At 49.8% G+C, this 67672-nt stretch overlaps 1 protein-coding gene across 1 annotated transcript; it reads left to right on the forward strand.

Annotated features, from left to right (window-relative positions):
* Positions 1-27289: 27289 nt before the first annotated feature.
* Positions 27290-60621, forward strand: LOC139436608 (uncharacterized). Its single transcript, XM_071208347.1, has 5 exons — positions 27290-27561; positions 57272-57724; positions 57771-59989; positions 60107-60199; positions 60434-60621. Exons 1-5 carry the CDS (start codon positions 27290-27292, stop codon positions 60619-60621), a joined length of 3225 nt encoding a protein of 1074 aa, XP_071064448.1.
* The last annotated feature ends 7051 nt before the right edge of the window (positions 60622-67672 follow it).

The raw sequence follows: 67672 nt of genomic DNA on the forward strand, positions 1-67672 counted from the left end.
GCGCTTCACGATGCCCTGCCAGAGCGCTGGGCCCTCGCCTTGGGCTGCTCGCTCGGGGTCTTGCCGTCGAGAGTCGGGGCAGTCGTTTAACATGGCATGTCCACTGGCTCTCGCCCTCCTTCTCCCGCTCACACATGTGTGTGCGTGTACCCAAGGCAGTTCAAGGGCTCACCCTCAAGCTCCCCTGTGGCATCGGCTGTGCTTAGCCCTAAAACCCCAACCAGAGAAAACCTGCTGCCAGGGAACCAGGACACGGTGCAAGGACGGCGTAACCGTGCTGCGCCGTGAGCGGTCCCCGTGAACTCTGCATAAGTTCAAGCGCTTTCCTTTACTGGGACCTGGAAACGGTGTCAGAGCCGTGCCCGTGCTTGGCCACACAGCCCCAGCGTCCTACGACCGCCACTGGCTGCCCAGCACTCTCGGGGGTGCCACTTTCGTGCTGAGGAGAGCCAGGCCCAAGGACAGGTGGCACAAGACACACCGTCGGCCGCTCCCCTCCCCAGGGCAGCAGCCAGCAGCCCGTCCCCGGGTTCTGTCCTGCGTTCCCAGCAGCCAGAGCCCACAGGTGGGCACAGGAGCCCAGGGTCAGCAAGAGCACCCTACCCCTCCCACCACCCACGCGGGGTCCACAGCCGCTTCTCATAAGCCCCTTCCCAGGTAACTTCAGTCTCACAAATGCTCTTCAAGAAGACACTGCTCAACCCGTGGACGACTAAACTGCTTTCCTTTCCTGGTGGCCCTTGTGGAGGATGCCCCGAGAGCTCCATCTTCACCCTCAGTGCCCTGTGACCTCAGTGGCCATGCCAGTGGGGCTGTGGCTGTGGGCACTCGTTCCAGACATGGCACCTCTGCCCCCGCCCTCACCGCTCACCACCTGCATACTGCCCTCTTCCACATCTTTGGCTTTAGGTCACAAGCAGCAGGGACCTTGCTGGTGTCACCATGTTCTGAAGAGCATGGAACTGCGGAAACAGACACCTGGTTACTGTGGCTTCCATGGGCTCCCCTGGAGCAGCAAGCAAAGAAGACACAGGAAGAGAGGCTGGTTTCAAAGGGAAAGTAACTAAATGTTGGTGACGAAAGTGTCATCTGCCCTTTGAAAAGGGGGATAACATCTCCCACCAGGGCCCACTGGCAAGGCACCAAACTCTAGAGCCATCTGCCATGACTGTAGGACCTGGGTATCTCCATAGCCCTCAGGAGCACCACTACCTGGGGTTGTATCTACTTTGGCTGTCTCTGAGATCCTGCTGAGATGTGCATAAGTGTAACCCTTCTGATGATCTCCCAACTCATTTTGAAGTCTCTTAGCCATATAAACTCAGTTGTTTTTACCATTTCCCCCTTTTATTCAAGGTCTTTTTCAGTTTCATCACCAGCTGGTGCTTGGTAGTAATTCCTTGGGGCCAGGGAGGCTCATCCCTGGGAGTCATGTCCCATGCTAGGGGGAAGGTAATATATTTATATGCTGAGTTTGGCTTAGAGAATTGTAAGCTGTATTTTAGAAAAATTGGATTTTCCATCTTTGTGAATCCGGGCCTCACATGCAAAACAACTAACTAAGCAGTGGAGGCTGGAAGCCATGTCATCTAACACCGCATGATGCCTCATGACAGATACAAAGTGGGGAAGGTGGTTCAGGGGGACTGAAGAAGAAAAACGCCTTTAATTAATGTTTCAGAATAAATTTCTCCTCAAAACCTTTGATGACTCTTCTCTGTATTTTTTAATTACTGGCTCAATTCATTGGCCCCTACATGGATCCTGAGAGATGAGGAAGCTCCTGAAATGAAGTGTAGGCATTCTCATCTCCCAACACCTGCTATGCAGCACGTGAGTTCATATGTATTCCTTCCACAACACCGTGATATCCATATTATTATCCTCATTTTTTTACCAAATGATGAGACAGAGACTTGGAGAAATTATATACCCACCTGTGTCACAAAACTGAAATATGACCTGTGTGGGATTTGAACTCAGCCCTGTGCCTGAACCACATTGCCTCCAAGCCTCACCATTGAGTGAGAGAAACAAACCTGTAAAAGCATATTTATCTGCAGAAAGATGGGTTTTAAATGTAGAAGTGGAAGGACAATCTGAGTACAGGGTCTTCTGACCCTCCCCTGGCCCACTACAAAGTGTGAAATGTGGGAGAGCCCCCTGCCTGGAATAAACACTGTTTTCCTGTTGAGTGACTGAACACAATTCCCCAAACCTTCCCAGGTACAAGAGCTCTAGATGCTTTTAGTCCTGTACAACTTCAGCCTAAAATACTTCCTTGATTACATAGCTACTGTAGAAAATCTGAAAGGAATTCTTAAAGATTCCTGAAGACAGAAAATCTTCAGCAAACCCACCTGGCCTGATCTGGGCAGGGAATCCAATTGAAATCCACACCAAAAGATGGCATCTGAGTGAGTGTACCATATCTCTCCTGCAAAGGACCAGCTGAGTGTGGACAGAATCCTGCCTGAGTGGGCTGTTTTGGGAACCTACAAAGGAGAAGGTGTCTGGATGTCAATCTGGAGAGACTGCAACAAAATTAGTGCTTGCTCAAGGTAGAACTACAGGTTTCTAACACTGAACTTGGAGGCTATGGGAAGGTAAATCCCTTCCCCCTAGAGTAAGGGCTGCAGGGCTCCCTGAGAACTGCTGGTCACGTGGCAGCATTCTTGAGCCCCATGCTCCCCAAACGTGTGAACCACAAGCCTGTATTGTCTGAACCCCTGCAACTCACATTCCACAGACCCATGTACCCCAAGTCCACATTCTCCTGGGCCTCCATTTCCCAAACCCAGCACTCCCTGAAATCCAGTGTTGCCCCCACCCTCCTGTCTCGGACTAACTCCGGGAGTGGGAGGGTTTAGGTGAGAGGGGCAGAGGGGCCAAGGAGTGCAGTTTCAATTTTCTGGTTCCTCCCTTTTATTGAGTTTGGAGGAGCATACCAGCTGACTTGGGGAGAGCCTAGGAAAAAAGGAGAGGTGAATCTGCTGAGAGAGCCCAATATACCTAAACACTCTAGGATAGGAAACTTGGTCTAGGAGAAGGTGGAATCAGAAAATTAACTAGCCACCCTGTAGCACACCTAAGGGAGAGGGACAGTAGGACATGATTTGCAGGCTTCCAATAGCATATTTAGGGTTCCTGGCAAGATGTGGGTGCTCTCTCTCCAGAAATTAAGAGTCATTATTTTCTGTGGTAAGTTGGATCACCAGGGACCCATTTGAATCTCCTATGAGAGCCCTCACACAGCCTTCCTACTGATTTCAGAGAGAGGGAAGTGAGGAAGGAAGAAAGGGGGCAGGTCAGACTCCTAAGCAGTTTATACAATTGCAAAGAGGATTCCTTGCTCGAGGCCCTATCTGGTCTTTTTTGTTGGTTTGTTTTCTTGTTTTTCCTTCCTCTTTATCCCCCCATAGCCCTATTTTTCCTTTCTCTCCCCCCCCCCCTTTTTTTTTCTTCTTTTTTCTACTTTTAGATTAGGTACTGCAGGAAGTGTTTCATATTTGCTGCATTTCCTCATCCTCGATTTCCTCTTTTCTGTGTGTACTGATTTTGGCTACCAATGCTATCCTCTTTCCTTTATATCTTCCTGTCCTCCATCATTTATTGATTCTCTTATATTCCACCTGTCATTGTTTAGACCCCAATTTTTCTGACTTTTTATTTATAATACCTCTATCCTCTTTTCTATCTTATATTCACTCTTTATATTACTGTCCTTTCTTTTCTCTTTCCCTCTCTCTTGACCACACTGGCCTTTTAATTTATACTATATTTCTCCCCATATTCAGTTTACTATCTCATTATAGGAACTTCACTTTTTCACTGTTATAACTCTATACAGCTTACATGAGTTTAATATTCATTCTCCTAGATCTCACATGGTTCTTCTGTTAACATTTACTATCAATACTACTATTACACTTTTTCTTTTCTTACCCCTTTTGCTTTCTCTGGACCTAATATTTTCCTTCAAGGGAACTTAGTCAACAACAAGGAAATAGAATAAGAAGAACAAAGTGACAAAGAGAAGACTTAACATGCACACAAAACAACAAATAATTAAACCCAGAGACTAGACAAAGAAGCTAATCAACTGAATAAACTCATCAAGATAAAATGATGACTAGAGAGCAACAAAAATCTACAAACCATACCAGTAATCAGGAAAACGCGACCCAATCCAATGAGCAAACTAAAAACCAGGAAGAGGAGTGGAACATCAAAAAACTAATTAAAGCTCTCAAAACATATATCATGGACCAATTTAATGAAGTGCAGGAAGAGATTAAGAATATTAAGAAAACACTTGGAGAGCATGCAGAAGAAATTGTAATCATATGCAAAAAAGATAATGGATATGATGGGGATGAACAGCACAATCCAAGAAATCAAAAATACACTCTCGCAAATAACAACAGATTTGAAGAGGCAGAGGAAAGAATTGGTAATGTGGAATACAGTACATCTGAAATCAAACAGATAGTAGAATTGATCAATAAAAAGATAGAAAAAAATTGGGCATGGATTTAGGGACCTGAATGACAGTGCAAAACACACAAACATACACATTATAGGCATCCCAGAAAGGGAAGAGAAGGGAAAGGGGACAGAAGGGGTTTTGAAGAAATAATGGCTGAAAACTTCCCAAACCTATTGAAGGAGATACATGTACATGTCCAGGAAGCACAACGCACCCCAAACAGCATAAATTCCAACAGGCCTACCCAAAGATATACCCTAGTCAAATTATCCAATGTTCAAGACAAAGAGAAAATGCTAAATGCAGCAAAAGAATAGAGAACCATCACATAAAAGGGAGGCCCCATAAGATTAAGAGCTGATTTCTCATCTGAAACCATGGAGGCAAGAAGGCAGTGGTATGACATAGTCAAGGTACTAAAAGAAAAAATTTCCAACCAAGAATACTCTATCCAGAAAAACTAGCATTCAGAAATGATGGAGAGTTCAAAATACTCACAGAAAAATAGAAACAGAGACAGTATGCCAACAAGAAACCTGCCCTTCAAGAAATACTAAAAGGAGTTCTGCAGGAGGAAAGAGAAAAACAGGAGAGACAGAGTTGGAGGAGAGTATAAGAACCACTAAAAAGATAAAAAGAATGGGAAACAATCAAACAACATATGACAAACATAAATCCAAAGAAAATATGGCTAATATAAGTAATTCCCTGAAAGTAATAACACTGAATGTCAATGGATTAAACTCACCTGCTTAGAGACACAGATTGGAAGGTTGGATAAGGAAGCATGAGCCATTTATATGCTGTCTACAAGAAACACATCTTAGACCCAGGGATTCAAGGAGATTGAAAGTGAACAGCTGAAAAAAAATCTTACAGGCAAACAATAACCAAAAAAGGACAGGAGTAGCTATATTAATACAGGATAAATAAACTTTAAATACAAAACTATTGTGAGTAACAAAGAAGGATGCTACATATTACTAAAAGGGGTAATCTTTCAAGAAGAAAGAACAATCGCAAACATTTATGCTCCTAACAAGTAGGTACCTCCAAATACATGAGGCAAACACTGGAGAAACTAAGTGAAGAAATAGATGCCTTTACAATTGTAGTGGGGGACTTTAACACACCACTATCACCATTGGACAGAACACTTCAAAAGAGAATCAATAAAGAAACAAAGACTTTGAACAATATATTAGAGAATCTGAACCTCATAGACATATACAGAACATTACACCCAAATACAGCAGGATATGCATTCTTCTCAAGTGCACATTGATCATTCTCCAAGATAGCACATGCTAGGCCACAAAGAAGTCTCAATGAATTCAGAAAGATTGAAATCATACAAAATAATTTTTCTGACCACAGTGGAATGAAGCTGGAAATCTGCAAGGGCCAGAGACCAAGATTTGGCACCAAGATATGGAAGTTAAACAACATACACATAGAAAAACAGTGGGTCAAGGAGGAAATCTCAACAGAAATAAATAACTACCTTGAAACTAAAGAAAATGATTACACAACAATCCAAAATTTATGGGATGAAGCAAAAGCTGTACCGAGAGGGAAATTCATAGCCATAAAATCCATACATCACAAAAGAAGAAAGGGCTAAAATTGAAGAACTAACTGCACACTTGGAGGAATTAGTTTAAAAAAAAAACACAACAAACTAACCACAAAGAAAGAAGAAAGAAAGAAACAACAAAGATCAGAGCAGAACTAAATGAAACAGAAAATAAGAAAGTGCTCGAAAAAATAAACAAAACACAGAGCTGCTTCTTTGAAAAGATCAATAAAATTGACAAACCCTTAGCTAGACTAACAAAGAAGAAAAGAGAGAAGATGCAAATATACAAAATAAAAAACAAGAACGGTGATATCACCACTGACCTCACTGAACTAGACTATAATAAGAGGATACTTTGAAAAACTATATTCCAACAAGAAGGACAAGTTGGAGGAAATGGACAAATTCCTAGAAACACATAAGCAGCTTACATTGATGAAAGAAGAAATTGACTCTCAACAAACTAATCACAAGTAAGGAGATAGAATCAGTTATAAAAACCTTCCACCGAAAAAGAACCCTGGGCCAGATGGCTTCACAGGTGAATTCTACCAAACATTCCAGAAAGAACTAACACCAATCTTGCTTAAACTCTTCCAAAAAAATCAAAATAGAAGGAACATTGCCGAACTCATTCTATGATGCCAAAATTACCCTTTACCAAAGCCAAACAAAGACATCACAAGAAAGGAAAATTACAGACCAATCTCTCTAATGAACCTAGATGCAAAAATCCTCAACAAAATACTTGCTAATTGTATTCAACAATATATTAAATGAATTATACACCATGACCAAGTGTGTTTCATCCCTGGTATGCAAGGATATTTCAACATAAGAAAATCAATTAATGTAATACACCATATAAACAGATTGAAGGGGAAAAATCACATGATCATATCTACAGATACAGAAAAAGCATTTGACAAAATACAGCACACTTTCTTGATAAAAACACTGCAAAAGATTGTAATAAAAGGAAACTTTCTGAACATGATAAAGGGTATATATGAAAAATCCACAGCTAACATCATTTACAATGGTAAAATCCTAAAATCTTTTCTTCTAAGATCAGGAACAAGACATGGATGCCACTATCACCCCTTCAACTTAACACTGTGTTAGAAGTACTTGCTCGAGCACTGAGGCAAGAACCAGATATAAAAGGAATCCAAATAGGAAAGGAAGAAGTCAAAATTTCACTATCTGCTGATGACATGATCCTATATATAGGAAGCCCTGAGAAATCTACAACACAGCTTCTAGAACTTATAAATGAGTTCAGTAAAGCTGCAGAGTATAAAATCAATGCACAAAAATCAGTAGCATTTCTGTACACTGATGATGAGCTATCTGAGGAGGAAATCAAGAAACAAATACCATTTACAATAGTGAAAAATAATTCAAATACCTAGGAATAAATTTAACTAAAGATGTAAAAGACTTATACACAGGAAACTACACAACACTGTTTAAGGAAATCAAAGATGACCTAAATAAATGGGAGAATATTCCCTGTTCATGGATAGGAAGACTAAATATTATTAAGATGTCTGTCCTACCAAAACTGATCTACAGATTCAATGCAATTCCAATAAAAGTCAACACAGCATTTTTTAATGAACTAGAAATACTAACTCTGAAATTTATTTGGAAAGGAAATAGGCCCCAAATAGCCAAAAACATATTGAAAAGGAAAAATGAAATTGGAGGAATCATACTACCTGACTTCAAAACATACTACAAAGCTACAGTAGTGAAAATGGCATGGTATTGGCACAAGGATAGACACACTGACAAATGGAACCAAATTGAGAGTTCTGATATAGATCCTCATATATACAGTCATCTGATACTCAACAAGGCCACCAGGCCCACTCAACTGGGAGAGAATAGCCTGAAGAATTGGATATCCATATGCCAAAGAATGAAGAGGATTACCTTCTCACACCTTATATAAAAATCAACTCAAGATTTATCAAAGACTTAAATATAAGCACCAAGACCATAAAGACCTTGGAAAGCAATGTAGGGAATCATCTATAGGACCTTGTAATAGGCAATGGCTTCATGAACTTCACACCAAAAGCACATGCAGCAAAAGAACAAATAGATAAATGGACTTCCTCAAAATCAGAACCTTTTGCACCTCAAAGGAGTTTGTCAAGACAGTGAAAAAAAAGTGCCTACCCAATGGGAGAAAATATTTGGTAACCATATATCTGATAGGAGACTAATATCCTGCATATATAAAGAACTCCTATATCTCAAAAATTAAAAGACTAACAACCCATTTAAAAAATGAGCAAAAGATTTGAACAGATGCTTCTCCAAAGAAGAAATACAAATGGCTAAAAAGCACATGAAAAAATGCTCAAAATCACTAGCTATTAGGGAAATGCAAATCACAACTACAATGAGATACCATCTTACTCCCACAAGGCTGGCAGCCATCAAATAAACAGAAGACTGCAAGTGCTGGAGAGGATGTGGAGGAATGGGAACACTCATCCACTGCTGGTGGGAATGCAGAAGGATCCAGCCATTCTGGAAGACAGTTTGGCAGTTTCTCAAAAAGCTAGCTATAGATTTGCCATATGACCCAGCCATCCCACTGCTGGGTATATACCTGGAAGAACTGAAAATAAGGACACAAACAATATATGCACACCAATGTTCATAGCAGCATTATTCACTATTGCCAAGAGTTAGAATGAACCCAAATGCCCATCAAGAGATGAGTGGATAAATAAAATGTGGTATATACATACAATGGACTACTACTCAGCTATAAGAAGGAATACAGTACAAACACATGTGATAACATGGATGAATCTTGAGGACCTTATGTTGAGTGAAGCAAGCCAGGCATTGAAGGACAAATACTACATGACCTCTCTGATACGAAATAAGCAAGCCAAGCTATCTCAAACAACTAGAGACTGGAAGATAGGCTTAAAGGAAGTTGGGGGGAAGAGGAAGTTTGCGAGCTGACACCTACATGGGTGAAATCTATGATAAGCTGGAGCTAAGTATTTGTACAGGGAAGGGATAATATGGGGAAATAGGGACATCTTTGGGTGGGGCTTTGTGGGCTTGAGGGGAACTAGGGTTGGGAGGATGTGTTAGATGGCCGAAGGAATAAGGTGCTAGGGGCTATCACCTACTTTTTAGAAAACATAATAAGGAAAGATTAAGTATGTAAAGTGCTAGAGGCTAGGGTTGGGAGGATGGGTCACTTGGCCCAAGGAATTAGGGGGAGGGCTGAGGGAAACAGCTGAACATGGGAGACTGTCAGGTATATGGTTGAAACTATAAAGTTGAAAAACTCTTTAGAAAATATAATAAGGAAGGATTATGTGTGTAAGGTGCTTAAGGGGCAGGCTTCTTGGGAGTGTGAGAGTGCTCATTTTGTCATAATGTGTTATAGCATTGGGTTGAGACCCATACACTGAGTGTGAAGGTGTACCCACATCCTGGGGAGACCTGATGTTCTCAAACAGAGGGAATTGTGTCTCTCCAGAGAATTGGTGGCTCCCAATGGGTTATGGCAGTCTAGTATGTCAAGCCCTCAACATTGTTGCAAGTATCTGTAAATCTGGTCCTTCAAGTAGCAAAGATTAATTGTCACTGTGGGCCCTGAGGGGAGGGGGAAAGAGGTATAGAATAGATGGAATCAGGGTAACTAAGGGCCAAGGGAAGTGTTCCACAAGATCATGCAATGGTGGATATAGGACACGTTAAATTACACAAAAATGTATAAAAGTCTATAAGCTAAAATGTAAACCATAATGTAAAACATAAGGAAACTAAAAGTTTGGAAAATTATACAGTCTAACATATAAACCATAATGTAAACCAAAATGGAACCATGTTTGATAACTATGTTTCAAAATCTGTACATCAGCAACAGCAATATAACATGAACATGTTAAAAGGGAGAAAAGGGTTTGATGTTGGATATATGGGGTCCCCTATATTGTATATGCGGATTACTGTGATCTAAAATTTTTTTGAAGACAAAATTAAAAATTAGAAGGGAAAAAAAAAGCATGTAGACACTGAGGAAGAAATGAAACAAATTGCCTTGCCACTGTACATACAGGGCAACAAACATTACAGTGATGAAAGGCAAAATGTTAAAAACAAAGCTTTATAATATTTTTCATTTTTTAATACACCAATTTATTTTTACTTTAATTTAGTATTTCTAAACTAGTACGTATTCTATTTCTAATCTTTAAACCCATCACTATATTTCATTTCCCTATTAATTGAATATGGCAGTATATTAGGATTCATTGCTGAAGAAGTTTTGGACCTCAGAGAGGTTCAACTATGACAGGGGAGGAACACTGGTGTGGGGTGTTATTGATGGGGGCACATGGTTGGGAGGTAGTTCTCCAGGGCATGTATATAGGGGACATAAAAATGTTCTTATATATATTGGGTATTTTCATAGTAGTTACAGTTACAAATGACAACTGAGGGAGTGCTGAGTTCCTACCCAGGGCAGCTCTGTTATATTCCCCAACAGAACAGCAACAATCCCCCAAGTGCAATGGCAAAGATCAACAAGGAAGGATGGTCCGATAATGAGCCCTTGATACTGATGACTATGCTTAGGAGCCCATGTGCCTGAAATATGAACTAGGCCTAGAGTTGTAGGGTGCCTAAGAGTTACCTTCCGAGAGCCTCCATGTTGTTCAAATGTGGCCACTCTCTAAGCCAAACTCAGCATGTAAATGCATTATCTTCCCCCCAGCATGGGACATGACTCCCAGGGATGAGCCTCCCTGGTGCTGAGGGATTACTACCAATCACTAACTGGTGACGCAACTAGAAAGAGATCTTGAATAAAAGGGTCAACTCAGTTCAGCAGAATATCTCAGCCTATATGTAGGATCATGAGTTAAAAACTGCTTTTTCACCTTGAATAAAAGAGGGAAATGGCAAAGACAAATGAGTTTATATGGCTAAGAGTCTTCAAAAAAGAGTTGGGAGGTCATCAGAGGGGTCATGCTTACACATGCCTCAGCAGGACCCCAGAGACAGCCAAAGTAAATACGACCCCAGGTACTGGTTGTCCTGAGGGCTATGGAGACCCACAAGCTCTATGGTCATGGTAGATGGCTTTGGAATTCTGTGCTGTGTCAGTAGACCCTACTTTGGAGTTTATGCTCCTGAGTGTGATGGAGTTGGACTCAGCTGTGACCTTTCTACATGTACCTCTTTTGTCACTTTCACTGAACCTGTGGTTGGCACTAGGGTTGTTGTATACTCCGGGAACTTGAATCTCTGGACTGCCCATGTGCCAGCTGGGCCCTGAGCCTCAGCTGAGTTGCAACTCCTACTCTCTGGTTCGTTGGTCTTACCCAGGTCAGCTAACAGGGAGGTGAAGATGGTCAATCACCACACCAGGGAACCAAGAGTGCCTACAACTGCATCCATCATCCATGTGGAATCTAAGCCCCCTCTTGATATAGAGGTGGAGTGGACATCACCATCCCAGGGGCCACAGGATGGAGGAATAAAATATGGATTAGAGTGGGCTTACTGAAATTCTACTATGGAACTATTGTGACTAGTAATGGAAGAAATTGCAGCACTGATGTGGAGAAAGTGGCCATGGGAGTTGCTGAGGGCAGGGAGAGGGAAGAAGAGGTGTAATGTGGGGTATTTTGGGGACTTGGAGTTGTCCTAAATGATATTGCAGGGACAGATGCTGGTCATTATATATCCTGCCATAACTCACTGAATGGACTGGGGGAGAGTGTGAACTATAATGTAAACTATTATCCATGTGCTGCAGCAGTGCTCCAAAATGTTTATCAAATGCAATGAATGTGTTACAATGATGAAAGGGATGATGTGGGAGGAGTGGGAGGGGGGAGGGGAGTGTATGGGGACTGTTTATGTTTTTTAATGTAACATTTTGTGTGATCTATTAACTTTTCAAAATGATAATTTAAAAAAAAAAGAAAAAAAAGTAAAAGGAAATCCACACTGAATAATTATCCCACTATCATTTTGTGCAGAGGTCCTGGGAGAAGCCAAAAGTATTTCCTTTTGAAACTTATTGTATATGGGTGTTCAGCATTTGCTTATTTTGCCAGAAAAAAAACAAAAACAGATAAGTAAAACAAAAAAGGTCTTTAAATAAAGCTTTAGGATAAAGAACTGAAGTATAGTGATAACTTTTCCGGGCAGTTTTAGTTTTAAAAAATTGCATTTACAGAATAAGAAAAGAATCATATAATTGGTTGGAAATTGTTTAAATATTGTAACTGAAGGTCATCCTTACAAAGCTCCCGTCTCAGGAAGACCTTCTGCTCACTCTGCCTTCCTTGTAATATGTGGAGAGGACGGAAGCCGAAACTGTGTCACTGGAGGGGGCTCAGAACTGGCCCTCCCGCCGAAGTCCACAGCGGGAGACGGAGGGAGGCACTGGACAGTGAAAGCACCTGGCGCCAAAACGCTGCCCCCGCCAGGCGTGGCTCCTTGCTCGCCCCCTCCCACGTCCTCGGACCGCTGCTGGCGGCTCTGCTTGTCCAGCCCAGCCTCTGTGCGTCCTGTGGCTGAGCTGAACACGGGCTGCGAAGCGCAGCCATCGTCATCGGCCGGCCCCGGCCGACGTCCGGCAGAGCCGCGTGTAAGCAGCATGTGCTTTCCATGGCTATTGCACTCACCAAAGTTTTCAGTCCACCAATAGCTGCGGCCGCCTGGACAGGGCCACTCCCCAGCAGGGCCAGGCCTGCCCTGACCAGCAGCCAAGCTGGACATTGTGATGGCTCTTCCGTGGAGAAGAGCTTGCACGCAGGCCTCCTGAGGAGCTGAGCCGACGCAGGGCCGCTTTGTTTTCAAAGTGGAAAAGCCAGTAACCCGTGTCTGTGGTTTGGCTCCTTCAGGTAGAGCAGAAGATCTCACTACTCGTGGATTTCACAACTGTGGGGACACGTTTGTACAAAAGACGCGTTTGTGTGAAGACTGGCCATTTCTCAAGAAGCAGTTCCGCGAGGATGCTGACTGAAGAGGGCGGCACACGCCTGGTGGTGCACCTGCTTCTGCAAACCTTCCTGCGAACACCCAGGCCCGGGACGGTCCTGCCAACTGAGCTGTGACCAGACGGCCTCCCCTGGCCTCGGGGCTGGCCGAGCCCCTCGGCTGAGCTCACTCGCCCACCGTCCCGGCGCAGCTCCTCCTGGCAGCTCGGGGTCCTCTGCCCACGCCCCAGCCGCAGAGGCGGGGCTGCCTCCTCTGCCTCGCCTGTGACACGGGGTCTCAGCGTGCCTGTCCACGCGAAGCTGTCCTTTCCCTCCGGGAAACGAGAACGGCAAGGCTGCTGCCCACGGGACGCTGCCCTAGAACGTGAGCCCACAGCTAACCAGGGCCTGGATATTGGGTAGAAGAAGATCTGCACAAGAAATTGGCAGGTGCTTTCTTTCAATTATCATGGCCTTTCTACTGCAGGCAGAAATTACCATCTCCTGAAAAAGCGCCGTAGTCTGTTTCTTAAAATGGTAAACTGTGCATTTTTAAGTGTTTGATCGTTTTGATTAAAAAACAGTGGAAGAGATGTCACAGGATGACACCCGAGTCACCGCCAAACAAATGGTGCAACAATAAACTGCTTAGTCGCCAGAGAAAACCAGAAGAGAGCAGAAGTCGTCTACTGCGTGCCTAGCACAGGCCGAGAAGTGGCGAATGGAGCTGGAACTGGGGTCTTGTCCCCATGAAGGCTGGAGCTGGGGTCTCGTTCCTGTGGAGGCTGGAATTCCCAGGCTCAGGCGTGGACTCTCCTTGGCTCCTCACACCTGCACCCAGCCCAGCACACTCAGTTCTCTCCATCCACAGCCACATTCGGCTCCGTCCCTTCTCTGGACCGGTCAGCATCCTCCTACTGGCTCCCCGGCTTCAACTGCTCACGTCGTTCTCCACGAGCTGCTGGAGGGGGTCTTCAAAGCAGACATCACATCACGCCCCACGCTCTCCTGTCCGCAGCTTCCTTGGAAGCTCACGCCCAGTGGAAGTGACCGCTTGTTCTTCAGTCCTTGGCTTAAATGTCGCCACCCTGTCTAGTCGGTTCTTACTGCTCTCCTGTGGCTCTTTCCCCTCTTGTTTTTCCAAAGCACTCACCACACATGTAACGTCTTGCTTCCTGGTTTATTGTCTGCCGCTCTCCCTAGACTGTGAGCTCCCGAGGCAGGGAGCAGGCTTGGTCAGTCGCCTGGCACCTCACCTGGTGTGTCTAGGAGCCCGATCAGTGTTGCTGACGGCTGTGGAAGGGACTTGAACTGGCTGCTGGTGGTGGAAAGCCGGCAGTGCAGGGGCCAAGCCTTGGTAAGTTGCACTGGTAAGTGGCAAAGGCAAGATAACGGGCCAGTGCAGTAGGGGCCTGGTGGCCCAGGCGCGGTGGCTCTGCTGCTGGATCAAGTCCGAGCTGATGCCAGCTGGGTAGGACCGCAGCAAGAGGGCAGGAAGCAGCACTCCTGGGGGAGCACGCATCCTCAGGTGCACAGCACCAAAGAAATGATACAAAATTTGAAAAAAGAAATGTTAAAATGCGTACCACGTGAACCATAGTGAGGCATTTTACTTTTAAAGGGTGGCTTTCTCCACACTTAAAAGAGGTTTACCTCACACCGCATACGGGGCTGTCCCATGGCAAATGAGGCTCTTAAAAGATCTGGAAGGAAAGTTTGGAAAAGCTCTTGATCTCGCGAGTACGATCAGGAAACGACAAGGAAGGAGTGGCTCCCGGCAGCTGTGTGGGGGAGCCCAGCGTCTCCCTGGGAAGGTGCGGCCCGAGGACTGAGGCCCTGCGCTCGGAACTGGAACGGCCGCAGCGCCGCCCGCCTGCTGAGCTGGGGAGGGGTACCCGGTCCCCTCCAAGGACCCCCAGCCCACTTCAGCCCACGGACCCTGCAGTAGAAGGCCAGGGCTCGGAGCAGCTCTGCGCTCACAGTGTTTCGCAGTCAAGGTTTTAGCCGCGACTAACGGGTACTGCACCCCCAGGACTGGGTGTAGGTGCCGTCAGACGCAAGATGGGGTGAGGACCCGGGGCTGAGCGTCCTAGGCCAGGAAAGCCCCGGCCAGGAGAGACGCCCCGACGCTGAAACGGCAGCGGTGCCACCCGGCCTCTGCCCCGGAGGAGAAGAGCAGGCGCGGTGGAGCTAGGTGGACCGAAGTCCCCCGCGCACGCTGGGCCGGGAGAGCGGCCTGGCCTTCGAGGGCAGGGAGCTCTCGCTCCCTGGAGGGCACCGCACGCAGAGCCCAGCGCGTCCTCCCCGGGCTCACCCCCCACCGCGCACGGGGCGCAGGGCTCCATGAAGCGCCCCCAGGCGAGGGCCACGACCCTACCCAGCCCCAGCCGCCAGGGCCCGCCCTAGGGCTGCCTCAAGGGGAGCTGGGTCCTGCGGCTTCCGCGGGTTTCCAGGGCCAGAGCGGGGACTTGGAAGGCGGAGGGCAGACCGTGCTCGACGGCACAGAGGGAGGCAGCGGTCCTGCTGCAAGACCAGGCGCCGAACTCGAGGGCCGGTACACTTCACCCCAGACAGCAGTTCTCGGAAAGGCCGTTTCCAAGCCAACGATCCACCGGGGGAAGGTGAGTCCTCCCAACCTGTGCAGACCAAGAGGTAGAAGAGCTGGACGCTCCCGTCACCTGTCGCCATCGAGGTCTGTACCTGACACCTGCGTCATGGCTGGGACATTCCCATCACCTGTGCGTCATCGAGGTGTGTAGCTGCATACCCGCGTCGTGACTGGGATGCTCCCGTCACCTGTGCACCATCGAGATGTGCAGCCGACACCTGCATCGTGGCTGGGACGCTCCTGTCACCTGTGCGTCGTCGAGGTGTGCAGCCAACACCTGCGTCATGGCTGGGACACTCCTTTCACCTGTGCGTCATTGAGGTGTGTAGCTGCACACCTGTGTTGAGGCTGGGACGCTCCCGTCACCTGTGCACCACTGAGGTGTGCAGCCGACACCTATGTCGTGGCTGGGATGCTCCCATCACCTGTGCACCATCGAGGTGTGTAGCTGCACACCTGTGTTGAGGCTGGGACGCTCCCGTCAAATGCACACCATCACTGTCCTGGGCCAGCTCATGCTCGTGGCTACACACCTGCATCCGTGTGACTCCCATTCCATCAGAAACGCCCAGTTCTGGATTTCCTTTTAGGAGGCATGTTTACTGCCAGAGCCCACCTGAATAGCTTCATCCCTGCAGCAGCTCCCTTCTCAAGAACTCGGGCTACCAAGCGTAGAAGGGACGTTTGTTTAGTATAAGGAACATTAGAAACGGATGTAACTGTGACTGGCGCACTCCAGGGGCCGAGGTTCCCCGCAGCATTACCTAACGCCGCTCCACCTGTGGCCAGTGAACACCGCCCCATTTGTAAGGCCACGGCTCTAGGAAAGAGGCAGCCCGGGATCGCCCCATCACGCGCAGGAGTGGGGCAGGGCGGGGCATTGTAAGGGGGGCAGCACCTGCCGCCCTGGGAAGCACGGCTGCTCGCTGCCCAGCGGGGTGCGGCATGGAGAACCCCCCGCAGAGGCTCCTGGGGTCTGGCCTGCCCTGGAGCGCGCCGGCTCCAGCTGCAGGAGCTCGCTGTCTCTGGTTTCAGGGCTCAGCTTGCTTCTGAGCAGGGCCTCCGCCTTGCGGGGCCGGCTTGCCACAGCCCTCGGGACCGCCATGCAGCGCCCGAGGCCGTCCCCCACCCCGTCCAGGGACCTCCTCTCCTCCGGGGCTTTCCCCAGCACCGTGTCCGGCTTCTTCCCATCCAGGAGTCCGTATGAAGCCCACCCCACTTCCCAATGGAAATTCGCCCCTTCCAAGGTCCTGCAACGAGGGGTCACACCCCAGGGACGTGGGCGACCCGAGAGCAGGTCTCAGCCAGGGCGCATAGTGCGACAGTCCAGACTGGCTGCCTCGCCTTGGACCTCCAGCCTCCTCATGCTGAGAGGAACGGGGACATGGGCAGTGGCCACAAAAGCTCCAGCGCCTGGGAACTGGGCCCGCCAACGTGTCTTCCCAGGACCTCAAATTTTAATTGCCCGTAGGTCTTAATTTACCCCAGTTGGGTTTTTTAAATTAACTTTATAGGATGGGAAACAGGTCCTGCTTCGGGAAAAAAGTTTCAAAATTAACAATTTCTCAATTAATTGAAGTGAGCTAGTGTCGGCCCACAGATGGCAGGTTTCTTGGCTTTAGTGGCTCAACTCTTATGACACAAGAGTCACAAGATTACCTCTTAGGAAACACATTTCTACTCACTCCCACCCAAAAACCCCCAAAAATCCTTCTCATAAAGTTTGTTACTTTCTCCCTTTTAGTCATCATTTTATTTATTCTCTCCTCCAGCCTCTGCATAAAGATTAAAACCTCTGGCCATTTTGGCTTCCTCCCTTTTCAGCAACCCAAAACGAATGTTCTCGGCACGCCTGACTCCCAAAGCAGTGCTCACAGGGCCCCCGCAGTAGCCCACGAGACAGGACTCTGTCGAAGCAGCACCCTTGGTCCCTCCTTCCTGGGGGGCTGGGACAGGGCGGTTCACACCTGACCCTCATGACCTGCCTGCTCTCTCCAGGTGTCTCGGTCTTACCGCGCACTCCACCCAAAGAGAATACGTGGAGGGACCATCCCCTCTGCCCCATCATCAGCTGGCCAGAGGCGCCCGCGTGCTCTCGAAATTGCAGGCAAACAACGCACTACAGAGAAGCTGCACTTCATACCACCTCGTGGTCTCCAAACCTGGCTGACAGGTCATTCGAGCAGTTCTCAAGTGTGAAGACTCCTGGACGCTACACCTCAAAATTCTAATTAAGCAGGTATCAGACGAGGTCAGAGGATCTGTATTCTCACAAGTCCTCAAGTAATTCTGAATCACATTTCCACAGAGTGACCATGACTCTTTGCTTTGCTTTGTTTCCATAAACTTTCCATTTTGAGGTGATTGCACATTAACTTGCAGCTGTGAGAAGTGGCACGGGAGAGCGCCCACGCCCCCTCAGCAGCTTGCCTCGACCGCAGCGTCTCCCAAAACCCCACACAGCAGCACAGCCAGCGCGATCACGACACAACCGCCAGCACAGCCAGCGCGATCACGACACAACCGCCAGCACAGCCAGCGCGATCACGACACAACCACCAGCACAGCCAGTGCCATCACGACACAACCGCCAGCACAGCCAGCGCGGTCACGACACAACCGCCAGCACAGCCAGTGAGATCACGACACAACCGCCAGCACAGCCAGTGCGATCACGACACAACCACCAGCACAGCCAGTGCCATCACGACACACCCCCAGGGCCCCGCGCCCCAGCCGCGCCGGGCCCCTCCTGCCAGCCGGGCAGTTCCCTGCGCGCAGCTTTGCGGCGGCTCACCCAGTCGAGACGCAGGCCTGTGCCACCTCCAGGGCGGCATCAACAGCGGCACCCACCTCAGCGGGCCGACCCCAGGCTGGTCCCGAGTCCCGTGGCTGTCACTCAAGAACGTCTGGAAATGGGTCCCATCGCAGGTGTGCAGGCTCATGGCCCCAGGAACGCCTGATCCCCGGGACGGCGGAAGGGGCTGTGCAGACGGGGCCGCCGGCTGCCCGGGGTCAGAACAGGAGCAGCACGTCTGAGTCAGGGAAGAAGGTGCGCCAGGCCAGGGGACCCCAGGGCGGGCCAGCCAGGAACGTGGCCCCAGAGGGTGGAAGGGCAGAGCCGCCTCCCCAGGCCACGTCCTGATGGCCCCACGAGACGACGCGCGGCCTTGTTTTGCAGGATGATACCGTGTTTGTTACAAGAGCAGTAGGAGGCCGGCAGTGTGTGACTGCTGGGGTGAGGCTTGACTCAGGGTAATTCCCCTGGGCTCACCCAAACTGTGTGCTGCCATGCTGCGTGGCCGTCCACGGAGACAGCATCACATGTCAGGAGCACACTCCCTCACTGCCACGTGGCCGTCCACGGATGGCATCACATGTCAGGAGCGCACTCTCGTGGCCTTCCATGGAGATGGCGTCACGTGTCAGGAGCGCACTCCCTCACTGCTGCGTGGCCGTCCATGGTGATGGCATCACGCATCAGGAGTGCACTGCCTCAATTCCCTGTGGCATTGGTGGCAGCGTCACATGTCATGAGCACACTCCCTCACCATTGCATGGCCTTCCGTAGTGACAGTGTCACATGTCAGGAGCATACTCCCTCACCTCCGTGTGGCCTTGGTGATGGCATCACGTGTCAGAAGCACACTCCCTCACTGCTGCGTGGCCTTCCACGCACAGTGTCACGTGTCAGGAGCGCACTCCCTGGTGTCTGCGTGCCCTTCCACGGTGACGGTGTGCCACAGTATAGCTACTCACCCTGAGGACATCCGAGTGGTCTCCACTCTGGGCGATTACAGATAAAGCCGCTACAGACCTGACACGTGGCGTCTGAGGAGCGTGGATTTCCACTTCTCTGAGGTACATGCCCAGGGCTGCTCTTGCCGGGCTGAATGGTGTGTGTTCAGCTTTAACAGCCACAGCGAGTGCGAGTGGCCCCTCTTCCTGCCCTTGCGGGGGTCACTGTTTGACTTGGGCTGTGGGCTCGGTGTGTAGGACGCCGTTTGGGTGTAAACCCGCCTTCCCTGCGCTGCTGGCCTGTAAATCCTCTTCACTGAGCTGCCGTTCATGCCTTCTGCCCGTTTTCCAGAGCGGGGCTCCCCGGGCTGCACCCTAAGGCTTTTTATTTCGAGCTAGAAAAGGGTAAGTGTCTAAAATTAGGCAATTAACCCAAACCGCTCCCACCAGTTGCTGGCCCCACGTGGCCTCCGCTCCGGCAGGGGTGATTCTCTGTGTCCAGGTGTCCCTCCAGGTTTGGGGGCCTCACCTGTTGACGCATCTGAGGGTCAATTTTGTGGGGTCACCTTCTTCCCGGTTCTGAGAGCAGGAGAAGCGGTGTCCCTCTTTCTTGTGCTTGGAGTGGAACAGAAGAGGGGTGTTGCGCTTCTCATTTCAGCTTCGCATGCTCGTTGTTAGCTTTTAGGAATGTGATGGATTTTGTGTGTTGGTCTTGTATCCTGGACCTTGCTGATCTCCCTTGTTAGTTCTAGAATCTTCTTTGTATGTGAATTCCTCGGGATAGTCTACATAGATGACTGTGGTATCTGCCAAGAAGGACAACTGTGACTTTCCAAGCAGAAACCGAGAAGTTTGTTCTGAAGAGTGCGGCTGCATCGCGGTGTTGGAAGACAAGTGCTTGTTCCCTGGAGGCAGAAGAATTCAGGAGAGGCCTTGTCTCCACGTGAAGGCACAGAGGAAAACCCCTGGGTCCTGGCGCTGCCCTGCTCCTTGTGAGTGGCCGGGACTACGTCGCGAGCTAAAAGGCAGGTTGGCTTTGCTTCCCAGGAATGGCCCCGGGCCTGGAGGCACACTGTCCTCCTTTCACGCCGCGTTGCGCCGACTTTCCAAGGTGTCCTTCACGAGCGGAGGGGCCCTGGGCTTTTCCAAGGCTGTGTCACCTGAGCCAGAGACGACTGCGCGCTTGAGCTCCAGGCGTGACAGCAGAGCCCGCGTCCAAGGCGGAGGAAAGCTGCACTTCCTCCTATTTCACGCCTGCCACACAACACCAGGGCGGTGCTTGTGGGACGCCAGCGCACGGATTAAAATGAACCAAATGCTCGGCCTGCGCAGGCGATCGCCCCAGCAGCTGCTCGCTTGGGTGGAAGGTGGCGTGGCCCGTCCACACGGCCGGCCGCCGCGGGTGCCTCCTGGAGCCCGGGGCCGGCACCCCACAAGCCCAGCAAGCCCTGGGCAGGCCTTGGAGTTCCGCCCAGACTCCCTGGCCCGTGCTCGCCTCTCACAGGTGTCTCCGCATGTGGGGAGAGGTGGCCCAGAGGCTGCCCCGTGCAGGCCTGTCCTGGAGGAGCCGCCGCCCGCCCGTGGCCCGGGGAGGGGCTGTGCTTGGCCCAGCTCGCGCAGAGGACGAATCACAGACTTGAGCCCCTTCCAGGCCTGTGGGCCCTGAAATCACACATAACCTTCTGGTCCGTCTTTTCTTTACTTATGAAATGGAAAAACAGGACCCACCTGGTTGCCCTCAATACTTACGCAAATAGAAAATAAATTAGCGCGTGTAAAAAGTGCTTTCCATGGTACTGTGGAGAACCATAGAAATAAAGGATACTACTATTAGGCTTATCTTGGGACTTAACATTACTAAAAATAAAAATGATAACACTGTAAAGTATCTTGTATTTATTTACTTTAACGTGAGAAAAAGTAATTTATATACATTGCCATTTTATTTTATAAAACCCCTTTGAGGTTATTTGGGGCAAGAAACGTCATCACTTTGTTGGAGACAAAAATGAGGACATGGTCGGTGACGGGGAGTGGCGAGGAGCCGGCGCCGCAGGTCCAAGCGCAGGGGCCGCTGGAAGGCCCAGCCCAGGGGGCGCGGCTGTTGCGGGCAGAGGGCGGGGACCAGGCAAGGGGGCAGCTGTGGCCGAGGTCCGGGAAGGGCCCTGAGGGCGTGTGGGAGCGGGGCAGCCTCGAGGACAGCCCCCGCCGGCTGCTGCGGCTGCCCCACCGGTCCCAGGCCCCTTGCCACCCCCAGCCCCTGGGTAGAAATGCTCCCTGGGTTCCCTCCAGTCGAATGCTCCCCAGGGACCCAGGGCCCGAGACGGCACTGCCCCCCGCTGATGCCTAAGTGTCACGGCACCAGGAACTCGTGCTCTGGGAGGAGCAGCGCCCACTGGGAAGAGAGTGCTTCCGTCCATCTTCTCCTCAGAAAGAGAAATTTCACAAACGCCGTCTCAGGGATCAGAGCCACCTGCGATGCTAGCACACCTGAAAGGTGAGGCAAGCGTCAACTCCCTGCCTCGGCTGATGTGGCAGAGCCAGGAAAAGGACTTTCCCGGCGCACGGCCGGGCTGTTTGTCCTCAGTCAGGTGGGCTGCTTCTGCTTATCTTCTTAATGGCTGGAACGGCTCAGAGGGGGTCTGGAATGGAGAAGCCAAAGCCGTTTCCTGGAAGCTCGTCACGAGCACCTGGCTCTGTTTACTAGGGTGCATTCTGCCGTGAAAGCCCACAGGCCTCAGCCCACGTCCACGACTACCAAATGAGCCCGGCCTTCCTCCACGGTGTCAGCGCGGCAGGCGCGTCGCCAGCAGGACGGCCTCCAGTGGGCAGGAGCGGCGGGACCCGTCACCACCGGAGAGCCACGGCCTGGAGCTGGGAGGAGCGGAAGCTATTTGTGTGTCATTTGTTTTCCAAGGACAGAGGTTTGTTGTGGTCTTTTTCCCATATTAAGCTGAAATCCAAAGTAAGGTACATTGATTTACAGGAAATTGTTCCTTTACACACAAATTCATCCTTGACAAATACCAATCAGGAGCCTGATTGCAGGAAGGCTCTTTGTGAGCTAAAAATGTCATCATCCGTGTCGCTATCTGTTTATAAACAGTTTTCCCAATACTGTAGGGGTACAAAATTCAAAAAAACATTTAAGTAATTTCAAATGAATCCTAAAATTCAGCCTCAGGGCTCACTTCCAGGGAAAAGAGTGTTCCCCTACAGTTCGCAGAAAACCAGTTCCACGGACGGGGTTTGGGAGGGAATCGAGGTAGCCAGTCGGGAGGTGAGAGCCGTCTCCCTGGGAATTGGAATTAGTTCTTTTTTTTTTCTTTCTGAAACCGGAAAAGAATAACCACACCCCGTCTACTTTGATGTGAGGACTTTGCAAGTCCTCCAGAATTTTCCATTTGCCCCTCTGAGGTTCCAGACAGTCCTTCAATTACCTACATATTTAATTGCGAGTCTTAAAACGTCCTTATTCATGGAAGAGACGAGCCCTCAGCGACAGGCTCTAAGCTGAGAAGGCCCCGTGCGCGAGCTCTTGGCGAGGAGGCGGCGGTCCCCATGGGGCTCCTTGCGAGCGCGGCCAGCTGCTCAGTCTCCTCCGCCTCCCCCTCCTGCCTCCCCCATCTCCCTCGGCTCCAGCCATCAGGTTGTATCGAGCCAGGCATTTTCCCACGTTGCAGTCTTCTAAGGCAGGCCCCCTTGTTAGGGAAGTGTCCTTCTCTTTGGAGAAGGCTCAAAGAGGCCTGCGGCGCACGTGGCGGTGGGCGCATTTGCTCCCTGCTGCGCCCGACTTAGGAGAGGGGGTCAGCAGAGCAGGCAGGCGGGCGGCCGGCCAGGGCAGGCCTGCTCCACTTTCTGTCTGTGTTTCCTCTTGAGCTTCAAAAGAAAAACGTTCAATAACCAAAGTGTGCCTGGTTCAAACCAGCCCGACGCTTCCTAGAAGGCACCAACTCTTCACGTGCGACTGAGAACCCCACAGCTTTGGAATTCCCTGGAGGACGGCGGGGCGGGGGCCCTGTCCTCTCCTATGGCCAGAGGCTGGACACGCCGCCTTTGCCTTTTCCTCGGCTGTGTCACCATGCACCGAGGGAAAGCGCCAGCGTGCGCGTCCCCACCTTGACTCCAGAAGCTCATTTTCCATTCGCGTTGCCTTGAAAATAAGGTTTGGTCTTGGTTTGTCTCCAAATCAGTCGCCAGTGCTGCTGGCTTCCCTGCTCCGTAGCTCAGCACGGAGAACTAAGAGGCTTTCCCAGAGGGGGCCGGGCCAGCGACACCTGCTCTACCTGACCCCTGCGAGGTCACTGAAGGGACGGACCCCGGAGCCCTTGCTTCCCCAGCCCCCTGCCGGGGCCGGGCGGCTCGGCTCCACTGTGCAGCTCAGACAGCCAAGGCTCCTTCTGGTTTCCTCGCTCACTCCCAAATCTCATCCTGTGTATTCACAGCAACAAGTGAGAAGCTGCTAATGAAGATTGTGTCTGCAAGGAGCAACCAGATAATCATTGTGGCTTAACTGTGTAATTCAAATAGTTTGGGGAAGTGGACTTGGCCCAGTGGTCAGGGCGTCCGTCTACCACATGGGAGGTCTGCGGTTCAAACCCTGGGCCTCCTTGACCCATGTGGAGCTGGCCCATGCGCAGTGCTGATGTGCACAAGGAGTGCCGTGCCACACAGGGGTGTCCCCCGCATAGGGGAGCCCCACGCGCAAGGAGTACGCCCCGTAAGGAGAGCCACCCAGCGTGAAAGAAAGTGCAGCCTGCCCAGGAATGGTGCCGCCCACACGGAGAGCTGACACAACAAGATGATGCAACAAAAGGAAACACAGATTCCCAGTGCCACTGATAAGGATAGAAGCAGTCACAGAGGCACAAGCAGCAAATGGACACAGAGAGCAGACAACTGGGGAGGGGGGGAGGGAAGGGAAAAGAAATTTTTAAAAAAATGTCTATTAAAAAAAAAAGTTAGGTTGGGGAAGGCAGGAGGAGTTTCCTGGGATTTTTGTTTAGTTTTTTGGTGTTTTTTAATTGAATTTGCATTTACTCCACACACTCCACCTCTCCTTGATGTGCTCCACCTCTCTCGTGACACCGTGGCCTCCTGTTCACAGACGGGCAAACAAACCTGTGTTCTGCTTCTCTCATTCTCCCCTGCAGCTTCCTCGGATGGCTTCTTAGTTTCCAAATTTCTTGCCCCCTCCAGGTCCTCAGCTTACCTGAAACTGAGCTGTAGATCTTCTCAGATGCTCCTGTGACCCTCAGACCCCAAGGCGAGTTATGCACCTGGAGCTCTTTTCTAGCAAGTTGTTTCCGCTCTCCCATACTTCTTCTTTCCTCTGGAGTGGTGTTTGGCGTCCTTTCCCGTCAAGCCTGTGCACTTCGCTCCCCACGACAGCGGAGACTCGGCCCAGGACTTTCGGGGGTTGCTCCGCTGGTGCCGTCCAGCCCGTTGACTCAATCTGAGGAGCCACCTGGGGACGCAAATGCGTTTCTAAGTCTTCTGTTTCACAGACGGGGAGTCTGGAAGCAGAGCGGCAAGAGTGGAGCTAGAGGGGAGCAGCGATTCCAACCCTGCCCCAATTTTAGGAGCTTCCTTTGTCCAGCCGTTCCTAGGTCTACTGGCCACCAGGACTGGCAGGACATGGCGCTCGTAACAGCCGCCTGGCTGCTCCCGAGGGACCTTACCCTCTGCCGGGCAGTTTCCTCCAAAGCCTGCGTCCCGCAGCTCTGCCTCGAGGACTCGGGTCCCCACTTGGCGTCGGATAAAATCGTTCCTTATTTGGTCTTGGGTGCTGCTGGCCTTCAAGAAAGGAAAGGCTCACTTCTTTTGTTTTTGTTGTTGTTCATTTTTTGGGTCTTTTTTTAATGTTACATTCAAAAATTATGAGGTCCCCATACACCCCCCACCCCCCTCACCCCACTCCTCCCACAGCAACAACCTCCTACCTCATCGTGGGACACTCACTGCACTCAGTGAACACATCTCTGAGAAAAGGCTCGCTTCTGAGAGCTACTTCCTTACTTCACTTCCTCTCAGTCAAGCATGCACCATCCACTCAGGTGATGACAGAAAATTCTGGCTGCGGCGATTAGCCACGGCTCATCAACAGCTAGGAGAGCCTGCTGGAATTTTCCTCAGAAATCAGCGCACTCAACCGTGACTTGCTGATTGAGATAATGAGCTGCAAGATGAAAATTAAGGAATAATAAAATGGATTTCCCTGTTTGTTTATTCCACTAAGAAAGGAAAAAGGAAAAAGAACGGGGAGGAAGCTAGAAACTAAAGTTTGTTTCTAGCACATTCCAACTTTTCCAAACTAAAGCTGGTTGCCTTCATCGCTGCCCGAGCTATTGCCAGTGTCCCCAGCTGCGGCTTCGGGGCTGGAGAAGGACGTTCCAGGAAGCACGTACCTTGTGTCTCCGGGCGTTGTCCTGGCCCCGCACTCCCCGCAGGGACGGCCCTCGAGCCCGGCCCCTCGCACCGCCCTGCTTCCGGAGGGGCAGCTTTAAGAGTGCGCTTGTTTGGCACCAGCACCTTGTAGTGGGTTCCTGGCACGCAGACCCAGGCCAGGGCGCCTGCCGCCGTCGTCGCCCTGGAGTTCCGGAGGCGCCGTGCACCTCCCGTGGCTCTGCACCCCCGCCGCCGAAGGCAGGGGGAGCTGCTGCGAGCAGCTCTGAGCCCGAGAGCAGCCACGTGGACCCCCGAGCGCCTTTGCCTTCCCAGGCGCCCCATGAACGTCCCCGAGAAGATGCCGAGATGGGGGCGGAGGTTTAGGGCGGCGTGTGTGTTTGAGAGACGGTGGGGTCACGGCGAGGAGGAGGAAGCATTTCTGGCGCTGTCCCCCAACGCTGTCCCCCAACGCTCCTCTCCAGGCCCCTTCAATGCTGAGAGGACAGTCTCGCCCACTCAGGGTTGACTCCACGGCCAACTTAGTGAATTGTGTTTCATCTAAATGGACGAAATGTACACAGAGGACTCCATCCATCTTTTATGCCGTTTATTGCATAAAGATGACATCACCCACCCAAATAATAAGATATGAAATACAAATGTTTATGCATGCATAAATCAACAGATTGAAACGAGATATATAATATCGACAGTTGGAATCTAATTAAATCAAGGCATAAAATTGATTAAACAACACACACAAAAAAATATTGCTTCCCAAAATGTCATTTAAAATACTTAAAAGCAGTAAAGAAAACCCTGATCTGTGCGAGTGCCTTCCCTTCCCCGTGCAGTTTTCTGGCCTTTTCTTCTCTCCTTACGACCGGCCCCTCCCCGGGGAAGACCGCAGGCCGAGGGCAGGGTCCTAGCCCACCGCCCTCAGCCCCGGCGCCCCCGCCTGGTGACGAGGGCCCTTAGAGGCGGTGGCTCAGGGGCCTGGCGCTCCGCGAGGCCCGTTTCTTCATTTCCAAGAGGCACTCTCCACACCTTTCCAGGGCCCTCACCCGATAGTCGAGGCCGCGTCCACCTGACCGGCAGCAGCTCTTCTTTCTTACCGCCCCAAATCCACGGCGTTTCCAACAACCGTGTCTTCATTTAATAAAACACAGTTTGAGTACAAAGTGTTTGCAGGCTTGCGGTATGACGCAAGCACCCTGTGTTCTCTGTGATTCAGGATGAGCGTGGAGCACGACCTCCTGTGCCTGGTCTGGACAGCCGACGACCCCCGCCATGCCAGCCCAGGGCCACGGGAGGGGGCCGGGACGCGGGAGGGCAGGGACACGCCCTCTTGGTCTGGCGCCGGGGACCTGAGGCCCAGATGAGCGCAAACGCCTCCCTCAGGAGTCCTTCCCACCACCGCCACCTGCGTCCCAGCCACTCCCGCACCCACCGTGGCACGTCCAGCCTCGGGCCAGGAGACCCCCGCGGGCTCGTCTCACCGCGCTATGCCGCCCAGCCCCGGGGGGCTGCCATTTGTGTGTCCCCAAGAGCCCAGCACCGCCGGGGAGGCTGAGTGCGCCCACACCCACGAGGACGCTGTCCCGCGCGGTCTCCCTGCTGCGCAGCAGCCATCGCCTCCACCGCCGGGGCGCGGGGCTGCACATCTACCTCCACACCTGCCGGACTCCCCTTCTGAGGATGTCAGCCCCCAGAGGGCAGGCCCAGTCTTCTCCACTGCGAACCCAGACGCCCAAGCCCCGAGCCCTGGCAGTGCCCGGTGAGGACACTGCACATGTTAAAGCACTGCAGGGCACAGCCCAGAGCAGACGTCCAAGGGCAGGGCAGGTCCTCCGAGGGGCAAGGGCTGAAAAGCAGATTAAGGACACGGAGGGGACACAGGGTGACCAGACAGACACATCGTCAGGCTCCCGGGGCCTCGTTCGCACCCACAGGAGCTGTGAGCGCGGGACCTGGGCTCTGACTCGGGGCGCGGGCGACTGCCCGGCTCGTGCGGCCTGAGCCCCTCCTGGTCTTCCGCCTGGACTGGCAGGTTTCCTGCGGCGGCCGCCAGGCGGGGCTGTGGACGGGGCAGTCACACGCGGCGCGGGAAGGCGCCACGCGAGGCCCCTGCTCCACCGTCCCCGTCCCTGAGTCCTATAATTTAGGGCCCGCGTGCTCCCTGCTCTGCTGTTGCTGTCTCCAAAGTCCTAATATTTTTTCTTTTTTTTTCTTTTTATTTATTTTAGCAAATTTTTTATCTTTTTTTAAAGACACATAGATCACACAAAATTGTTACTCTAAAAAATATGAGCGGTTCCCACGTACCCCATTCCTCCCACATCAGCAGCCCCTTCCCAGTGAGACATGGAGACCAGCACGTCTTTGGCCCTGGGCCCCAAACCTTCCGTGGCCAGTCCTGGCGGGAGAGTTGCCGCGTTTGAAGACCTCCCTGCCTGCTCTGCTTCCTTCGCCTCAAGGCTCCTGAGGGGCCCCTGTCCTGAGGGCAGGGCCCTGAGCGTTCAAGCTGGTGGAGCTCCGTTTCAGCCTTTGTGTTACCTCCAGCTCCTGCCAGGGGCAGGACACTCCAACCTCAGGATCTGAAGTTAGAAAAGGATAAAATATTTCAAAACCTTTATCTCTTATAATAAAAATCCCGAAGAAAAGTCCCTGTGGTTTGTTATAATTTGGGGGAGAAACATGGAAATGGAACCCCTTTCACACATCCGCGTTATGAAGGGCACATATAAATGTTTTTTAAGGACATCACCAACGTATTCCACCATCTCCGCTGGTCATAGTTTTCATGGCAGCCACGTCTCTACGCTTAGGTTGTTTACTTGGGACCTATATGGTCTAAATCTTGGACAGTTTTCTCAAAGTGAAATATTCAAGGGAATTAAATCTTCTTCTCTGAAATTTGTTATCTAGAGTTAAATTTTATCCAGTAATAGATTTTTAGCATGATTCACTGAAATACATGTCCCCACACTCAGAGTTTCCATATGATTTGAACAAGAATATTGAGGGGAGGACCAGCTTACTTTATTTTTTTTTAAAGATTTATTTATTTATTTATTTCTCTCCCCTTCCCCGCTGCCCCAGTTGTCTGTTCTCTGTGTCTATTTGCCGCGTGTTCTTCTTTGTCCACTTCTGTTGTTGTCAGAGGCACAGGAATCTGTGTTTCTTTTTGTTGCGTCATCTTGTTGTGTCAGCTCTCCGTATGTGCGGCACCATTCCTGGGCAGGCTGCACTTTCTTTCAGCTCTCCTTACAGGGCGCATGGGGTTCCCCTACGCAGGGGACATCCCTGTGTGGCACTGCACTCCTTGCGCACATCAGCACTGCGCATGGGCCAGCTCCACACGGGTCAAGGAGGCCTGGGGTTTGAACCGCGGACCTCCCATGTGGTAGGCGGATGCCCTATCCACTGGGCCAAGTCCACTTCCCTAGCTTACTTTAAACAGTACATTGGATTCATAAAATCTTCATGGGCATGCAGAGATTTTGCCAAGAAGAGGATTAAACCTGTCACTTTTCAAGCATGTTTCAAAACCTAACATTTCAGATGGCTTCTCAGGGGGACCGGCCTGCCTAAAGCTTCGGAATATGAGAAGATGCGTTAAGACTCCTGGGAAAGGCCTCTGTTGTTATCTGAGAAAGAAGTCAACAAAGTAACAAGAAAAAGGTAACAGTGTTGAAAAGGAAAATAATAGGTGAAATTAAAAAGTTACATGCCAAGGGCAAAAGACTAAAATAGACATTTCTCCAGAGAGGAAATATAAATGGCCAACATGAAAAAACGTTCGCTATTACTAGCTATTAGGGAAGTACAAATCAAAATGACAATGAGCTATCATCTCACACTACATAAAATGGCCATTATTAAAAACAGAAAAAATAAGTGCTGGAGAGGATGTGGGGGGATAGGAGCACTCCCTCACTGTTGGGGGCACTGTAAATGGTGCAGCCTCTGTGCAAGGCAGTCTGGGGGTTCCACAGGACCTCAATTTAGAACTGCCACATGATCCAGCAATTCCTCTACTAAGAATACATCCAGAAGAACTGACAACTGCGACACGAACAGACATCTGCACACCAATGTTCATAGCGGTGCTATTCACGGAGGCCAAAAGATGGAATCAGTCCAGGTGTCCACCCAACAATGAATGGAAAAGCAAAATGTGGTATATATGTATGATGGAATACTATTCAGCCATAAGAAGAAATCAACTGAGGAAGCACATGACAATGTGGATGAATTTGAAAACATTATCCTAAGTGAAATAAGCCAGATACAAAAGAACAAATATTGCATGGTCTCACTAATATGAACTAAAATATGAAGAATAATCACATAGAGTTAAAAACCTAGAGTATGGGTTATTAGGAGATAAGAAGAGGACTGCAAAGGAGTACTGATGCTTAATGTACATAAAAGTTTTAATTAACTTAACTGTAAATGTGTGGAAATGGATAGAGTTGATGGTAACACATTTTAATGAGTAGCAGCTGGTTTATAAATGGGATTGAGGATGAAAAGGGTAGTCTGGGGAAGTAAACGTCAATTGAAAGAAAGCTGAAGAATAATCTAGGGACTGAGTAACAGTGAACTCACAGGTGGATGAGAATCGTGGTTGAAGGTACAAAGACAAGAGTGTCCCTCTGTGAGTTGGAGCAGATGTACGTCACTATTGCAGGGTGGTGGGAATGTGGGGAAGTATGGAAAATTACAATTAGTGTAACCTATGAACTTTAGTTAACAGCAACATTGTAACATTCTTACATCAATGTCAAAGATGTACAGTGTTAATAATAGTGGGGTATGGAAAAAATGTGCCAAATATGCACTACAGACCAGAGTTAGTGGTAATAGTCTGATGATATTATCTCATAATCTGTAACAAAATTTCCACCACAGTGAGGTGTGTTGATGGAGGGGTGTTGTATGGGAAGTTTATTCATGTGCATGATTATTTTGTAAATTCGCAATTTCTGTAACAAAATTATATTTTTTGAGACAAGATGTTTAAAAAAAAATAGCTACCTGCCAAGGGGACCCAAAAATTCCCAAACCTGGGTCCATGTTCTCACAGTCCATGGAAATCCATGCCTGGGGACAACAGTCAAAGGACACTCTTTATTATGACAACTTCAGGGCCCAATCACTCTAAACCTAATGAATTAGACTGGGGATTTCCAAAAACCACCTTATCTCAAAAAATCAAAGTACAGTCTGCCTACTATCCAGACCTTAAATTAAGTGTTCTCAATTAACTGTATAAAGAGCACGAATGGTTAGGGGTTCTGGTGCAGGAAAGAGAAGACCCTGAATCGGGGTTCCTGCTTCCGTTTCTAGAGCAGTTTCAAGTCGACTCTCATTCCTCCTGGGGTCGTCTCCTGATTGTGGCGCTTGAGAACCTTCCTTCCCTCCCATGCCATGTTTCCTACAAGGAACTCTTTACGGGCATCTTTCTCCACAGTTGTAGACGTCTGACTTCCTGAAGTGTAGGGTGCGTGGCTAAGTTCTAGTGTAAAGAGGGGATGTTTGCCTTCCAAGATGGCTAGGACATAACACTGCAGATGGAGATGGATCGTGGAACCCAGTTTAGACCTGCTCTTAACCCATGTCCTTTGGGTGTGAACACAGCGTGAAGGGGAGCTCTTGAAAATGCTTGTTCTATTAAGGTGTGGCTCAACTGACAGAAGATGTCTAAATCCACATCCCTAGGGGCCTTACAAAAAGAAGAAAACCAGAAACCGGAAGTTGGAGAGCACACGAGAAGATGCTGGAGATGGGCAGAGACCAAGCGAGCTGGAAAAGCAGAGGACGTCGCCATCAACGGGAGGACAGACACACTCCAAGGAGCCAAGAGAAGGATGGGCGGGGCCAGCACCAGAGCTGCAGAGCCTGGAGGAGCAAGCTTTGCCCAAGTCTTCATTTTGGACTTCTAGCCTCAAAACTATGAGCCAATAAACTCCTGTAGCTTAAGCAAATGCATCGTGTGTTGTCACAGCAGCCTGGCGAACTCAGACATGGAACCCCCAACGTCCCCTCCTTCTGGAATCAGAACGTAATCCACCATCACAGCTCCTGATACCACTTTCTCTACTTTCCCTCCTATCTGGCAACCTCCCCAGCATGCAATGGCTCATCTTCAGCGTACAGAGGCAACAGCCACTGCCGTTCTCCTACTTTCCAGGGACGTTCTGGAAGAATCGCGGCCGAGGAGGAAGGGCCAGGGTGAGAAGGGGGAACAGAAGCCAAGTTCTCCACAATGGACCCTTTAAAAAAGTGCTGTGTTTATACCGTGGTCACTATAATATAAAAAAACCCATCAGTTAAAAAAGCGTGGTCCATGCTAGGGGCCATCGAGCTGTAAAGCTTTATCACCGCCCTCTTTTTAGGCAAGAAGAAAACGTGTTTGGGGACCAATGCTTGTGATTAATCAGTCACAAGGAGTAGTTCGTTCTGGGATAATGTGGCCCCACCCGCCAGGGGACAGGTGGCAACGCCTGGCGACACTTCTATTGTCACGACAGGGGGTGCCTTGGCTCCGGTGGGAGGAGCTGGGGGCTGCTCAAGTCCTAGAGTGCCAGGCCACCCCCAATGTCAAACGACCCAGCCCCTAGGCCAACGGTGCCAAGGTGGAGAGACCGTGCCATGTTCTAGCCACAGGAAACTATGAAGAGGAGGGACTGGCCACCCCAGCCCACTCGAAGCCCAGCCCCCATCTACAAGGACATTCACAATTACACAGACCTCCGAAGTTGCTTATCGCAGGACTTGAGGACACCTCAGGAATGAAATGGGCAGATTCCCTCCTCTGTCCCCTGGTACAGTGTGTTTTGGTCAACTGGGCACTGATCTTTTTGTCTTGAAATTTGGGGCTTACGTTTTTGTTGCCCAGCCAGGGTCTGGGTCTTCTTTTCCTCCCACTGACGGCGTTTACCCCCGTGCAGGGGCCCTGAAAGTGCTCAGTAAATACACAGTGACCAAGTGGAAAGTGGAGGAAAGAGCAGATTTTAAGAAAAGGCACCCAAACTTTAATTAGGAAACATACAAATTTTAGAAAAACAGTGGCTGAAAAACTAAGATCTACCACTTTGGTTTGAGCCTATGTAAATAAACCGGAGGCGTACCAGCCGCAGCCCCTGGGGAGCTCGTTTCCTTCCTGCTTCTAATCACCAGCTTCCACAGTCAGTGATTTACCAAAATATTCATTCTATGTGTTTCGTTGTATTTAGCCAACAGTCCTAATTCTTTGGGTTATATCTTATCCCAAATTATTTTACTTTTGCTTGGGAATTCTTTTCTTGTAAATGTAGGAGCAATCTTTCATTTGGGGCATAGTATGGAAAAAGAAGTATTAGTGAAAAGACAGTGGAACAAATATTTTTTATGTTGCCTTGGCTTTTTGGACCTTTAGATTTCATCCATAGCTTCTAAATTGTAACTGCTAATTTGTTCTGGTTTTTCATGTTCTGTTTCAACACACCTGAAATAACCTGTCGTTAATGAGATTCAGCTAAATTTCTTCTTTGTTTTTCTTTCTTCTGTGTATTTTTTCTTTTCACCACTCTACCCTAAACATTTATTTTTCTTACCTAAACCCATTTGCTAAGTTGGGTTGTTGCAGAAGCCAGTGCGCTCCCACCAAGTAGGGCAGGCTCACGGGCCGGCCCTGCCCTCCTCTCGCTGGCCTGCCCTGCCCTCCTCTCGCCGGCCTGCCCCTGGGCCTCCTCTCGAGGGCCTGCCCTTGGGCCTCCTCTCGAGGGCCTGCCCTTGGGCCACCACGCCGACCTCCGTCCGCTCCTGGTGGCAGAGGCCCAAGTGCTTCGGGACTTCCTCAGAAGGAGCACTGCGAGAAGGATAAACACCATAATCCACGTTTTCTCTTTCCATGACCCATGAAGGCGTGTCTGCTCTCCAACTCCTGCAGCCCCTACCTGTGCAGAGTTGGCCTGTGGGGGAGCAGCAGGAGTGTAGGTCCCACCCCAGGAGCACTGGGTGGAGTGGCTCTGGGACGCCCCTTCTCTGTAGCCTCTGGTGACATCTGCTGGGGCGTCCCCACAGATCCAACGCCTGGCGCTGCGCCTCTTCCTATTCAGCTGTGGGACACCCAGGGGGGACCTGCTCACCCTCGGGGTCCGGCTAACCCTCGGGGACCCTCTCACGCTTGGGATCTGCTCACCCCGGGGCCCTGCTCACCCCGGGGCCCGGCTCACCCCGGGGCCCTGCTCACCCCGGGGCCCTGCTCACCCCGGGGCCCTGCTCACGCCGGGGCCCTGCTCACCCCGGGGCCCTGCTCACCCTCGGGGCCCTGCTCACCCCGGGGCCCTGCTCACCCTCGGGGTCCGGCTCACCCCGGGGCCCTGCTCACGCCGGGGCCCTGCTCACCCCGGGGCCCTGCTCACTCTCGGGGCCCTGCTCACCCCGGGGCCCTGCTCTCGCGCTGGCCTCTGGCGGCTGCGGCCTGGGCTGCTGCACTTCCAGCACCCCTGACGTCTCCTCTGCCCCAGGTTGTGGGGATCTACCCAGGAAGGGGTCCGGGGGGCTGGTGTGGGCCACTTCCTGGGTGCTCGGGGCCTCCTCCCCGCTGGGAGGCCGCGGCAGAGCTGACAAGGCCCAGCACGTCGAGGTGGACGGGGCCACGCAGCTGGACGGCCCACCCCCCCAGCAGAGGCGCCCGGCCTTGCCCAGCAGGTGGCCCTGAGGACGTCTTCACCTGCCTCGTCTCCCCCGACGCCCGGGAAGATGCCGTGGAGCCAGTTCTCCTGCCAGCACCAATGGACGGCCCTGACCACGCAGCGGCCGGTGGCGCCAGCGTGCGCCGGGGGGCTGGCCCTCGCCTCCCACTGACTCCCCGGGGACGGGCGGCCTCCAGCACCGTAATTCCTGCTTTTTAAAGCAAATAGAAATGTCTCTATTTTAAATTATTAAGCTAAACAAAAATGCAATTATTCAGCTTTCCAAATGAAAGCTTTAAAAAGATTGCAGCTTAATCTTCTCATCCGCATGATATCCCACTGAAATAACCAAAGAATTTAAAAAATGACACTTATCCATAATAACAAAAGCATAACAGCAGAGACCACAGGGCTTTTCGCGATCGGCCTGGAGAGAAGCAGGGGAGAGGAGCGGCCGGCGCCACGAGCTCAGCGCAGGGCAGACCAGGGCTGCAGGCCTGGGGGCAGTGGGGTCGAGAACGGGGCTGACGTGGGCTGGCCGCGCTTTGGACGAATGGGTCCTCGTGTCCCCGCCGCCGTGACACACAGGCAGAGCTGGAAGTTTCTCCTACTGCCTGGACTTGGAAGCCAGGGCTGGCCGAGGTCCAGGGAGGCCAGGGCTGGACACGGGCTGCTCCGGCCTTGTCCCCGTCCTGCTCCCGGACCACGGGCAGAGCCTGGAGGGCCTGCGGGAGACCCTGGGCTGACCAGGCCACGCGGTGTCCACGCAGCCGCGAATGCCTCCCTCAGGCACGAGGAGTCCACAGGCAGGGAGCAGGGACACAGGACGACACCAGGGGTGGAGGGGGAGCGTGTCCGAGGCCCTTGGGAAGCAGGACCGGCTGTGGGCTGCTCCCAGGCCCCCTGGGCGGGCAGTCCTCAGGATGTGGAGCGCCCGCGCTTGTCGGCCCCGCAGCCTGCCTCCACCTGGCCTGGCAGCAGGGCCGAGGCCGGAGCTCCAGGACACGGCGCCCGCTCCGCCTGGCCGCCTCTCCACCGTGTCCGCGGGCCACACGGCCACCCCGGTCCGGCCCTTCTCTAATAGGTTCCCGCCCACAGGCCCACGGTCTTGGGGTCCCGCCAGTCGTGGGGGGCACGGTGCAGCCCAGAGCAGGACTTTCCATTTTAAAACAGGACAGTCCCAGACCCCAGGGACGAATTGGCCATCTGATTATTCATATCCTTAAAAAACTTACCTATTTTCATAAAGAAAAAGATACTATAAAAAGGAAATGAAGAAGAGCTCTTTTAAATTGAAAGTATTAAATAGCCAAATAAAATTGTTAAAAATAAGTCAATGGGAAAAAACCTTGTAGAAAGCATTAACTTGGATACCAGCAGCAAAAGGAGAAATAAATGCCTCGAGCGTTCTGAGGACAGCTAAACTGCAGCTCAGCTAGGGGAAAAACGGAGGCACCCTGGAAATGCGAGGACTCAGAAGGTTAGAGCCAGAGCCCCGCATCCTCCCGTAAAGAACGCCCTCTCCCAAACAAGGACATAAATCAAGAGGTGGACGACGCGAACGGGCTCCGAACAATGGCGCCAGGAAGGAAATCCCGCCGGGCCCGGCAGGCCACCGGAGGTCAGCGCCGCTTACAGCCAGGGGGTCAGCCCCGGAGCCGGTCCAGGAAACCAGGGCTTTGATAAAACATGTCGAGGAAATTGCTGATGGGTGAATAACACATCAGAGGAGTACTGGGGAGGGGAGGAGGGTTGGCACACCGAAAATAAGCGAGGGGAAAAAATGAGTAACTTCATAAAGAGCGAAAGTTCGTAGCCCACTTTGCTTGCTTGCTTATGCAGTGACCATCGTTTACATGTTCAGAATGTGAGCACTGTTTATCCCTGAGACAGCCAGAAGTTGTGACATAATTAAATGTTTTGGGGGAGAGGTCAGGGCTGGTGGCATCAAAGGCAATTCCCATCAACCATAAGTCCATAAACGGTCGCAATTTGGTAAATCTAGTAAGAACAGTGTAAGCATATTACCTAGAAATATGGAGACTGATATGAGATGAAACACTTAGAACAGGTAAAATGGTTTCTTTGGGGGGGGGGGGCTGGATGGTTGTATAAATTGAAACAAAGGACATTATAAACCTTTTGGTACTACATAAAATTTTTTAAAAAATTTGCTGCAGTATATCAGTCATACATAAACATACATAAATATTAAGTGTATAGTAATAGTTGTGAGCTTAAAAAACAACAAACACACATAAAACCATGGAGGGCTCTTGTACCTCACCCCACCACCAACACCTTGCCTTGCTGTGAAACATTTTTAACCAATGACCAAGAGCATCATCAAAATATTACTACTAACCAAACACTTTCTCCCAACCCACCCCATTATTATTTTATATCATTTATGCATGAACATACATAAATAATAAGTGTATAGTAAAACTTGTGAACTTACAAAGCAAACATGCGTAACGTCATACAGGATCCCATATGTCAACTCACCACCAATGTCTTGTTAAGAGACGTTTGTTAGGGAAACGGACTTTGGCCCAGTGGTTAGGGCATCCGTCTACCATATGGGAGGTCCGCGGTTCAAACCCCGGGCCTCCTTGACCCGTGTGGAGCTGGCCCATGCGCAGTGCTGATGCGCGCAAGGAGTGCCCTGCCACGCAAGGGTGTCCCCCGCGTAGGGGAGCCCCACTTGCAAGGAGTGCGCCCGTGAGGAAAGCCGCCCAGCGTGAAAAGAAAGAGCAGCCTGCCCAGGAATGGCGCCGCCCACACTTCCCGTGCCGCTGACGACAACGGAAGCGGACAAAGAAACAAGACAGCAGCAAATAGACACCAAGAACAGACAACCAGGGGAGGGGGGAAATTAAATAAATAAATAAATCTTTAAAAAAAAAAAAAAAAAAAGAGACGTTTGTTAAAATTACGAAAGAATATTGTCAAAATCTTACTACTAACTATAGTCTGTGTCTTACATTTAGTATATTTTTCCCCAACCCGCCCTATTAGTATTTTTACAATATATTTTTATGACAGAAGTGGGAAACTTACAAAACAATCCTGCACATGTGCAGAATTCCCATACAGCACCCCTCTATCAGCACACCACACCACAATGGAATATTTGTTAACAGATTATGAGATAATATCTGATTATCACCAGGTCCGTAGTGTACATTTGGCACACTTTTTCCATACTCCCCCATTATGAACACAGTACGTCTTTGGCATAGATGCATGAATATTACATTGTTACTACTAACCATAGTCCACAGGTCACTCCAGCTGTATTTTTCCCTTGCTTCTCCATATTCCCACCACCCTGCAATAGCGACGTACATCTGCCCCAGCTCACAAAGGACACTCTTGCATCTGAATTTACTGTGCTATTCAATCCCTAGATTAATCTCCAGCTTTCTGTTAATTGGCATTTACATCCTTAGACCACCATTTTTAGCCACATTCCGATATATAAACCAGCTGTTACTCACTATAATTTGTTACCATCAACTCTGTACATTAAAGTTAATTAAAACTCCTACATACATTAACACCAGTAGTCCCTCTCAGTTCTCCTTTTATCTCCTTTAAGAATCCACCACCTACCACCAGGTCTTGAAGATATTTTCCTACGTTTTCTTCTAGAAGCTTTATGGTTCTCACTTTTATATTTAGGGTGTTGATCCATTTTGAGTTAATTTTCGTATAAGGTGTGAGACAGGGATCCTCTTTCCTTCTTTTGGCTATGGATGTCCAGTTCTCCCAGCACAATTTGTTGAATGGATTGTCCTGCCAATACTGGGTGGGTTTGTCAGGCTAGCCAAAAACCACTTGACCATAGATGTGAGGGTCTGTTTCTGAACCACCAATTCGGTTGCATTGGCCTATGTGTCTGTCTTTATGCCAGCACCATGCTGTTTCTACCACTGCAGCTAGGTAATATGACTTAAAGTCTAAAACTGAGAGCCTTCCATCTTTGTTTTTAAATGTTTCTGGCTTATTCAGGGCCCCTTTCCCTTTCAAATAAATTTGATAATCTTGTTTTCCATTTATGTAAAAAGTGCCAGTGGAATTTTTACTGGGATTACATTGGTCTGTATATCAGTTTGAGTAGAATTGACATCTTAATGATATTTAGTCTTCCAATATGTGAGCATGGACTGTTCTTACAATTTTTTAGCTCTTCTTTGATTTCTTTTAACAAGGAGCTGTAGTTTTCTGAATAGAAATGCTTTACCTTATTGGTTAAGCTTATTCCTAAATATTTGATTCTTTAGTCACTATTTTAAATGGAAATTTTTTTCCTGACTTCTTCCTCAGATTGCACATTACTAGTGTCTTTTAAAGCCTATTTCAACTGATATAAATATAGCACTCCAACTTATTTTTATTTTTATTTTTTGTTACTGCATATGTGGAATATGCTTTTCCAGCTTTTCCTTTTCAATCTGTTGCTATCCTTGGGTCTAAGGTGAGTCTCTTGCAGACATCATATAGGTGGCCCATATTTTCTTATCCATTCTGCCAGTCTTTGTTTTTTGATTGGGAAGTTTAATCCATAAACATTCAATATTATTACTTTAAAGGCAGTTCTTCACCCATTTTGACCTTTGGGTATTATGTCATATTTTATTTTCACCACTCTTTTGAGACTTTTGTTTACTTTCACTGGTAAAATCTTCATTTCTAGTCTCTCTTCCAAGCCTCTCTCTCCTGTCTTTTCTTTTCAGACTATAGTACACCCTTTAATATTTTCTGCAAAGCCAGTCTCTTGGTTACAAACTTTCTCAGTTTCTGTTTATCTTTGAATGTTCTAAACTCACCCTCATTTTTGAAAGACAAATTTGCTGTATGTAAAATTCTTATCTGGAAGTTTTTCTCTTGCAGTTTCTTAAATATATCAGACCACTGCCATCTTGCCTTCGGCATTTAATCTTCTTAGGTATCCCTTAGATATTATGCATTGCTTTTCTCTTGTTGCTCTTAGAATTCTCTTTGTCTTTGGAATTTGACATTCTGATTAGTATGTGTCTCAAAAATGGTCTATTCAATTTATTCAGATGGGAGTATGTTGTGCTTCTTGGACACGGATATCTATGTCCTTCAATAGGCTTGGGAAATTTTCTACCATTATTTCTTCAGATATTCCTTCTGCCCCTTTTCCCTTTCCTTCTCCTTCTGGGACACACATGTTTGCACATCTCTTGCTATTGTTTAGTTTCCTGAGAACTTGTTCAAATTTTTCCATTCTTTTCTTCAGCTGTTCTTTTGTATGTTTGCTTTCAGAGGACATTTCTTCAAGCTCACCAATCCTTTCTTGCCTCCTCAAATCTGCTATTATATGATTCCAGTGTATTTTTAATTTCATTTCTTGTGCCTTTCATTCCCATAAAATCTGCTATTTTTCTGTGTATGCTTTCAAATTCTTCTTTGTGCTCATCCAATATCTCTTAATATCCTTAATCTCTTTAGCCATCTCATTGAATTTATTAAGGAGATTTGTTTGGACATCTATGATTAGTTGTCTCAACTCCTTTATGCCATCCAGAGGCTTATCTTTTTCCTTTAACTGTGCCACATCTTCCTGCTTCTTGGTGTGGATTGTAGTTTTTTGTTGGTGTCTTGGCATCTGGCTTACTAGATGTATTTATTCTTGTTGCAGTTTCTCTCTTTAGTTTAGGGCTTCTTGCCCTTTCTCCCTTGCTGGTTGTGCAGCAGGAGTCAAGGATGTAATTAGTGCTATAAACTATGGAGGGTCAAGCTTCCCTCATTGCCGCAGGGACCAATGAAGCTTCTCCCAACTTTCTCCAGGGGTCAGGAGAGAGCCACAGCTGTGTGGAATAGTCCAAGTCATGCAGGTCTAGATGTAGTTGCCCAGAGAGACCGATGAAGCTTCACACCCCTTTCTCCCTTGCTTAAGGCAGGAATGGAGCCGCAGGAGTGGGCAGAAAATTATGCTGTGTGGGTCCAAAATGACTATATTTGTCCTGGTAGACTTCCAACTATTCAGTCTGTGACAGCCCAAGGTACCTGCAGTTACCTGGAAAGGCTGGTGCAGAGCCTGCCAGCCTCCTCCCTGCCGGAGGTGGGGCTGAAGCCTAGCCCAGGGCTGCAGGCTGAGCTGGGTGGAGAGAAGCCAGTCCCTACTGTCACTGTGACTTTCAGTCAGCCTGGCTTCCCCTCCTGCTGGGGGTGGAGTCAAAATGGTGGCTACTCGGGGTCTGCACTTCCCCTGGCACCAGCGTCTGGGCGGCCTGCTCTGGAGTCTCTTCACCCAGGCTGCTCCCCGCTCCTGGCCTCTGCTCCTGGGTGCTGCCTGGCATTCCTTCTGCCTGGCCACCTGGCCACCTGTGGGTTGCAGTCAGCTAACCTGGATTGAGCCCCTCCAGTGTTCCAGGCACTGAGAAGGCACCAGTGGTTAAAATAGGGTCCCTGCCCCACCCCCACCCCCAAATGGTGGCTACTGGCCTTTCCCCAACTTGGACAGGTTCAGACATTAGCTGTTCTTAGGGCTCTATTTTAGCCAGCCAAATTTCCTAATCAGTAGCTGAAATCAGTGCCCAACTGTCTCTTTCCCCCCCATTTTTGGGAAGTGGGGCTTCCAATTCCAGCCACAGAACAGCTCCTGAGGCAGCTTGTGCTGCCAGTGGAGGATGGGCACTGACCTCCAGGACGTGGAGTGCTCTACTTACAAATCTTCTCAGCAGATGGGCAGTCTTCTCCTTCCATTCTTTCAAGGATGTTGCGGTTTGCTCTTCTGGTCTCCTGGAGCCCCCAAACAGGTGCTTTAGATAATTTTGAGTGGTTGAGTAGCATGAGCTGACTGTAGAAGCTTCTTACTTTGCTGCCATCTAGCTAGTTGTCCCTTTTGGTACTATTTTTTTTAACTCTGTATATTATTTATTTGAAATAAATAACAAGAAAAAGGCAGAGACAAACAACAAACAAATAAAGTGAAAAGTTCTGTCTTCTCAGAAATAATGAATGGTCTGCTGACTACAGGCTCTGTGCATAGTTCATTCAGTAGCCAGTCAAGGCTTCATTCCACAGGTACTTCCTGAGCTCTCAGAACAGGCCCAGCATTGTCTGGGTACTGCAGATAATGACAAAAGCCAAGGAGACCCCTGGCTCTTCCTCTCAAGAAGCCTGGGCCTTCTAGAGGGTACAGCAGTGATCCTTGAGCAGCCATCTCTTGTTCATCTGGAGAATTGCTCAGCCTCTAAGTCTTCCAATCCATAAACACAAAATGTCCTTCCATTTATTTAGGTTTTTTAAAAATTTCTTTTAGCCATGTTTTATAGTTTCCTGTGTACAGGTCTTTTCCATCCTTCATTAAATTTATTCCTAGATATTTGATTGTTTTAGTTCTTATTGTGAATGGAATTTTTTTCTTGATTTCCTCCTCAGACTGCTCATTCCTAGTATATGAGAACACTATTGGCTTTTGTGTGTTGATCTTGTACCCCAGCACTTGAATGAATTCGTTTGTTAGCTGTAGTTGCATTATTATAAATTTTCGAGGACTTGCTCTTTATAGGATCATGTCATCTGCAAACAATGAAAGCTTCACTTCTTCCTTCCCAATTCGGGTGCCTTTTATTTCTTTTTCTCGCCTAACTGCTCTGGCTAAAACTTCCAGTCCAATATGGTGACAGTGGGCATCTTTGTCTTCTTCAGGATCTTAGAGGGAAAGCTTTTAGCCTTTCACCATTGAGTATGATGTTAACTCTGGGTTTCCCATATATGCCCTTTATCATGTTGGGGAAGTTTCCTTTCATTCCTAGGTTTCTAAGTGTTTTCATCAAGAAAGGATACTGCATTTCATCAAATTCCTTTTCATGCACAGTTGGGATGATCATGTGTTTTTTTCCTTTGTTTTGCTTATGTTATGCATTATATTAATTGATTTTCTCATGTTGAACCATCCTTCCATACCTGGGATAAAACCCACTTGATCATGGTATATAATCCTTTTAATATACTGTTGATTTTGATTTGCCAGTATTTTATTGAGGAGGACTTTTGCATCTATTGTCATAACAGAAATTGGTCTGTAATTTTCTTTTCTTGTAGTATCTTTATCTGGCTTTGGCACTAGTGTGATGTTGTTCTCATGGAATGAGTTATGAGAGTTCCCTCCTTTTCAATTTTTTAAAAGAGTTTGAGCTGGATGGGTATTAATTCTTCTTGAAGTGTTTGGTAGAATTCACCTGTGAAGCCATCTGGTCCTCGACCTTTCTTTGTTGGGAGGTTTATTTTTATGTATTTTTGTTATAGAACAATCATGCACATGTGTGGAATTCCCATACAACAACCCTTTACCAACACACCACACTTTTGTGGAACATTTGTTATAGATTATGAGATAATATCATCAGACTATTACCACTAACTATGATCTATAGCATATGTTTGGCACGTTTTTTCCATACCCCCTTTATTAACACAGTACTCTTTTGGTATTGATGCAAGAATATTACAGTATTGCTGTTACCTGTAGTCCATATGTTGTATTAATTGTATTTTTCCCATACCTCTCCACATTCCCACCACCTTGCAATAGGGATGTACATCTGTTCTAGTTCATAGAAGGATATTCTCGCATATTTGTGCCATTCACCACAATTCTCATCTTTCTCTGAGTTCACTGTGTTATTTGGTTTCTAGATTATTCTCTTTCTTTCAATTGACATTTACATCCCTAGTCTAGCCTTTTCAGCCACAATCCCATTTATAAACCAGTTGCTACTCACTGTAGTGTGTTACCATCGACACTATCCATTTCCACACATTTACAGTCAGGTTCATTAAAACTTCTACATACACTAAGCATCAGCACTACTTTGCAACCCTCCTCTTATTTGTTCAGAGGTTTTGATAACTGATTCAATCTCTTTACTTGTAATTGGTTTGTTGATATCTTCAGTTTCTTCTAGAGTCAGTGTAGGCTATTGATGTGTATGGCAGTTTGAAGCTCTTTTATGAATCCCCAAATGATAATGTTTTTAAACTAATCTATCCCTGTGGGTGTGGTACCCTTTACTTGCATTAAATTTGGTTCAGTGTCCTTTGATTAGATTACTTAATGAGATCGATTTAGGACCTTAGATTGGACTGTATCAGTGAGGAGTGAGCCAATTTGGGTTTCTTCACCCTCTTGCTGGGTCTGATATAACTGGAGATACAGAAGGAAATAGATATAGAAAGAGAAAGGGAGCTGCCACATTATAATGATGCTTAGCAAGATTAGTCCTGGCATTTTATGGAAGGCAGACTTTCAAAATGATGAGCCTAGGGAAACGGACTTTGGCCCAGTGGTTAGGGCATCCGTCTACCACATGGGAGGTCCGCGGTTCAAGCCCCGGGCCTCCTTGACCCGTGTGGAGCTGGCCCATGCGCAGTGCTGATGCGCACAAGGAGTGCCCTGCCACGCAGGGGTGTCCCCCGCGTAGGGGAGCCCCACGCGCAAGGAGTGCACCCATAAGGAGAGCCGCCCAGTGCGAAGGAGGGAGCAGCCTGCCGAGGAATGGTGCCGCCCACACTTCCCGTGCCGCTGATGACAACAGAAGCGGACAAAGAAACAAGACGCAGCAAATAGACACAGAGAACAGACAACCGGGGGAGGGGAGGGGAATTAAATAAATAAAAATAAATCTTAAAAAAAAAAAAAAAAAGATGAGCCTGCGCATTTCGCTGAAGAAATTTCCAAAGTAAACCTGGAGAATGCAGCTTGGCTTCTTGCAGCTTATAGTAAAATGCTAGATGACAGAGATATGCTGAGGACTGACTGTTGGGCACAAAGAAAACAGGAACTGATTCTGGGAATCCCAAGCCTCTGGAGATCAAACTCCCAGATGAAAGTGCCCCATCTAAACTAAACTTGGAACTGGTAAATCAAGATTGAAGATGAAGTTATCTAGGAAAGACTTGTGGAAAGTCTTACTGTCTGATGGCTTAGACCCCTGCTTACGGCATGCTAAACCAACAGACTTTTTGAGAGAGCTGTATGAACAAAACCACTGTCAGCCTGGAATAAAAAGGACATGGAAAGGAGAGCTTGAAGGAGAAACAGCTCTAAGAGGAAAACCATGGAAGCTGAGATCTGGACTTAGAATATCACCTTGGGCCAAGAGAGGAACCCCACCCATGTATACAGAGAGGGTAAGTTTGCCCCAGCAGTTGAAGAGGGTGGATGTTCCTGTCCAATGTTCTGGGAGAGTTTTGCTGCCCCAGTGTACAGAGAGGGTGTAGCACATTCCTCAAGGATTAGGGCGATTAAGGTCAGCACCCCACAGGTCTGAAAGGGGTCAACCTGTCCCACAAAGGTTAGGGAAAGCCAGGTAGTCAACTTGTTGCTCTGAGAGGGTTGAAACTGTTGCCAAAGGTTAAGGGTAAAGTTGTCTCCACGTCACTATACTAGGGGGTTAAGACTTTAACCCAAAGATTGGGTAAGGTGTGGCAATCACCCCATCAATCTTGGAGGGAGAGGTCTGAAGCTTAGTCAACACCCAGATGATGGATGAGGGTGGAACCAAGAAAATGGCCATTGGGCAAGCATGTTGTAAGGGTGGGTCCCCATATGGCCCCAAGGAGAAGAAACCATCATCTTAACAATGACTCTCAGACTGAAATCGAATGGAGGATGCCCTGCAGGTTTACTGAACTGTAGAGGACCCATGACTCGTATTTCCCTCCCAATTTCTCCTTATTGTAATGAAAATGTTTATCCTTTGTCCAGTGGATATCCTTTGTCCAATGGAAACAGATAAATTGTTTTGTAAGTTTCAGAGGTCTATAGCAGATGGGGTTTTGCCCCAAGACAAACTGTTTTCCTTTAAAATGATTGCGATATGATTTAAGTTTTTTTCAAATATTGTAATATCTTTCTGGAATTCAGAGGGTGGAGTGTAGCATTTTGGTATGGTTATGAATTCCAAAAAGAGATATTGGATTATGTTTGTAATCTGGTCTGTACCTGGGCATGATTGAGTTATGATTAGGGCATTGAACCCCCACCCCTTGGTGGGTGGGGACTCACAGATAAAAGGCATGGCAAAAGACAGAGTTGAGGGTTTGTGATGTTGGAGTGTTGATGTTGGAGTTTAATGCTGAAGCCTTAAGCTGGAACCCCAGGAAGTCAGCACACAGAGGAAAGAGAAGCTCCAGGAAGAGAGGAGACTTGAACTCAGAGAAAAGCAAGCCCCAGGAACGTAGGAACCCATGAAGCCTGAACTCTCACAGATGTTGGCAGCCATCTTGCTCCAAATAGACTTTGGTGAGAGAAGTGATTTGTGCTTTATGGCCTGGTATCTGTAAGCTCCTACCCCAAATAAATACCCTTTATAAAAACCAACCAATTTCTGGTATTTTGCATCAACACCCCTTTGGCTGACTAATACAGCAACCTTTTGGGAAACTAAAACAATATTTTTCTGGGTTTTGTCCATTTCATCTAGGTTGTCTAATTTGTTTTTATACAGTTGTTCATAGTATCCTCTTATGACCCTTTTTATTTCTGTGGGATGATTAGTAATACCCTCCTCTCATTTCTGAATTTATATATTTGCATCTACTCTCTTTTTTCTTTGTCAGTCTAGCTAAGTTTTGTTAATTATATTGATCTTTTCAAAGAACCAACTTTTGATATTGTTAATGCTCTCTATTGCATTTTAATTCTCTATTTCTTTTGCTCTATTCTTTGTACTTCTTTCCTTCTGCTTGCATTGGGTTTAGGTTGCTGTTCTGTTTTTCTAGTTCTGTCAGGTGCGCAGTTAGGTTTTTTTCTTTTTAATTTAATTAAATTTTTTAATTATCTTTTTTTAAGTTAATAGATCACACAAAATTAAAAAACATAAGAGGTTCCCATATAACACACTTCCCACCCCCACCACCATCATTTTTAATTGTATTTTTTTTGCAGATACATAGATCACAACAAATGTTACATTAAAAAATATGAGGTTCCCATATACTCCCCCCACCCCACTCCCCCACAACAACAACCTCTTTATTCATTGTGACATATTCATTGCATTTGGTGAATACATTTGATTTTAGTTCTTTCTTCTATTTTGATGTAAGCCTTTAGGATTATAAATTTCCCTCTCAGCACTGCCCTTGCTGCATCCCATAAGTTTTGATATGTTGTGTTCTCATTTTCATTCATCTCAAGATATTTGCTCATTTCCCTTGGAATTTTTTCTTTGGGGCACTGTTATTCAGTACATAAATATTTATGATTGCTATTCCTTCTTAATGTTTTGTCCCTTTTTTTAAGATATAGTGCCCTTCTCTGTCTTTTGCAACGCTTTTGACTTAAAGTCTACTTTGCCTGTCATTAGCATAGTTACCCAGGTTCTTTTTGGTTACTATTTGCATAGAATTTTTCCCCCAAACCTTTCACTTTCAACCTATATGAGTCTTTGGGCCTAAGGTAAGTCTCATAAATGATGTATAGCTGGATCATGCTTTTTTATTTTTTAAATTTTTTATCCATTCTGCCAATCTGTGCCTACTGATTGGGGGGTTTAATCCATTAAAATCCAGTGTTATTACTGTAAAAGCAGTACTTACTTTAGCCATATCATCCTTTAATTTTTCTATGTCATGTTTTTTCTCTCTTTTCCTTCATTACAGCTGCTATTCTGTATAGTTGATCCTTTGTGATGTATCTGACTGCCTGACCCCTTTCTCATTTCTGTCTCTGTATTTAAAAAAAAATACTTTCTTTGTGGTTACCCGGGGCTTGTAGTATACAATCTGTATCTATAACCTACTATTTTGACAATATACCAACAGCTTCAGTAGTCTACACATTATCTGCTCCCGTATCCTTCTGTTTCCCTTCCATATATTGTTTTTGTCTCATGTCTTCTCATTATAATTTGTGTGTCCATGTCAGGAAATGAGACTTTTCCTGTTCAATTGTGTTCTGACTTTTATAGGGATTATACTGAGGATACAGTGTGATTGGATTTTGCATTTACCCATTTAGTTACTTTTATGGAAGATCTTCACTTCTTCACACTATTCCAAGCCACTCTTCCTTATCTTTTCCTTTCAACCTGCAGAACTCCCTTTAGTAATTCTTGTAGGGCAGGTCTTTTGTTGACAAACTCTCGGTTTCTTTTTATCTATGAAGGTTTTAGTTTCTTCCTCCTTTTTGAAAAACAGTTTTGCTGGATAGAGAATTTTTGGTTGGCAGTTTTTCTCTTTCAGTACCTTAAATATATCATACCACTGCCTTCTTGCCTCCATGTTTTCTGATGAGAAATCAGCACTAGTCTTACTGAGGATCCCTTACATGTAATGAATTGATTTTTCCTGCTGCTCTCAGTATTCTCTATTTTGGCACTTGACATTCTAATTAGCACATGTCTCAAAGTAGGTCTATTAAGGTTTATTCTGTTTGGAATATGTTGCACTTCTTGGACATATATTCATTTCTTTCATAGGAGTTGGAAGATTTTCAGCCATTATTTCCTCAAATATTCTTTATGTCCCCTTTCCCTTTTCTTCTCTTTTTGGGAATCCCATGACATGTATGCTCATGCACTTCATGTTGTCACTCAAATCCCTGAGACTCTGCTCAATTTTTTATATTCTCTCTTCTACCCATTTTTCTGACTGTGTGGTTTCAGTTGTCCTGTCTTCTAATTCACTGATTCTTTTTTCTTCCTGTTCAAATCTGCTGTTGTATGGCTCTAGTGTATTTTTAATTTCCATTGTCCCTTTCATTCCCATAATTTCTGTTCTCTTTAAACTTTCCAGTTCTTCTTTATCTCACACATTTTCTTCTTAAAGTCCTTTAGCCCTTTAACTACATTTTCCTTTATCTCCTTGAATTGATTTAAGAGATTTGTTTGAATTCTTTGATTAATTGTTCCAAATCTTTGTCTCCTCTAAAGCTTTAATTTGTTCCATTGACTGAGCCTTATCTTCCTGTTTCTTAATATAGCTTATGAATTTTTTTTTTATATATGAAATCTTTTTTTTTTTTTTTTAAAGATTTATTTTTATTTATTTAATTCCCCTCCCCTCCCCCGGTTGTCTGTTTTCTGTGTCTTTTTGCTGTGTCTTGTTTCTTTGTCCGCTTCTGTTATTGTCAGCGGCACGGGAAGTGTGGGTGGTGCCATTCCTGGGCAGGCTGCTCCCTCCTTCGCGCTGGGCGGCTCTCCTTATGGGTGCACTCCTTGCGCGTGGGGCTCCCCTACGCGGGGACACCCCTGCGTGGCAGGGCACTCCTTGCGCGCATCAGCACTGCGCATGGGCCAGATCCACGCGGGTCAAGGAGGCCCGGGGCTTGAACCGCGGACCTCCCATGTGGTAGACGGACGCCCTAACCACTGGGCCAAAGTCCGTTTTCCATGAATTTTTGTGTGTGTATGTGATGCCTGGGCATCTGATTATTTTGATGAGTTAACTGTGAAGGTCGGTTTCTTTTTTCTGGGATTTTACTGTTGCTTGCCTTTGTGTTATGTCTCTTCTTTGATGTGTGGTCAACTTCCTCTGGACCTGCAGGGTAGTCTGTTTAACTGCGCCTCTTCACCTGATTCTTGCCCTAAGCATGCAGTGCAATTTTTAAGATTGCACTTTTTGTGCAGTTATTCACCTCGAGGAGAAAGCTTCCTTTCCTCTGTTCCTTCCAGAAATCTTGGTCTGTTCTGTATGTTTTTGTGCACGGCTGTTCCCTTAGCTCCTATGATTGCTTAAATTCTCAGTGCCCCTTTTCCTCACAGTTTTCAGTTCTGGGGCCCGACCTGTCATACAGCAGCTCCGTTTCCCCCTTTTTTCTGGGAGGCTTTTCTGCTTCTCGTGCTTCCCCGCCAGGGTATCTCGCACTCGGGGCCCAGATGGGTCAGCCCGGGAAGGTCCGTCGTGCGTTTGGGGGTCCAGCAGCCAGGACGGGGCTGAGCGAGTGCCTCCTGCCACATCCACGGCTGTTCTGCCCTGGGCCCTTTCAGGCAGCTCTCCTCAGCACTCCTGCTCCTCCGGCTCTCTGCAGACGAGGTCCCTGGGCCAAGATATGTGTGGGCTCTGACCCACTGGCGAGTGGTCTGCGTCCACGACGCGAGACGCAGGGCCCGGGCCACCGCCTCGCGTGGGGCCCGGTGGAGGGCGGCTGACGGGTGAGTCGGGAGGGAGCCTCCTGCCTGATCCTGGGGAACACTCTCCTTTTCCTTCAGCTCAGCATCCGCGGGTCCTCCCCCAGGCCCTTTCCTCCTCCAGCGTTCCAGGGGGTTGGGAGTTGTCCTTCCATTTGGTGACCTGCGGGAGACCCGCCCAGGGGTGCCTCCAGCCGCCCTGTCCGTGACGTAACGCTGCGGCCAGGCCCCTGGCCTCGTTCTGCCTTTCAGCCTTTGTGGCTCTGACTTCTCCCTGGGAGATTGTCAGCCTCTAGATATTTGTAAAATGCGCAAGGTAGAGGCGCATCTCAGCACTGATGTTCTCTCCCCATAGTTATCGCTCTGTTTGATCCTTTGCTCCCGGGAAATTCCAAACTCCGGAGTCGGAATCTGACTGGATAAAACAGGGCTCGGGACAGTGTCCACAGCCTTGAGTTTTCCTTCATTTTTAAAATTTTATTTCAGATGAGTTTTGGAGTTAAATTCACTATATATTTTCTTTAAAAGTAAAAGAAGTATAGCCCCAGAAGAGCAACACAGGAATTAAGTAAAACCCCTATTTCTTTGAAACCTTACCTGTGCTCCCGTTTTAGGTGGCCTCGTGGCCTCGTGGCCTCGTGGCCGGCACCAGGTTCTGTGGCCCCACAGCCCGGGACACTGGGGGTGGGAGAATAGATCTCAGATTTCTTTTCACTCTCCTTTTGTTTGATTTTTGTTTTGATTGCTTTGTGCCTTTGTATGTGTTCCATTTAAGTGTTTACAGGTTTTAAATAAATATTTAAGACCCCAATCTTTATTCAGATGCATGCATGATCAGTATCACCTTCAGTGAAACCTGCATTTTGCAACAAATGGCAGTAATTGACCTTGATATCTTCCAGGAGGACAAATTCATAAATAAGAAAATAGAGAAGGAAATCCTGCATCAGTATAACAGCTTCTGTGCGGAATGCAGTGCATTTTTGGATGTGCAGTAAATCACACAGGCTGCCGCTCTGCAGGGATGGTGACGCCGGCGGTTTCCGTGCCTCTAGCCCTCCTGTGCTTCACCTCCGGGGGTCCCTCCACGAAAGCTGAACATTCTGGAGAGACCAGGTGAACCTGCTGTTGAAAGCCCTGCTCCGCCTCAGCCCCTTCCTGTGGCCAGGACTTGCACTCACCTTCGTCTTTTCACGTGAAGAGGGAGGGGCAGGGAGCACAGGAGCCAGGGAGCCCGCGAAGCCGCGCCAGGGCAGCCCCGGCCTTCCTGGGCAGCGAGCACCTGGCCCCGGGGCCGCGGCCCGGCTCAGCGCAGGCTCGGATTCGGGGCATCCAGCTCACGCTTTGAGCAGTCCAGCCGGCCAGGAGGAAGGACAGCACGGGGTCCTGCTCCCACAGAGCTGGACGGGCTGGGGTCTGCGGGCCTCGGTGCGTCCTCCCCTTCAGCCTGTGGCGGCTGCCCTGCTGAGTCCCTTGACCCCTCCTCACCCTGGGGGGGAGCGGACCCCGTGGGCCAGCTGGCCTCTGCTCCCCCCAGGGACAGGCCCTTTAAAGAGGGCTTAGCTCCTAGCAGACGCCACGCGGGGACCGCACAGCTGGCCGTGCTCGCGCCCCGTGCGCTCAACGCATGCTGGACTCCAGACCCTCAGCACCGCTTTGTCCCTGCAGTGACTGTCCGGGGCGGGCAGGGTGACCTCTCGGGAGGCCCAGGGGTCCCTGCAGTGACCATCTTAGGCGGGCAGGGGCCAGGGGTCCCCGCAGTGACTGTCCGGGGCGGGCAGGACCCGGGGGTCCCCGTGGGGACGCGGCCATGCCCTGAGGCCCTGGGGAAGCTGAGTGCCAGGGAGAGCTGCGCTTTCCCTCTACCACGGCTTACTTTTCGTCACCCTCCTTCCACTGCTGTCCCCTCCCCAGTGGCAGGTGACGCTGGCCTGGGTGTGCCGTTCCCACTAAGATGGACGTGCTGACTCAGGCGTGCTGGCAGGTGAGTGCAGGCCTTCCGCACTCGCGGTCAGGCCAGCAGGACCACCCGCCACCACTCGCGTCGCGAGCGTGGCCTGCGAGTCGGTGAGTCCAGCGGCGATCAGGCAGTGCTGCCCCTTCGGGGTGCAGATACGCCTGGGCAGTGCAGGGTGGGCACTGCTGGAGGACGGGGCAGAAGCATCCCACCGCTCTGGGGACGACTTCCGTGTTCATGTGACGACACGTCCTCCGCCCCCAGCAAGGCCTCGGTCCCCGAGGGCTGCAGACAGCGGGGTGCAGCCTGCCAGCGAGCGGCAGGGGTGGGGGTGGCGGTGGCGTGGGGGGCAGCTCCACGTGGGGGGGAAGCTTTGGGGAGTCGAGGCCTTGACCCCCGGGGTAGCTGCAGGACAGTGGGAGGCCGAGGCGGCCGGGGGTGGGGGTCCTGTTTGGAGATTCTGCGCACAGGTGTCCCGGGAAGCAGCAGGTGAAGAGCCTGGAGTCACGCTGGACCTCAACCCTGGGAGGCCAGGCTGCCCACTCGCCTCGTCCACGCCACCGGGGCCAACGCTGGCACAGGAAGGCCCGGAGGGGCCTGTGGTCTCCACCACGTTCGCTCCTTGTTGTTCTCTTCTCCCCTCCTGACTCACCCTCCACGCCTCACGTAACAGGAGCGTCTCACGCGTGATGCCGGTTTCCCCACAAGGTTTGAAGTGCTCCTTTTGTCTCCAAAGCTCACGCTCTGTGTGACCTTTGACAGGTCACTTGTCCTTGCTGAACCTCAGTTTCTGCTTATGTAAAATGGGAGTAATAACAAAGCATTATCTTACAAATTTGTTGAGAGCATTAAATGAGAAGATCAACGTGAAAGACTGGCTCTTGACACTTGCTAAATGGTGAATAAATGTCGGCTCTGGTCGCATATTAGAATTATGGTTAATTGCCACCATCATTTTTTTATTTGGTCGTAGACAAGCAAATGGCCCTCTCCACGGCTCCCGGCATGTGCGCCGTGCCTTAGGTGCCCGCCTGCGCGGCTGCTGAGAAGGAGGCTCGTCCTCTGGGCCACAGCGTCCTCTTCCGCTGACCGTCGATTGAGGAAGGAGGGAGCTGGCCCCGGCCAGATGCTCGTGGAGCAGCCCACAGGTGTGGCCGGCGCCGGGGGCTCCTGCAGGTAGCTCGTCCTTTAACCTGAGGGTGTTCAGCCAAGGAACTTCCTGTTGGCAACCGTAATAGTAAACAGCAAGGAGTGTGGGTAGCGCCCTGGCACTTCCCAAGCATTCTCCCATCTACGTTCTTATCCTATTTTACAGGCGAGGAACCTGCTCCTTTCCCCGTCCCCCCAAAGGCAGAGTTGAAGGAGAATACAGGTGTTTTGGAATTCACTCTAGAAACATTCCCTGCATCATGAGGCCTTTTCTTTAGGACTTTGTCCTGATGGATGTCACTCCCTTCTCACAGCTATTTCTTTTTCACTTTATGCATTTTCTCATTTTGGGGGGCGGGGCAGAGTTATCTCATTTCTTGTTGATGACGATTGTGGGAGATTTAGCAGAATTAACGAATTGATTACTTGTACTACCTTCTTTTGGTTCTGGGTGAGAGATAAAAATATATTCTTTAAAGACAGTACTTTAGCATGAGGATATATAGCTGGTACTGAAAAGGGACCGTTGGTTTCCGGGCGTGAGGTCAGCCACAGTCGCCAGCTCGTGAGGTCAGCACACAGTCGCCAGCTCGGCTCCCGCCGCCCTCCCTGCCCGTCCCGGGCTCGCTTTCATCGTGCCCTCTGTGGTGCATTTTACAATTGTTGACGTAAGAATGTAAAAGTCAATAGCTGCCAAGTTTCAAGAGGAGTGTATATGCGTGTGTTCATACACAGGTATACACATTCACGTCTGCGTGAACAGACACACACATTTACACATGAGAAAACGCAAATGTCTCCAGCCTATTTCTAAACTGAATACATCTGATAGGTTTTTTTTAAACTGTTTCACACAAAAATGCAAATGTTCCCTTTTCATTGTACTTCCCTGGTCAATTTCTTTTACATCTTTGAGTGCCGCTCGTGTGGTTTCCTGCTCAGTGTAATAATTTACAGCTGTAAGAAGCGACTCGGATGGCCGCCTGCAGGCTCTGGGATGGATTGTGGAACATGGTGCCATTCAGGTAACGTTCACAAATGCAAATATCCGCAGTGGGAATGCCCGCCAGCGTCATTTTCCCTCCTGACACTGAGTTAGAAGCAGCAGCAGCAGCACGACACCAGCCAATTGGTGTAGAGGAACCAAGCACGGGCGGGTGGAGGCTGAAGGGGAACTGGGGAGGCAACAGGGGGTCTCGTGACTTCTTTCAAGGCGGGGTAGATCCTCGACGGCTTCAGATGTGATTTTCTGGTAAAATCGAACCCAGAGGACTCTGTCTGTTTCTCGGGCGTGATGCGGATGTTTCTAGACTCGCTCCGTTTGTGATCAGAGCTCCTCGCTCCTCGCCCTTCCAGCCAGGCGGCTTTCAGGCGTCTGCGCAGGTTTCTGCTTCCCTGAGCCTCAAGCCTGCTGCTTTCTGTGTGTCGGCATCGAGCTGCAGCCCCCAGAGGGGGCAGGGCTGGTCTGAGGACCAGGGGGACCCCGGAGCTGTGGCTAGCAGGGCCAGGGTGCAGGCGCCTGTCTCCAGATCAGCCCCTGAGCAGTGACAGGCCTGCAGGGCTCACGACGGGATCCCTGGGGACAGCTAGCGCTGGACAGGCTCGCCGGCCGCAGCCTCTGGGGAGCTAATGTCCTTCCAGCTTCTAATCACCGAACTTCCAAAGGTGAAGATTTACAAAAATATTTACTCTACATGTTCTATTATAGTTAGAGAACAACCACATTTTCTTTGGGGTATATCTTATCCCATGCAATTTTACTGCATTATCTTCCCAGTCTGGCATTTGACTTAACATGGTCAAACCTCTCTAACTCTCAGTTTCTCAGTTTCTCCAGTGGTGAATTGAGATGCTAATACTATCCTGTAATTAACAATGGTTAAATGATATTAGGTTGGTGCAAAATGAATTGTGGTTTTGGACCATGAATTTTAAATCATTATAACTAAGCTCAAACACATCTTTATTAATCAAAATAGGAACCATTACAATCACCACATTTTTACCAACGAGAAATAATTTCATTTATTCCTGTAGCATAAAAATCCATGCTTCAGGAGCCGACGAGCTCTTGGGAAGCATTTTCTGCATCCTGCTGGTTGTGGAAGCATTTTCCCTGCGAAAAAGTTGTCGAGATGCTTGAAGAAGTGGTGGTCGGTTGGCGAGAGGTCAAGTGAATACGGCAGATGAGGCAAAACTTCATAGCCCAATTCGTTCAACTTTTGAAGTGTTGGTTGCACGACACATGGTCAGGGGTTGTTGTGGAGAATTGGGCCAAATTTTGCCCAATTTTGACCAATGCCGGCTACAAGCATGGCAGTTTTCAGTGCATCTCATTAATTTGCTTGGCTTATTTCTCAGAATCATTTTGCTGGGGTTCAGAAAGCTGTAATGGATCAGACCGACAGCAGGCACCAAGCAGTGACCAGGACCTTTTCTGGTGCAAGTTTGCCTTTGGGAAGTGCCTTGGAGCTTCTTGGTCCAACCACCGAGCTGGTCATCATTGACTGTCGTATAAAATCCCCTTTTAGTTGCACGATCACAATCTGATCGAGAAGTGGTTTGCTGTTGTTTCATAGAATAAAAGATTACACTTCAAAACGATTTTTTTGATTTTTGGTCAGCTCATGAGATGCCCACAGATAGATCTTTTTCACCTTTCCCCTTTGCTTCAAACACCGAATGCATGTCAAGGCTGAGTCCCTTGGCAGCTTCCTGTGCTGTTTAAGAGGGTCGGCCTAGGTGATTGCTCTCGGTCATTGTCAACTTCCCGCAGCCAGCCACTAAGCGCCTCGTCTTCAAGGCTCTCATCTCCTTTGCAAAACTTTTTTTTTTTAAGATTTATTTTATTTATATCTTCCCCCCGCCCCCGTTGTCTGTTCTCTGTGTCCATTTGCTGCGTGTTCTTGTTTTTGTCCACTTCTGTTGTTGTCAGTGGCACGGGAATCTGTGTTTCTTTTTGCTGCGTCATCTTGTTGTGTCAGCTCTCCGTGTGTGCGGCGCCATTCCTGGGCAGGCTGCACTTTCTTTCACACTGGGCGGCTTTCCTTACGGGGCGCACTCCTTGCGCATGGGGCTCCCCTACACGAGGGACACCCCTGCATGGCAGGGCACTCCTTGCGCGCATCAGCACTGCACGTGGGCCAGCTCCACATGGGCCAAGGAGGCCCCGGGTTTGAACCATGTGGTAGACAGGTGCCCTAACTACTGGGCCAAGTCCGCTTCTCTGCAAAACTTCTTGAACAACCACTGCACCATACATTCGTTAGCAGTTCCTGAGCCAAATGCGTTGCTGATGTTGTGAGTTGTCTCCACTGCTTTACAACCCATTTTGAACTCAATAAGAAAATCGCTCAAATTTGCTTTTGGTCTAACATCATTTCCATAGTCTAAAATAAATATAAACAGCAAGTAACAAGTCATTAGCAAAAAAAAAAAAAAAAGTGAGAAATGCACATTAAAATGATGTGTAACACAACCACATTTATTTAAGAATGTATGCCAATATTAAACGGCAAATTTCAACAACGAAAACTGCAGTTACTTTTGCACCAATCTAATAAAACAAGGGGCACAAATGCATTAAGAGAGAGAGATAAAAAAAGCATTACTGATGATAAAAATGATGGGGCAATTACTAACAAGCACCCGCACAAGATTAATTCTCTAACCGTCGTGTCTCAGTTTTCACGGGCATGCAAACTACCTGGGGTCATGTTAACATGCGGGTTCTGATTCAGAAAGGCTGACGTGTGTCCAAGATTCTGCCTTTCTAACAAGCTCCCAAATACACCAATGCTCCTGCTCCCTGGTCTGCACTTTGAGGAGCAAACGTTAAGTGATTTCAGGCTATCCTGTCAAAGGGGATGTAATTTCCACAATTTCTAAATGTGTATTTACTTATCAGCACCACTAAAGCATTATTTAAGATGGCAGTCTTCAAACATGTTGGTCTCAGAATCCCTTTTACAAATTTTAAAATTATTGAGGAAACAAAAAATCTTAAATATGCCTGTTTTTACCATATGTGAAATTAAAACTATAAGAACTGTTAACCAGAAATTCATCAGCACATAATCTACCCACCGTTCCACACCACGGAGGCCCTGGAGAGCTCCACCGTGCGCCCCTGAAAGAATGAGAGGGGAAATCTACCAGTGTCAGTGTTACTGTGAAGCAGCTTTCGCCGCACAGGCCCTGGTTGGAGCGCCGTGCTTTCAGGGTACACAGCTGTACCACACCCTCCTCTAAACCAGGTCGGTACCTGAAGCCTGGAACTCCCTCCCAGACGCCCTTTGTGCGTCCACAGGTAATACCTGCAGATGCCAGGCCCTGCCCACCGGAGCTATGGCCAAGGAGGTCCTTCTCAACCCCGGGAACTTTTAAAAAACCCCAGGGGCCCCACCCAAAGCCAATCAAATCAGTGTCTCTGGAAGATCATTCTAAAGCCTCTAGGAGCAGCCGAGGTGGCAGGCCGCTGGTGGAGGCGGCAGGACGCAAACAGCACTTGAGCGCAAACCCCTCAGGGCCAGCTGTGCTGAGGAAGCCAGGGCGGGGGGCTGCGCCCTCACCCTGCAGCCCTGACCCCAGCAGCTACAGGAGCCCTGACCCCGGCGGCTACAGGAGCCCTGACCCCAGCGGCTTCACCAGTCCTGACCCCGGCGGCTACAGGAGCCCTGACCCCAGCGGCTTCACCAGACCTGACCCCAGCGGCTTCACCAGCCCTGACCCCAGCGGCTTCACCAGACCTGACCCCAGCGGCTTCACCAGCCCTGATCCCAGCGGCCACAGGAGCCCTGATCCCAGCGGCCACAGGAGCCCTAACCCCGGGGGCTTCACCAGCCCTGACCCCGGGGCTTCACCAGCCCTGACCCCGGGGGCTTCACCAGCCCTGACCCCAACGGCTTCACCAGCCCTGACCCCGGCGGCTACAGGAGCCCTGACCCCAGCGGCTTCACCAGCCCTGACCCCGGCGGCTACAGGAGCCCTGACCCCGGCGGCTTCACCAGTCCTGACCCGGGGGCTTCACCAGCCCTGATCCCAGCGGCCACAGGAGCCCTGATCCCAGCGGCCACAGGAGCCCTGACCCCGGGGGCTTCACCAGCCCTGACCCCGGGGGCTTCACCAGCCCCGACCCCGGGGGCTTCACCAGCCCTGACCCCGGGGGCTACAGGAGCCCTGACCCCAGCGGCTTCACCAGCCCTGACCCCAATGGCTTCACCAGCCCTGACCCCAGCGGCTACACCAGCCCTGACCCCAACGGCTACAGAAGCCCTGACCCCGGGGGCTTCACCAGCCCTGACCCCGGCGGCTACAGGAGTCCTGACCCCAGGGGCTTCACCAGCCCTGACCCCGGCGGCTACAGGAGCCCTGACCCCAGCGGCTTCACCAGCCCTGACCCCAGCGGCTTCACCAGCCCTGACCCCAGGGGCTTCACCAGCCCTGACCCCGGCGGCTACAGGAGCCCTGACCCCAGCGGCTTCACCAGTCCTGACCCCGGGGGCTTCACCAGCCCTGATCCCAGCGGCCACAGGAGCCCTGATCCCAGCGGCCACAGGAGCCCTGACCCCGGGGGCTTCACCAGCCCCGACCCCGGGGGCTTCACCAGCCCCGACCCCGGGGGCTACAGGAGCCCTGACCCCAGGGGCTTCACCAGCCCTGACCCCAGCGGCTTCACCAGCCCTGACCCCGGGGGCTACAGGAGCCCTGACCCCAGCGGCTTCACCAGCCCTGACCCCAGGGGCTTCACCAGCCCTGACCCCAGCGGCTTCACCAGCCCTGACCCCGGCGGCTACAGGAGCCCTGACCCCAGGGGCTTCACCAGCCCTGACCCCGGGGGCTTCACCAGCCCTGACCCCAGCGGCTTCACCAGCCCTGACCCCAGCGGCTTCACCAGCCCTGACCCCGGCGGCTACACCAGCCCTGACCCCAACGGCTACAGGAGCCCTGACCCCGGGGGCTTCACCAGCCCTGACCCCAGCGGCTTCACCAGCCCTGACCCCAGCGGCTTCACCAGCCCCGACCCCGGCGGCTACACCAGCCCTGACCCCAACGGCTACAGGAGCCCTGACCCCGGGGGCTTCACCAGCCCTGACCCCGGGGGCTACACCAGCTCTGACCCCGGGGGCTTCACCAGCCCTGACCCCGGGGGCTACAGGAGCCCTGACCCCAGCGGCTTCACCAGCCCTGACCCCAGCGGCTTCACCAGCCCTGACCCCAGGGGCTTCACCAGCCCTGACCCCGGCGGCTACAGGAGCCCTGACCCCAGCGGCTTCACCAGTCCTGACCCCGGGGGCTTCACCAGCCCTGATCCCAGCGGCCACAGGAGCCCTGATCCCAGCGGCCACAGGAGCCCTGACCCCGGGGGCTTCACCAGCCCCGACCCCGGGGGCTTCACCAGCCCCGACCCCGGGGGCTTCACCAGCCCTGACCCCGGGGGCTACAGGAGCCCTGACCCCAGCGGCTTCACCAGCCCTGACCCCAGGGGCTTCACCAGCCCTGACCCCAGCGGCTTCACCAGCCCTGACCCCGGGGGCTACAGGAGCCCTGACCCCAGCGGCTTCACCAGCCCTGACCCCAGGGGCTTCACCAGCCCTGACCCCGGCGGCTACAGGAGCCCTGACCCCAGGGGCTTCACCAGCCCTGACCCCGGCGGCTACAGGAGCCCTGACCCCAGCGGCTTCACCAGTCCTGACCCCGGGGGCTTCACCAGCCCTGACCCCAGGGGCTTCACCAGCCCTGACCCCAGCGGCTGCAGGAGTCCTGACCCCAGCGGCTTCACCAGCCCTGACCCCAGGGGCTTCACCAGCCCTGACCCCGGGGGCTTCACCAGCCCTGACCCCAGGGGCTTCACCAGCCCTGACCCCGGGGGCTTCACCAGCCCTGACCCCAGCGGCTTCACCAGCCCTGACCCCAGCGGCTTCACCAGCCCCGACCCCGGCGGCTACACCAGCCCTGACCCCAACGGCTACAGGAGCCCTGACCCCGGGGGCTTCACCAGCCCTGACCCCAGCGGCTTCACCAGCCCTGACCCCAGCGGCTTCACCAGCCCCGACCCCGGCGGCTACACCAGCCCTGACCCCAACGGCTACAGGAGCCCTGACCCCGGGGGCTTCACCAGCCCTGACCCCGGGGGCTACACCAGCTCTGACCCCGGGGGCTTCACCAGCCCTGACCCCGGGGGCTACAGGAGCCCTGACCCCGGCGGCTACAGGAGCCCTGACCCCGGGGGCTTCACTAGCCCTGACCCCAGGGGCTTCACCAGCCTTGACCCCAGCGGCTTCACGGCAAAGCCAGGTCGTGCGGCTCCACCCCGGCAGTGCTTGGGAGGCTGGCAGGGGCTCCGCGCTCACGCAGCCGTCCCCGGCGCTTGGGAAGCTTCATGAAATGCGGGTGTTCCCATTATTGCCACAGACTGCAAGCACCGCGGAAGCTTCCGGAACAAGGTGTCAGTTAAGCAGGTCTGTGGTGGGGAGGTGGACGGGAGCATTCTGGGGACCCTGAGGGGTGACAAAATGAGGAGGAGGCAGTGGCGACTCTCACCTTTCCCAGCACAAACCGCTTAACGGGGGCCAGGGGTGCTTTCAGTAGGTGCTGTCGTTCTGTTTTCTCCTTTTTTTTGTTTGGTTTTTCTGGGTTTTTCAAATCCTTGATCGAGACCAGGACCCATGCTACTAAATTTGGCTTCATGGAAAGGACTCTGGCACTGCTGGGCCCTGAGCGGGTGTGTTCGCCCTCAAGGCGCGCTCCTTCACATCCCTGGACAGGCCCTCCCGGGGCCGGACGACCAGCGGGCGCTCCCGCACAAACAGCCGCTTGCCACGCGCGTCCAAACGCTGCCGCGGCGTTTACGCGCGTCCAAACTCTGCCGCGGCGTGCAGACAGCAGGCACGACTCAGAGGCCCCGTTCACGCACAGCATGTGGGTGAGGGGCAGGCCCCGGGGCCGACTTGTCTGTAAAGTCAAACAAAGACGCTGTGTCAGCGCCAAGGCACACTCTGGAGATGCGGCCATTAACCTGGTTAATTGGTCAGCGTGGAAAAATGCAAGGACTCTTCCCAGTTGGCCACCTACTGACTGGAGCATTCAGGCAGTAAACAAAACTGCCTTGTGTTAGGTTGACACGGCAACGTCCAAAGTATGTCACCAGTCAGACCCGAGGCCAGCTATGTGGTCGTGGCCCGTCTCCAGCTGCATGCCTGGTGCTCGGCGCTGCACAGGCGCCGTCTCCTGCGTCGCTTCCCACCGCCCCGTCCATGAAAACTGAGCCTTCAAGATGTGTCACCTAAAACGTAGGTGGTTCTCCTTGGCTCCCTGCAGGCATCAGTCGAGCCACTGACCAGAAGAAAAAACTCCTACTTAGTGTTGTAGAGAATGCAGAGTTGTTCTGAAAGGGGAAGAAGGCATTTTTTAATATTGTCAAAACTGCGTGTCCTTTCAAAGGAGGTCATTCAGAATACTTCAGGAATTGTAAAAAAATGAAAAAATGGCAGAGTACCGCCGGCATTGTGAAAAATAATGGAGTAAGACAACAAGGAGAATAGACAGACATGCAAGTTCCATCCATGACAAAACCAGGAGGCTTTGTTCTGAACCATAACGTCTAGGAAGAGCTGGCAAAAGCAGTGACAAAATACCAGCAGAATGCTCAGAGCAGCAGGTCTTGGAGAAACAGCAGAGACGTCCTCCAAGGGACACCAACGGCCCCTCGCTGGGGCAACAGACGGCCCCTCCTGGAACTCCAGGAAGCCTGGGCGCTACGGCGAGTGAGGGCTGGCCAGGCTGGGCCAGGGGGCAGTGGTCAGACAGGGACTGGGCGGGCAGGACTGGTGCCGGTCGCAGGAGGCAGAGGCACACACAGCCCTGATGGGCGGTCTCTGTCCTTCCACACAAACCTCTCACAGTTCATCTCCTTCAAAGACCCCACAAGTGGGTGGGACAGGTGGGGCAGGCGTGTGGGGGTGAAAGAAATTTAAAGTAGAATTGAAAGCACAACAGAAAAAAAGTGCATTGGACAAATGAAAATTTTGACTAAATATATCACCAAAATTTTTTCAGTCTTCTCTAAATCAAGAGCATAAAGTAGAAATGCAAAAGCTCAGAGAAGCTGTGCAGGCAACAGCAGAGAAGAATCATGAGCCAGCTCAACTCAGAAAGAAAGAGAAATTGAAAATTAAAATGATCCCTGTATTAGGCAGCTAAAGGGGTGCTGATGCAAAATACCAGAAACTGGTTGGTTTTTATAAAGGGTATTTATTTGGGGTAGGAGCTTACAGATACCAGGCCATAAAGCATAAGTTACTTCCCTCAACAAAGTCTATTTCCACATGCTGGAGCAAGATGGCTGCCGACGTCTGCAGGGCTCAGGCTTCCTGGGTTCCTATGTTTCTGGGGCTGGCTTTTCTCTGGCTTCAAGGTTCCTTTCTTCATGGGGCTGGTTTCTCTTTCCTCTGTGAGCTGTCTTCCTGGAGCTCCAGCTTAAGGCTTCAGCATCAAAACTCCAACAACAAAAACCCTCCACTCTGTCCTTTGCCATGCCTTTTACCTGTGAGTCCCCACCCACCAAGAGGCGGGGACTCAACGCCCTAATGAAGTGGCCCAATCAAAGCCCCAGTCACAACTCAGTCATGCCCAGGTACAGATCAGATTACAAGCATAATCCAGTATCTACTTTTGGAATTCATAACCATATCAAACGCAACAATCCCCCAAAACAAAAGCCAAACTGGAAGCAAACAAAAGAGAATTACAGTAAGGATCATAAAAAACAGAACTGAGAAGAACGTAAGGATTACAGGATTTGTCTGTGTGTGTGTGTGTGAGAGAGAGAGAGAGAGAGAGAAAGGGAGGAGAGTCAAAAAAGGCATAACTGGTGTCCCTGAATAAGAGAGAAATGTAATGGAAGTGGAAAATATTTACTTAAAATTTTTTTTTAACTTTCAAGAATTAAAAGAAGATTTGATACTCTATATTGAAGAGACATTTACTGCCTCAAGAAAAATTGACATAGAAAAATAAATGCTGAGGCAACCTAGTAAAGTTACTGGACTTCAAAGATAAAATGTCAAATCGCCTGTAGTAGAGGGAAAAACCTTATGTACTTAGGCTACTTCCCAGGTATATCCTCTGCTGAAGGACAGTCAATAATGTCTCTGATACCCTCAAGAACCAAAGTAATGAAATAATTTTATTCTTTTTTAAACAAATTTTAAAATTTATTTTTATTTATTGCTTGTTTTCACAAACACTTCCCCTCTTCCTTCCTTCCCAGGTAACGTCTATTTCTAGTCATCTTTTACAAGTGATGCCATATGATTTTTATCCTCACGTTTATGTGACTTAATTTCACTGAGCATAATGTTTTCAATGTTTTCAGGTTATTTGGGTTGCAGCATGTCTCATAACTCCACTTTTCCTTATGGACAAATACTATTCCATTGTACGCATGATCCACGTTTTGTTAACCCATTCACTGTTGATGGACACGGGGGTCGTTTGCAGCCTTGGGCTTCTGTGAGCAATGCTGCTCCCAACACTGGGTACAAGCATCTCCTCTCAACCCTGCTTTCCCTCTCCTGGGCAGGTCAAGTGTAATTCTGTATGTAGCTTTCTGAGGAACCACCATATTATCCACAGTGGCTGCACCATTTTACATTTCCACGAAAATGCCCTGGAGTTCCAATTTCTCCTCATCCTCTCCATCACTTGTTACTTTTCATTTTTAAAAGTGATATCCATATCTCATTGTGGTTTTGATTTTCATTTCCTTATTGGCTAATGAGGTTAAGAATCTTTTCATGCATTTATCGGCCATATGTATATCTCCTTTGGAGAAATGTTAATTCACGTCCTTTGCCCACCTTTTACTCAGGTTGCCTGCCTTTTTGCTGTTGCATTGTAAAAGTTCTTTATATATTCTGGGTATTAAACCTCTATCTGATATATGGTATGAAACTCTTTTCTCCATTCTGTAGGTTGTCTTTTCACTTTCTTGATGATTTCCATCAATGCATATAATTTATTTTGATAAAATCAAATTTAATATTAAGTTAAATTTATTTTAAATTAAAATTGCTGCTCAGGCTTTTGGCGTCGTATCTAAGAACCTATTGCTGGAACCCGGGCCATGAAGATGTCCCTGCATTATCTTCTATGAGTTTTGTAATTTTAGCTCAAGAATTCATTCTTAGCATGGCCAACTCACCCTAGGCTACCAGGAGGCCCCAGGCGCAGCTCTAAAGCCCCGCGTCCCAGGACAGGGCTCAGGCCTGGGCTGAGGTTCTTCCCAGAGCCCACGTGGCACTAACAACACCACGTGTTAGAGCACAAGGAGAACCCACACTCCAAATTGTAGCTATAATACAGGCAACGTTTTCTGACTCCGTGAATAAATGTAGAAATTATACAAAATTTAAAAATAGAAACTTCTCTATTCCCTGCCCATTTAAAAACTTTCTCTTAAATGACTCCTGTGTAAGGGAAAATCAAAGTAAGAATTGTAAATTATTTAGAAACAAGGACATAAAAACACCACTTGAGAACCTACTAGTTCCATGTAAAGTAGTGCTCAGGAAAAAACATTTATAATTTTAAATATGTATACTTAAAACAGGGAAGATTAAGACCATTCAATATCCCTCATGAACATACATCCAAAAATATTAATAAAATAGCAAATAGAATACTGTGATATACAGAGAGTAACACAGCAAAATGTAGCAGGATTTACCCCAGAATCGTGAAATTAATATTTGAAAACCAATGTAATTCGCCATATTAACAGAATGAGAAGGAAAAACACTTAATCATTTCAAAAAATGAAAATGTATTTGACGAATTTCAGCATCCATTCAAGATTCAACAAACAAACCAATGAACAAAACACCTCTCGGCAAACCGGGCGGGGAGGGTAACTTCTTTAAGCCCCCGGTTGGGTATAGGTCATCTCCAGCTGGGGTCAGTTCTGATGGGAAAGTGCTGAGCATTTTTCCCTGAAGCCTGAACAAGGCACACAGCCCCTCCCACTTCCACCGAGCTTGATACTGGAGACCCTGCCTTTTGTTCCACAACAAACAAACCAAGACAGAAATATCAGAAAAGAAGTAGGAGTTGCAAGTCTACTGAGGCTCAGGGCCTGGCTGTCACATGGACAGTCCAGAGATTCAGGTCTCCTGAGCATACACCAACCCCAGTGCCAACCCCAGCACCAACCACAGGTCCAGTAAAAGTGAGGGAAGAGGCATGTGTAGAAGGATGCTGGACAGAGTATGTCCTGCCATGGCCCACTGGGTGGATGGGGGAGAGTGTAGACTACAATGTAAACCATTATCTATGTGGAACAGCGTGCTCCAAAATGTACTCACCAAATGCAGTGGATGTCCCACGATGATGAAAGACGTTGTTGATGTGGGAGGAGTGGGGTGAGGGGGTGGGAGGTATATGGGGACCTCATATATTTTTTGAATGTAACATTTTTTTAAAAATAGAGAAAAAAGAAAAGAAGTAAAAGTCGCTGTAATTGCAGATGGCGTGATAGTGTGTACAAAGTGCCACAAAATCGACAAACTACAAAAACTGATAAGGTTAGAAATTATATTACAGGAAAACAAAGTAAAATAAAACCCCATCTATAATAATGCTTTAAAATATAAAATAAGTACTTAAGAATAAATTCAACCAAAGTCATGAAAATTTGCTGAGAGAAATGCAGGAGACTACCAAGCGCAGAGCGGGCCCCCTCACCCCTCCGCAGGGGGTCCTGACCCCTCCCTGGCCGACAGCCCCTGGGGGAGGGGCTCTGGCGGTGCCTGTGGGGTGCGGGGTCCGGGGTCCGGCGAGGTCGTTCCAAGCACACCCACCCTCGCAGTTCCGCAGGCCCCCTGCAAAGGCGCTTCCCCGCGCAGCTGCGCCCCTGGTGGCCCGCGAGGCTGTGAGCAGGTGGCAGCGCCGGGGCTCGCGCCGGGCCCCTGGGCAGGAGCGGGGGCTGAGGCAGGGCACAAGGGCTCGCGTGACGCTGCTGTCACACAGCAGGACCTGCGCGCTCAGGGAGCGGGCGCAGGGAAGGAGCCCCGCCTGTGCGAGGAGCCGTGCACGAGCGTCGTCGCCACGAGGAGCCAGCTCGCCAACCCCTGCATTCAAGGGGGGATTTCTAAAGGCCCATGTGGACAAAACAGCACAGCCAGGGCCCCCCGCCCTGGGCCTACAGGGGAACCCCTCAGCTTAGCCCACAGGCCTGGGTCCTGGTTGACCAGTACGCTCCTGCACAAAAGGAACACGAGAGCAATAGAAAGAGCGGCCCAAACAGCGGCCCACTCCACGCGCCGAAACCTGCGAGCCAGTGGCCACCCGGCGCCTGGTCACAGACCCCCGCACGGCCACTTCAGCACCTACGCAGGGCAAGGGGCCCAAAGGGGCAGGGGTGGCCCAGCGCGGCCAGGCCCCAGGAGGCTGCGCAGGCCCGGCCGGCTCACCCAGCTTCAGCCCAGGGAGGCGAGAGGAACCACCCGGCCAGCGCAGCAAGGCTTTGGAAGCCACGTGTCCAGAAAAGGACTAATGTCCAGACTATATAAAGAAATCCTTCACCTTGACAAAAAGACAAAACCCAATTTTAAAAATGGGCAAAAGACTAGAACAGACAGCTCTCCAGAGACGATAAGCAAATGGCCAGAAAACTCATGAAAAGATACTCGACATCATCAGCACCCGGCAAGCACAAACCAAAGCAATGATACCCTTTCACGCCCATTAGAATGGCTGCTTTAAAAAAAGAAAAAAGAAAAATATAGAGTGTCAGAGGCAATGTGGAAAATGGGATCCCTCATTCATTGCTGGTGGGAATGCAGAATGGCGCAGCAGCTGTGGGACGGAGTGTGGCAGCTCCTCCAGAAGCTAGAGATGGAATTGCCGTACGATCCGGCAAGCACACTGCTAGGTAAAGACCCAGAAGGACTGCAAGCAGGGCCTCAGGCAGACACTGGAACACCGACGTTCACAGCATCATTCACAACCGCCAAAAGATGGAAGGAACCCGAGGCCGATCGACCAACGAGTGGATAAATAAAAGGTGGTCGACACACACAGTGAGCATCATTCAGCATGGAAGGAAGTTCTGACCCTCGACGTGGAGGAGCCTTGACGACTCGTGTTCCCTGGAATAAGCCGGGGGGCGCTCACTGATCTGAACAGCACAGGCAAACCCACAGAGTCGTCAGAAACAACACAGGTTACTGGGGAGGGGGTGAGGACAGGGAACGGGAAGTTAGGCTTAAAAGTACAGGGCTCCTCTCTGGAGAGACGGGAACGTTTGGAATGGCTGGTGGTGACGGAGGCGCAGCATCGAGAGTGCAGTTGGCAGCACCGAAAACACAGGCCTGACTGTGAAGCAGAGGGGGCCGTGGGACTGCGTGCATGGCAACAGAATAAAGTTAAACAAGAAATCCATGAGCTGCACTGCACAGTGAGCCCTAGGTTACACAACAGCACAACACAGACAACTATGCTGTGCCTGTGTAACCAGCACAATACCTGTTAAAGACGCCCTCACCAGGTGCAACTAACGCCCACCCCAGGGCAAGGCATTGGGGAGCATGGGAATCCAGCCCAGGCCACCCGCTCTGCGGACGAGGCCGGAGCCCTTGGGGGCTGCTGCAGGCGGCCTTGCTGCCCTGGGGCAGGGCCGGCGGATCCAGACGGGCTGGGGCGTCCACCCTGCCCTGGCCACGAGGCCAAGCTCCAGGCCTGCCGGGGCGTCCACCCTGCCCTGGCCATGAGGCCAAGCTCCAGGCCTGCCAGGGCAGCCACCTCCCTGGCTGTGCTGAAGGTCCTGAGGGGACCCTGCCGGCCAGTGCTGTGACTGCCCTGGCTCCAGATGTGCCGAGGCGCCGTGCACCTGCTGGGCAAAGGCAGCCTGGAGGGTCGTGCTGCCCGCTGTCGGGCCGTGGTGAAGATGTCTGTCCCCACCCACACGTCTCCTTAAGCCCA

Source organism: Dasypus novemcinctus, chromosome 15, assembly GCF_030445035.2.
Source record: "Dasypus novemcinctus isolate mDasNov1 chromosome 15, mDasNov1.1.hap2, whole genome shotgun sequence".
Taxonomy (NCBI): Eukaryota; Metazoa; Chordata; class Mammalia; order Cingulata; family Dasypodidae; genus Dasypus; species Dasypus novemcinctus.

What these genes read in the sequence shown, in the direction of transcription:
- LOC139436608 (XM_071208347.1), top strand. Translation starts at nt 27,290, where the DNA reads ATGCCGCCCAGCCCCGGGGGGCTGCCATTTGTGTGTCCCCAAGAGCCC. An exon ending in CCGAGCCCTGGCAGTGCCCG is followed by an intron (nt 27,562 to 57,271) that starts GTGAGGACACTG and finishes CTCACCCTGCAG; the next exon opens with CCCTGACCCCAGCAGCTACA. An exon ending in CTGACCCGGGGGCTTCACCA is followed by an intron (nt 57,725 to 57,770) that starts GCCCTGATCCCA and finishes CAGCGGCCACAG; the next exon opens with GAGCCCTGACCCCGGGGGCT.